Source organism: Miscanthus floridulus, chromosome 19, assembly GCF_019320115.1.
Source record: "Miscanthus floridulus cultivar M001 chromosome 19, ASM1932011v1, whole genome shotgun sequence".
In the NCBI taxonomy this organism is placed as follows: Eukaryota; Viridiplantae; Streptophyta; class Magnoliopsida; order Poales; family Poaceae; genus Miscanthus; species Miscanthus floridulus.
The window spans coordinates 108,580,329-108,652,417 of NC_089598.1; the positions used below are offsets into that span (position 1 = coordinate 108,580,329).

At 44.8% G+C, this 72,089-nt stretch overlaps 4 protein-coding genes across 5 annotated transcripts; 1 reads left to right on the forward strand and 3 right to left on the reverse strand.

Annotated features, from left to right (window-relative positions):
* Positions 1-29,319: 29,319 nt before the first annotated feature.
* On the reverse strand, positions 29,320-31,658 carry LOC136529649 (uncharacterized). Of its 2 annotated transcripts, XM_066522724.1 has the most exons (5): positions 31,295-31,658; positions 30,642-31,193; positions 30,489-30,567; positions 29,748-29,876; positions 29,320-29,587 (listed from the first exon to the last, which is right to left on the reverse strand). In XM_066522724.1, exons 2-5 carry the CDS (start codon positions 30,791-30,793, stop codon positions 29,465-29,467), a joined length of 483 nt encoding a protein of 160 aa, XP_066378821.1. In that variant the 5' UTR covers positions 30,794-31,193; positions 31,295-31,658; the 3' UTR covers positions 29,320-29,464. The 2 variants fall into 2 exon arrangements, with proteins under 2 accessions (XP_066378821.1, XP_066378820.1); XM_066522723.1 differs by having other exon boundaries at positions 30,642-31,658.
* A 357-nt stretch (positions 31,659-32,015) lies between these two features.
* On the reverse strand, positions 32,016-35,134 carry LOC136529364 (pentatricopeptide repeat-containing protein At5g48910-like). The gene is made up of 2 exons (XM_066522437.1): positions 32,719-35,134; positions 32,016-32,517 (listed from the first exon to the last, which is right to left on the reverse strand). Exon 1 carries the CDS (start codon positions 35,062-35,064, stop codon positions 32,842-32,844), a length of 2,223 nt encoding a protein of 740 aa, XP_066378534.1. The 5' UTR covers positions 35,065-35,134; the 3' UTR covers positions 32,016-32,517; positions 32,719-32,841.
* Positions 35,135-36,395: 1,261 nt separating this feature from the next.
* On the forward strand, positions 36,396-37,032 carry LOC136526695 (probable non-specific lipid-transfer protein 2). The gene has a single exon (XM_066519279.1). It carries the CDS (start codon positions 36,457-36,459, stop codon positions 36,733-36,735), a length of 279 nt encoding a protein of 92 aa, XP_066375376.1. The 5' UTR covers positions 36,396-36,456; the 3' UTR covers positions 36,736-37,032.
* Positions 37,033-37,406: 374 nt separating this feature from the next.
* Positions 37,407-40,928, reverse strand: LOC136529198 (uncharacterized). Its single transcript, XM_066522291.1, has 5 exons — positions 40,786-40,928; positions 38,641-38,753; positions 38,282-38,535; positions 37,975-38,124; positions 37,407-37,857 (listed from the first exon to the last, which is right to left on the reverse strand). Exons 2-5 carry the CDS (start codon positions 38,732-38,734, stop codon positions 37,810-37,812), a joined length of 546 nt encoding a protein of 181 aa, XP_066378388.1. The 5' UTR covers positions 38,735-38,753; positions 40,786-40,928; the 3' UTR covers positions 37,407-37,809.
* Positions 40,929-72,089: the final 31,161 nt, after the last annotated feature.

Consider the following 72,089-nt stretch of genomic DNA (forward strand, 5'->3'; position numbering starts at 1 on the left):
GACCCGATAATGCAGTGTGACGTGAATAACTCCAAAGATTGATTCAGAGTAGGGGAAACTATCAACACGAAATTTCATCCCGTGCCAACGACACACGTAGCAATGGAAGCAATAAGCAATATCGGTAACTTAATGAATCTATCTGAAGGAACGCCACCCTTAGATAGAGTCGATAACTTGACCTTAATCTAGTTCGAGTAGTGGAGGTCGACCGAATCGATGCAGCCATACTTGAACTAGACAATAGTCGATAACTAACTCATACCAGAGTCGCAGTGGAGGTCGATCGGATCGATGCAGCCATACTTGCTGAAGAACTGACCGAGATCTACTCTACTTCTACTCCTAAGGGGTGGCCAGGGCCGAAAAAGTAAATAACTTGTATTTGATTGACTGTGTGTCCTTTACAATAGTCAGGCTTTGGTATTTATACCCGGACCTGCGCATAACTCCTATCTAAGCATGACTCATCACAATTTTTGGCCCTACAAGAAAACATTCCTCATTTAAGATAACTTGGACTCTACTCTTTCCCTTTTTGTAGAGTCCAACATGCTTTGTCATGGCGCCAATCGTAGCCTTCGCCGTCATCTACTGGTGTTACCTGAAGAAAGCCGATTCCGGTGCTGCATTCGAATCAGCTAATTCCAATCTGCACGCAATTGCTTCCTTGATGACATGATCTTGGGAGCTTTTAAGTCCCTGCGAGACTCCTTCCAAATTTTGGTGTAAACACATTGAAAGGTCCTAATGGCTAGAGGGGGGTGAATAGCCTAATAAAAATTTCTACAACAATACTTAGCAAACCGGTTAGACAATTATGAGGCGAAACAAGTATTGCGCTAGCCTACTAAAAATGCAAGCCACCTACCACAATTCTAGTTGATATAGTTTCTATCTACACAATAGCTATGTCACTACACTAAGTTAGTGTGCTCTCAAAGGCTAACTAAAGAGCCACACTAACAAAACTAACAAGCTCTCACAACTAGCTACACTAAAGAGCTTGACAACTAGTTTGCGGTAACTTAAAGAGAGTGAGCAAGAAGGTTATACCACCGTGTCGAGAAAGGAGCCAATCAATCACAAGAATGAATAACAATAAAGACCAATCACCTCAAAATCAAATAATAACACAATGATTTTTTACCGAGGTTCACTTGCTTGCCAGCAAGCTAGTCCTCATTGTGGCGATTCACTCACTTAGAGGTTCACGCGCTAATTGGCATCACACGCCAAACCCTCAATAGGGTGCCGCACAACCAACACAAGATGAGGATCACAACAAGCCACGAGCAATCCACTAGAGTACCTTTTGGCTCTCTGCCGAGGAAAGGTCAAGAACCCCTTACAATCACCACGATCAGAGCCGGAGACAATCACCACTCTCCACTTAACGATCCTCACTGCTCTAAGCCATCTAGGTGACGGCAACCACCAAGAGTAACAAGTGAATCCCGCAGAGAAAACACAAACACCAAGTGCCTCTAGATGCAAACACTCAAGCAATGCACTTGGATTCTCTCCCAATCTGACAAAGATGATGAATCAATGATGGAGATGAGTGGGAGGGCTTTGGCTAAGCTCACAAGGTTGCTATGTCAATGCAAATGGCCAAGAGAGTGAGCTTGAGCCAGCCATGGGGCTTAAATAGAAGCCCCCACAAAATAGAGCCGTTGTACCCCTTCACTAGGCTAAACCCATCTCCAGGACTCAATGCTTATCTTTCCTTAATCCAATGGCTGATGTGAAGTCATGACTTTTTACTAAAACAAACTCTTAGAGCCGATTGCTTGCATCGATTGTTGGCTTTCAATGCTGATCTTAATGAAGCCTCCTTCCCATGACTTGCCAGAAAAACATTCAAAGTCTCCTAGTTCCCAAAAGACTAGATCGGCTGTTGCGATGCTCACGGACTCATCAGCGTGAATCAGTTTGACATCATCTTCATGCCATTGAATCAAACACTGATGCATGGTTGATGGTATACAATAGTTCACATGAATCCAATCACGACCGAAGAGAAAACTGTACGACCCTTTTCCATCGATGACAAAAAATGTGGTGAGCAGAGTCTTGCTCCTGATTTTTAGTTTGACGTTTATTGCCCCCCGGGTCTTAGACATATTACCTCCAAAATCCTTAAGCATCATGTCAGTCTCCATCAGATCTCCTGGTCCATTGCCAAGTTTATGAAAAGTAGTGTAAGGCATAAGATTGATAGAAGCACATCCGTCCACCAACATCTTGTTCATTGGCTTCCCATCAATAAGACCTTTCATATATAAAGTTTTTAAGTGCCGATGTTTGACTGGTTTGTCAAATATTGCTTATTGTACAACCATTAACTTGGCAACTATCTCCTCATACTCCGATTCATCGAAATCCAAATAAACTTCTTGATCTGTCGGAGCTCTGAATTCTGATGGCAACAGAAAAGCCATTTGGATATTAGCCGATGGTTGCTTTCTATCGGCTGTTTGCTTGGTACGCCATACTTGAGGTTTACCGAATGTCTGAGCCTATTCCATCTCTTTATTCCTTAGGCGTTGCACCCTTCTCTTCTGTCTTCTTATTAAACCTCCTAGACATCATTGTCCTTCCTACCAAACATATCTTCTTTCATTGCCTTCCTCTTCATAATCAGCCCAGTCCTGGTCAACAACTCTTTTTCCCAGCCGATTATGAACACTTCCATTTTTAAGCACCGATCCATGTTATTATGATGATATGCATCTTGAGTATGGATAGACCGGTGGTTGGTTTGAGATTTCCTAAACTCCCAATACTGATTGCTGCATTCTGGACAGTCATGTCTAGTAGGCAACTTCAAACCTTCATTCCAGCAATGTCTGAAGAAAGGACAATTCCAATGTAATTCGACTTATTTCCTTTCATATCTCTCTTCTTTCAGTTGATGCTGGTATGCTTGATCCTTTAACCAACGCTGATAATCCTTTTCTTTTTGTCGCTGCCACTTATCCAACAGAATCCGAGATGTAACTTGTGGCTTTGTCATCCCTGCTTTTGATGTCTCCCCCTGCTCGTATTGGCTCTTTTGCTCGGCACGACGTCTTTTAATCTCTCTGTACTCGTCAGTCGATATTTGCATCTTGGGATCAACTGTTCCAGCTTCTTTTGATTTGGTTGATGTTAGGACCTTAGTCTTTCCTTTGAGTAGCCCAGCATCAACCATGTTTTGATCTCCTAGGAAAGGATTATCATCAACTTTCATTTTCCAAGGCGTATCAAATTTGAGCCTCCCCTGCTAAATAGCCCTCTGTATATGCTGTCGAAAAATTCTGCATTCGTTGGTGGAATGAGAAGTAGCATTATGGAACTTACAGAACTTCTTATTCTTTAACTGATCAGGGGGCAACATGACATGATCATTGGATAACTTGATCTACCCTTTCTCAAGTAAGAAATCGAAGAGCTTATCCGATTTGGTGACATCAAAGTCATAGCTCTCCTTGACTCCTCTTCCCTAAGGATTTGGCACCATTACTGTCCTCTTGCCCCAATTCCATTCAGCCGCAGCAACCTCTTCTTCTTCATCTTCATAGCTATCATCGGCTGAGTATGGATCATAAGATTCAGCTATTGTGGTACTTTTTTGAAATCAGGTATCTCTGTGCATACTCTGGAATTGGCTATTGAGCGCTACCACTCGTTGAGCCAATTGTCCCAAGTTGTCAAATTCTTATCCTAGCAGTTTTTCTTTCCACATTGGCAGCATTCCTTGAACAGCTAAAGCAGCTAGTTGATTGTCACCCAAGTTTAAGGAGAAGCATAGGTTCCTAGTTTCTCGGAACCTCTGAAGAAATTCAGTGCCCGATTCATTAGTCTTTTGTCTTATAGTTGTCTGATCGGTAATCTTCTTTTCTCCAATCCTAGTGTAAAAATATGTATGAAACTTTTTCTTTAGGTCAACCCAATTGGCAATGGAATTGACTAGTAGTGATGAAAACCAAGTGAAGGCTGGCCCTTATAAGGACAAAGAAAAGAAACGAACTCGATGGGCATCCTCAACTGATGCTTTGCCCAATTGTGTAAGATACCGATTGATATGTTCTATCGTGCTTGTACTGTCTTGGCCAGTGAACTTAGCGAATTCTGGGAGCCTGTAATTTGTGGGAAGAGCGACCAAATCATACCATTCTAGATATGTGTGTTTGTACAAAAAGGTCAGCCCTTTTGGCCTCAGACCGAACTGATTTTTCATCATCTCAGTCACCTTCAGCAGCAACTCATTAGCATTTGAATTTGGATTTCTCTGTACCTGCTGACCCATCTGTGAAATGAAATCTCATGTGCCTTGATATCCTGGATTTGGCATCATGTGAAGGGTGTTATAATCTGTGCCATAGTGATACCCTTATGGAATCTCGATCTGCTGGGTCCTTTGCTGGCTTGCTACTTGAAGTCTCTGATTGTAGACAAAAGGATCTATATCTCTATGGATCCTTTGAATTGATGGTGCTATTTTTTGAGCCGACGATAGTATGTGGCCTGATGTGCCAAAATTGATTACCTGGTTCTGACTTTGCCCCGCCGGCTGTTGCACATGTACTGATGGTCTAGGATTATACTATATCTTATTTGCAGTAGTCCCTTGAGTTTGTTCAGGTGAACCCTGAACTCCCTGGACATCACCATTACTAGCTGGTGCTGCTTCTTGATGACTGGTACCGACTTGATTAGTCCCTTGGTGAAAGGTCCTAATAGCTAGAGGGGGGGTGAATAGCCTAATAAAATTTCTACAACAACACTTAACAAAATGGTTAGACAATTATGAGGCGAAGCAAGTGTTGCGCTAGCCTACTCAAAATGCAAGTCACCTACCATAATTCTAGTTTAGATAGTATCTATTCACACAATAGCTATGACACTACTCTATGTTAGTGTGCTCTCAAAGGCTAACTAAAGAGCCACACCAACCAAGCAAGCAAGCTCTCACAACTAGCTACACTAAAGAGCTTGACAACTAGTTTGCGGTAATGTAAAGAGAGTGATCAAGAAGGTTATACCGCCGTGTAGATGAAAGAACCAATCAATCACAATGATGAATAACAATGAAGACCAATCACCTCGGAATCAATAATGAACACAATGATTTTTACTGAGGTTCACTTGCTTGCCGGCAAGCTAGTCCTCGTTGTGGCGATTCACTCACTTAGAGGTTCACGCACTAATTGGCTTCACACGCCAAACCCTCAATAGGGTGCCGCACAACCAACACAAGATGAGGATCACACAAGCCACGAGCAATCCACTAGAGTACCTTTTGGCTCTCCGCCGGGGAAAGGTCAAGAACCCCATCATAATCACCACGATCGGAGCCAGAGACAATCACCAACCTCCGCTCGACTATTCTCACTGCTCCAAGCCATCTAGGTGGCAGCAACCACCAAGAGTAACAAGTGAAATTCATAGCGAAACACGAACACCAAGTGCCTCTAGATGCAAATACTCAAGCAATGCACTTGGATTCTCTCCCAATCTCACAAAGATGATGAATCTATGATGGAGATGAGTGGGAGGTCTTTGGCTAAGCTCACAAGGTTGCTATGTCAATGAAAATGGCCAAAAGTCGTGAGCTTCAACCGGCCATGGGGCTTAAATAGAAGCCCCCCACGAAATAGAGCCGTTGTATCCCATCACTGGGCACAACATGGGCTGACTGGACGCTCCGGTCATGTTGACCGGACGCTGGACCACCGCGTCCGATCGCCCGACGACAGCCATGTGTCCCGATCTCAATGATCACTTGAGTTCACCAGACGCTGCGCTATAACTGACCGAACGCTGATCCACCAGTGTCCGGTCGTTTCCAGTAAGGTTCCAAAAAAGCATCTTGCCCACCGGACCCTGCCATCGTTCGGTCAGAGATCGTAGCCTCTGTGTGCTACCCGACAATAGGACCGGACACACCCTTCCAGCGTCCAGTCATTCAAGACCCAGCGTCCGATTGTTTGACCAATGCCAGCATCTCTACTGTTACAACTGACCGAACGCGCCGGTTCCACTGGGACCAGCATCCGGTCATCTTGTGACTAGTGAGACTAACTCCTTTTCACCTCTGACTTCTTCACCCTTGCTCAAATGTGCCAACCACCAAGTATATCACCTTGTGCACATGTGTTTGCATATTTTCACAAACATTTTCAAGGGTGTTAGCATTCCACTAGATCCTAAATGCATATGTAGTGAGTTAGAGCATCTAGTGGCACTTTGATAACCGCATTCCAATACAAGTTTCACCCCTCTTAATAGTATAGCTATCAAACCTAAATATGATCACACTCTCTAAGTGTCTTGATCACCAAAACAAAATAGCTCCTATGGTTTATACCTTTGCCTTGAACTTTTTGTTTTTCTCTTTCTTCTTTCCAAGTCCTAGCACTTGATCATCACTATGGCATCATTATCATCATGTTATGATCTTAATTTGCTTCACCACTTGGAGTGTGCTACCTATCTCATGATCACTTGATAAGCTAGGTTAGCACTTAGGGTTTCATCAATTCACCAAAACCAAACTAGAGCTTTTAATCTCCACCTTTTTGGTAATTGATGACAACCCTTATACAAAGATATGAAATAAAATTCAATTGAATCCATGTTGCTTGCCCAAGCATATTTACTATGTGTAAAAGAATATGGATAAGTTTCATGAATCCTAAATGGTAGCAATTGCTCCCCCTATATATGTGCTAAGAGTTTGGATGGAAGCTTGCACGTATACTTAGATAGGAAATATAGGAGTCAATATCTACCAAATGATGCTAAGGTATGAAAGATGGACCTTTGAAGCGTGATACCAATCGGAGTGCACCATTATACCATCCTTAGCACCATGGTTAGCTTTATACCACTAGGAAACATACTTTGAAAAGATTCCACTTGTAAAAACTTACTTGGAAATGAAAGTTATCTAGTGATTTCATTTTATCATTCACTTTTGCAACTATCATTCATCACACAAGCATGGATATTTTAAATTTAGAAATTGTGTCATGCATGCAAACATATGAAATGCACATTCAAATGCACCAAACAAGTTCATGAGCTTGCTCCCCCTACTTGTGTGCTCAAAGTTTTAATTGATCCCTTTCCTTTTATCATATCTCTCTTTCCTTTTATCATATCTCTCCTCTTATGTTAAGTTCTCTCCCTATCACTTGTATCTTTATTTCTCTTCCCCTTTGTGTTGTCTTTTCACTTATCTTTGCGCACTATCTCTCCCCTTTGTCACTTATGTCTTTGTTTCACTTATATCTTTGTCTCTCTCCCCCTTTGTCATCAATGACCACAAAGACTTAAAATATAGATAGTACCACTTGTAGGGTCGAGATTATCAATGTCAATCAATGGGGTGAGGATCATTTTTCCAAATTTGGTCTAATCTAGATCATTTACCAAAGATATTTAACTCAGTTTGATCCAAGGACAAGCTTCTTCATACCTCCAAATAAGGGTTATCTTGTACCATGTTGAGTTAAACACTTGTAGCTCATTTTATAGATTAAACACTAGGTTCACAAGCCCACAAACATGTCATATGCTACCACTAGATCAAATCAAGCATAGAATCAATAGTGGTACCATACAAGCATCAAATTCATTTGTTTTCATAAATGAGCCTAAGACATGTGAGGAATGACTAGATGCACTAAGTAAGTCCTTAGCAAAGGATGTATGCATGCCAATCAACTTTTACCTTGGATTACTCGAAGGAGAGGCATGTCATATAAGTGGGGGTGCATCAACACAAATTTAAGAAATCCAATATGTTCAACTCATTCCTTAGCTTGTAAAACCTTTTCTCATCTAATGGCTTAGTGAATATATCGGTAAGTTGATCTTCGGTGCCTACACTCTTAATGCAAATGTCCCCTTTTTGTTGGTGATCTCTTATGAAATAGTGGCGGACATCAATGTGCTTTGTTCTTGCATGTTGAACTGGATTGTTGGTCAACTTGATTGCACTCTTATTGTCACATAGCAATGGCACTTTCTTGAACTTGATTCCAAAATCACTCAAAGTGGCCTTCATCCAAAGTATTTGTGCACAACAACTACCGGCGGATATATATTCGGCTTCGACGGTTGATAATGCTTGAAATCTTGCACAGATGCATCCAAAGTATTTGGTAAGGCTTGAAATCTTGCACAGATGCATACACTAAACATGACATCCGGCCTTGATGCGGTCACATAGAGTAGGCTTCCAATCATGGACTGATACAACTTTTGATCCACCATATTTTCACTTGCATCACTATCCAAGTTGCCATTGGTTCCTATTGGTGTACTAATGACTTTACTATCAATCATTCCAAACTTCTTGATCATGTCCTTGATGCACTGTTCGCCTAAACGGCCGTTTAGCCCATTTAAACACCGTGTAAACGCTACATGGTGGTGCGCCGTTTTTGTTTAATCACCCGTTTACCCCGTTTAATTGGCCGTTTAGCCCGTTTAATGGGGCGTTTTGCCCGAATAATGGCTAAACGGTAGGTGACCGACTGTTTACCATTTAGCGTTTAGGAAAACACTGCCTTGATGTACTTGCCTTGACTTACGAAGGTACCATTCTTCAATTGCTTGATTTGAAGACCAAGGAAGTAACTTAACTCTCCAATCATGGACATCTCAAATTCATTAGCCATCATCTTTCCAAACTCATCACAAAAGTCTTGATTTGTTGACCCAAATATGATGTCATCAACATAGATTTGTAATACAAATAGATCTTTTCCAATCTTCTTGATGAAAAGAGTGGTGTCAACCTTGCCCATTGTGAACCCTTTAGAGAGTAGGAAATCCCTCAATCTCTCATACCATGCTCTAGGCGCTTGCTTCAAGCCATACAAAGCCTTCTTCAACTTGTACACATGGTTGGACTTCTTGTCATCTTCAAAACCGAGAGGTTGCTCAACACATACTTCTTCATTGATGTAGCCATTTAGAAATGCACTCTTAACATCCGTTTGATAGAGCTTGATGTTGTGGGCACAAGCATAGGCTAGCAAGATTCTTATTGCTTCCAATCTAGCAACCAGGGCATATGTTTCTCCAAAGTCAAGACCTTTAACTTGTGTATAGCCTTGTGCTACCAATCTTGCTTTGTTCCTTACTACTATCCCATCTTGATCTTGCTTGTTTCTAAAGACCCATTTGGTTCCAATCACATTGTGTCCCTTTGGTCTCTCTACTAATTCCCATACTTGATTTCTTGTGAAATTATTCAATTCTTCATGCATATCATTCACCCAATAAACATCCTTCAATACTTCTTCTATCTTCTTTGGTTCAATGGATGACACAAATGAGAAGTGTTCACAAAATGAAGCCAATCTTGATCTTGTTTGTACACCTCTAGAAATATCACCAATGATAGTGTCCAATGGATGATCCCTTGCAACATTAGTTGGTTGGAGGATTGGAACTTGATTGCTTGATCATTAGGTTGAGATGATGTACTAGCCACTTGATCTTGTTCATTCTCATGAGAACCACTTGTACTAGCTTGATTTGTATCATCTTGCACATTTGAGTTGGAGAGCACTTGCACTTGATCATCTTCATCATCATTCACTTGCCTAGGCCTCAATTCACCAACATCCATGTTCTTCATGGCATTTCAAAGTTGAATGCCTCTAACATCTTCCAAGTTCTCATTCTCTACTTGTGAACCCTTGGTTTCATAAAATTCAACATCATGAACTTCCTCAAGAGTACCACTATCCAAATTCCAAACTCTATATGCTTTGCTTGTAGTGGAATAACCAAGTAAGAATCCTTCATTACATTTCTTGTCAAACTTGCCTAATCTAGTGCCTTTCTTCAAGATATAGCATTTGCAACCAAAGACCCAAAAATATGCAATGTTGGGCTTTCCACCATTCAAGAGCTCATATGGTGTCTTCTCTTTCAATCGGTGACAATAGAGGCGGATGCTATAATAGCAAGCCATGTTGATAGCTTCGGCCCAAAAAGATTGACTCACATTGTACTCACTAAGCATAGACCTTGCCATATCAATGAGTGTTCTACTTTTCCTCTCAACAAGACCATTTGATTGAGGTGTGTACTTGGCCGAGAATTGATGTCTAATTCCAAATTCATCACACAACTCATCAATTCTAGTATTCTTGAACCCACTACCATTGTCACTTCTAACTCTCTTGATGGTTGTTTCAAACTTATTATGAATGCATTTGACAAATGATTTGAATGTTGTAAATACATCACTTTTGTCCACTAGAAAGAATACCCATGTGTATCTAGTGTAGTCATCCACTATTACAAAGCCATATTTGTTTCCACCAATGCTAGTGTATTGTGTTGGCCCAAACAAATCCATATATAATAACTCAAATGCTTTACTAGTGCTCATCATGCTTTTCTTAGGATTGGTGTTTCCAACTTATTTTCCGACTTGACAAGAGCTATAAAGCTTATCCTTTTCAAACACATCTTTCAAGCCTTTAACTAAGTCATGCTTAACCAATCTATTCAATTGTTTCATTCCAACATGACCAAGCCTTCTATGCCATAACCAACCCATGCTAGACTTAGTGAATAAGCATGTAGATAATCTAGCTTCACTAGCATTGAAATCAACCAAGTATAGATTCTCATATCTAAAACCTTTGAAGATCAAATTAGAGACATCTACAATTATGATCTCTACATCATCTACCCCAAATATGCATTTGAATCCAAGATCACACAATTGAGCTACGGATAGCAAATTGAAGTTCAAACTCTCTACTAGCAACACATTGGATATGCTCATGTCATTGGATATTGCAATCTTACCAAGCCCTTTGACCTTGCCTTTGCCATTGTCACCAAAAGTGATACTATCATAACCGTCATTGCCATTGGTGTTGATTGAGTTGAACATTCTTGCATCACCGGTCATGTGTTGAGTGCACCCACTATCAAGAACCCAATGCCTTCCTCCGGCTTTGTAATTAACCTACAAAAGAAGATCAATTCTTTTTAGGTACCCAAACTTACTTGGGTCCTTAAAGGTTAGTCACTAAGCTCTTTGGTACCCAAATGGCTTTCTTCTTTGAGCCCATCCAAGGTTTACCAATGAACTTAACCTTCACACCATTTGTACCCTTAGTAAGCATATAGCATGAATCAAGCTTTATGAAGGATACATTAGCATTTTTGCACTTGTTGTTGCATTCTTGCTCTTTATGACCAACTTGCTTGCAACTAGTACAAAATTGACCATTGTTCTTCACAAAACTAGTCTTGTGAGGAGCAAAGGTCGCTTTGCCTTTCTTAGGGGTATATCCCAATCCCTCTTTGTAGAGAGAAGCTCTTTGGCTACCCAAGCACATAAGCAAGTGGTCCTCACCACCATAAGCTTTAGCCAAGGTGTGAGTGAGCTTATTGACCTCCTTCTTGAGGTTCTCATTCTCAACCACTAGTGAGGCATCACAAGTGAGACCATCACTACTAGATGAGGTAGAAGTGGAAGTGCTACAAGAAGGGTTAGTAGGAGCAACAATGATAGGCATGGATAGTGATTCATCAATTATATCACAAGTTAAACCTGCATTGCAAGTTTCAACATGCTTCTTTTTATTTTGCTCATCAAGCAAAGAGGAATGAGCCTTTTCAAGCTTTTTGTGAGCTTTGCCAAGCTTCTCATTGGCTTCCTGTAGCCTCTCATAAGATGCATTGAGCTCATTAAAGGCTTGCTTAAGGTCTTTTAGTTCCTTACGCAAGCTTTTGCATTCCCTTCTCTTGATGTCAAAGTGTTCTCTAGCATCCTCTAGCATGTCAAATAATTCATCTTTAGTGGGTTCATCATTATCACTATTACTATCATTTTCATTTTCATGTTCATTTTCATCATCATGTTCTTCATCACTTTCATCATCATAAGATTGTACCTTAGTGGCCTTAGCCATGAAGCATGATGAAGATTCGAAGAGAGAAGGCTTCTCATTGATAGCAATGCTTGCAAGAACCTTCTTCTTGGTGGTCTTGTTATCATCACTATCATCATCATCATCACTTGAGGAAGCATCACTATCCCAAGTGACTACATATGAACCACCCTTCTTCTTCTTGAATGCCATCTTGTCCTTCTTCTCTTTCTTTTCCTTCTTGTCCTTTTTCTTGTTCTTCTTGTTGTCATCATCATTGTCGCTATTGTATGGGCATTGAGCAACAAGATGATCTTTGCTTCCACATTTGAAGCACCTTCTTGACTCTTCTTTGTTCTTGGATGAAGACTTCTTTCTTCTAGCATGGTAGCCCTTCTTCATCATGAACTTGCCAAACTTCTTGACAAAGAGAGCCATCTTCTCATCATCATCATCATCCCAAGATTCATCCTCTTCACTTGATGTTTCTTGCTTAGCTTTGCCCTTGGATGATATGTCTTTGAATGTCATGCTCTTCTTCTTGTCATCCTTCTTCTCATCTTTCTTCTCCTTCTTTTCTTCCTTCTCATCTTCATCTCTATATGTGTCATCGGTCATGATGTCTCCCAACACATGGTTTGGTGTCATGGTGTTCAAACCACTCCTTACTAGAATAGTGACCAATGTGTCAAATCTTGAAGGTAAGCATCTCAAGAACTTATGAGAGAAGTCCTTGTCCTTCACCTCTTCACCAAGTGCTTTAAGATCATTGACAAGCACTTGAAGCCTATGGAACATCTCCGGCACACTCTCATCTTCCTTCATCTTGAAGCTTACAAACTTCTCTTTGAGGATGTATGCCTTTGCACCCTTCACGACTTGAGTACCCTCAAATGATTCTTCCAACTTCTTCCAAGCTTTATGTGCCATCTCAATATTCTTGATTTGCTCAAATGTTCTTTCATCAATTGCATCATGAATAGCACTTAGAGCAATACCATTGTTTTGGAGAAGCACTTCTTTGGCCGTGGTGGGATTCTCTGGATCACCAATCTCAATTTTGGTTTCTACCACCTTCCACACCTTTCTATTGATTGACTTGATGTGTCTGGTCATCTTTGACTTCCAATAAGGATAATTTGTGCCATCAAATTGGGGTAGCTTCTTGGTGTTGTTGATTTGAGCCATTTTTACACCAAAGGTTGTTAAGCCTCAAATCACGGTGACCTCGGCTCTGATACCAATTGAAAGATCCTAATGGCTAGAGGGGGGGTGAATAGCCTAATAAAATTTCTACAACAACACTTAACAAAATGGTTAGACAATTATAAGGCGAAGCAAGTGTTGCGCTAGCCTACTCAAAATGCAAGCCACCTACCACAATTCTAGTTTAGATAGTATCTATTCACACAATAGCTATGACACCACTCTATGTTAGTGTGCTCTCAAAGGCTAACTAAAGAGCCACACCAACCAACCAAGCAAGCTCTCATAACTAGCTACACTAAAGAGCTTGACAACTACTTTCGGTAATGTAAAGAGAGTGATCAAGAAAGTTATACCGCCGTATAGATGAAAGAACCAATCAATCACAAGGATGAATAATAATGAAGACCAATCACCTCGGAATCAATGATGAACACGATGATTTTTACCGAGGTTCACTTGCTTGCCGGCAAGCTAGTCCTCGTTGTGGCGATTCACTCACTTGGAGGTTCACGCGCTAATTGGCTTCACACGCCAAACCCTCAATAGGGTGCCGCACAACCAACACAAGATGAGGATCACACAAGCCACGAGCAATCCACTAGAGTACCTTTTAGCTCTCCGCCGAGGAAAGGTCAAGAACCCCTCATAGTCACCATGATCGGAACCAGAGACAATCACCAACCTCCGCTCAACTATCCTCGCTGCTCTAAGCCATCTAGGTGGCAGCAACCACCAAGAGTAACAAGCGAAATCCACAGTGAAACACGAACACCAAGTGTCTCTAGATGCAAAATACTCAAGCAATGCACTTGGATTCTCTCCCAATCTCACAAAGATGATGAATCTATGATGGAGATGAGTGGGAGGGCTTTGGCTAAGCTCATAAGGTTGCTATATCAATGAAAATGGCCAAAAGTCATGAGCTTTAATCGGCCATGGGGCTTAAATAGAAACCCCCACGAAATAGAGCCATTGTACCCCTTCATTGGGCACAACACAGCTGACCGAACGCTCCGGTCATGTTGATCGGACACTGGACCACCGTGTCCGGTCGCCCGACGATAGCCACGTGTCCTAATCTCAATGGTCACTTGAGTTCATCGGACGCTGCGCTATAAGTGACCGAACACTGATCCACCAGCGTCTGGTCGTTTCTAGTAAGGTTCTAGAAATGCATCTTGCCCACCGAACGCGTCCGGTCATGCACGACTGGACCCTGCCATCGTCTGGTCAGAGACCCTAGCCTCTGTACGCTACCCGACAACAGGACCAGACACACCCTTCCAGTGTTCGGTCATTCAAGACCCAGCGTCCGGTCATTTGACTGACGCCAGCATCTCTGCTGTTACAACTGACCGGACGCGCCGGTTCTACTAGGACCAGCGTCCGGTCACCTTGTGACCAGCGAGACTAACTCCTTTTCACCTCTAACTTCTTCACCCTTGTTCAAATATGCCAACCACCAAGTGTATCACCTTGTGCACATGTGTTAGCATATTTTCACAAATATTTTCAAGGGTGTTAGCATTCCACTAGATCCTAAATGCATATGCAGTGAGTTAGAGCATCTAGTGGCACTTTGATAACTGCATTCCAATACGAGTTTCACCCCTCTTAATAGTATGGCTATCAAACCTAAATGTGATCACACTCTCTAAGTATCTTGATCACCAAAACAAAATAGCTCCTATGGTTTATACCTTTGCCTTGAACTTTTTATTTTTCTCTTTCTTCTTTCCAAGTCCGAGCACTTGATCATCACTTTGGCATCATTATCATCATGCTATGATCTTAATTTGCTTCACCACTTGGAGTGTGCTACCTATCTCATGATCACTTGATAAGCTAAGTTAGCACTTAGGGTTTCATCAATTCACCAAAACCAAACTAGAGCTTTCACTTGGGTCGATGGATCTGGAATGTTGTAATAAGCTGGCCCACCTTGACCAACTGAAAATCCATGAATCGCCTCTCTCATGGCGTTGTGGAATATGTCCAAGAAAGCTTCATTATGGCTTGATATGGCATCATAAACAGATTTGTCTACAACTTCCTTAAAGAAACGCCTGTCTTCATCTTCAGTTGTCTCCGTCTGCCCGTGTAATAGAACTCTTGGTAGTGAAAATTTCTAAACAATTGTGTTGTCACATGTTTTGGTGTAGGACAACAAACACTTGTTCTAAAACTCTTCTATAGCTTTGCTGATGATACCCTTATCCCCATCAGGTAGATCTTCATAATGTAGCATAAGGACGTCGTTGTTGTTGTGAACCGCCATGACGATTGTGGGGTTCCACCGGGTGTGCCAGAAATGCGTGTCGACATGGAATTTCGTCCCGTGCTGAGGACACACGTAGTAAGCTAGAAGGGGCCGCTCGATGGAGCTAGAGATCCGCCCAGCTTCAGCGCAAGGATGGTCAATCCTACGCACTCCTCCCAAGACATGCTAGTCAATTTGACCGTGCAATTGACAAGGAGAGAAAGCTTATTAGTAATTAAGGGCGGAACATGCCGGTGTTGCTAGACAGTCCCGAATGTGCGTCTCTGAGAGCCCATATGAAAGGAGATCGACTAAACATCCGATTCCAGCATATTCATAAGAATAAATCGGTTAAAGCTCATGGAGTTATGTAAGAAGAATCGGTTATCATTATGAATATCATTGTTTAAACAAATGCTGGTCACTGACAAAAAGATATCAACAGTAATTAGTTCATGCTAAGCCAATGACTACAAGTAACCGAACCCCTTTTTATGAAAGAAATAATTCATCATCATTCAACCATTTAATAGATATAAATCTAATAAACATATTAGATCTCATATATCGCTATGACCAGTGGGGCATGAGGCAAAATCATGCAGGCCGTAGAAACAACAATAGACTCGATGACCCTAACTTATTACTAATATCAGTGGGGCATGAGGCAGAATCATGCAGGCCATAATACAATAATAAGATCATGGGGCTAACATATCTTTCAACCTATCGCTACTTCAACGATCTCGTGATGCGAATCGTTCGTGAAAGTGCTCAATATCGGCTAAAACAACTGATTCAGGCATAACGCACAGTTAAGGTCGTGCCCTTTCAGGAACAGATCTACCAAATAATGGTCCCCACTCCATAGTGCTAACAATGGGGTGTGAGACAGAATCACACAGGCCATGATAATGAGCCATGGAATAGTTTTCGCTATGCAATAGATCTACTCAGGATCAAACACGCCTTAACCGCACGCTATGCACGATCAAGATTGACATAAAACAGCCGATAAAACATAACTCATCATTTAAAGTGCGGATTAAATCAGTTTAGATTAACAAACGATGGGTTAATAAAGATGTAAGGCCGATCTAGATCAATCCTAATTGGGCAAAGTGATATTGCTGTAATTAAATAAACAATGGAAGCAATAAGCAATATCGGTAACTTAATGAATCTATCCGAAGGAACGCCACCCTTAGATAGAGCTAATAACTTGACCTTAATCTAGTTCGAGCAGTGGAGGTCGACCGGATCGATGCAGCCATACTTGCTGAAGAACTCGCTGAGATCTACTCTACTCCTACTCCTAAGGGGTGGCCGGAGCCAAAAAAGTAAATAACTTGTATTTGATTGATTGTGTGTCCTTTACAATAGCCGAGCTTTGATATTTATACCCGGGACCTACGCATAACTCCTGTCTAAGCATGACTCATCATAATTTTTGGCCCTACGAGAAAACATTCCTAATTTAAGATAACTTGGACTCTACTCTTTCTCTTTTTGTAGAGTCCAACATGCTTTGTCCTGGCACCAATCGTAGCCTTCGTCGTCATCTGCTGGCGTTATCTGAAGAAAGCTGATTTTGGTGCTGCATTCAAATCAGCTAATTCCGATCTGCACGCAATTGCTTCCTTGATGACATAATCTTAGGAGCTTTTAAGTCCCTATGAGACTCCTTCCAAATTTTGGTGTAAACAAAAACACGCCACTGTATTCAAGCGGCTAGGACGGCAGTGAGACAAGGACAGTAGCTGCAGCAGCAAGGACGTGAGAGATCAGACAGTAGCTGAACACAAGGGCGTTGTGTGGCTCTGCTGGCTGCCTGCCTCCATGTGAGACGACGCAGCGCGGATGTGAACAGCGATACGTCGTCAACAACACCAAAAGATCTAAATCCTATTGATTTCAACTAACAAGTATATCATGACCTAGCCCATACTGCATACTAACCCATAGGAGCGAAATACTTAAGCACTATTGAACTATTTTACTCAACAAAATTCACCAAAATTGACCTTTCGAACATAAATCCAATTTCTCGCCGACTGAACGAAAAGTTCTAGTTTAAATCTCGGATTCGATTTCTGAGCTATCATATATACTATTGAGTAACTTTTACTCACCAAAACAAGAGTTGCATTTTTCATCTATTAAACTTGTGCCCCAGATTTATTCAAGTACTAAATACAAGTTATACTTTATTTTGTTTATAAAAATGCTTTTCATGCTTAATCTAATAGAACAAACCGTTCGCTATCTATTTGCTAGAATTATTGTCTGACATTCCTAAATGTCTTTACGCACTGCGTAATTGAACTTGGGCATTTATTCGAGTCCACAAAACTGAGTCACACTTGATTCCCTTATCACTTCAAATATGTTTTTAAATAAAAAAAATCCAAGAAACTCGTTTTAGAAATTTTTCTTAGGCCTAAATCTTGGTGCTAAACGAGCTCGTAACACTAGAGGTGTTATAGCGGTCGACACAACGGGGACAACGTGTTGACAAGCACGTGAACCTCGGGAGAAAATCACCGTGTCAACATTGTTCTTCCCATTGGTTTGCAATCCTCTTACACAAGCTTGTGATTACTTTCATATACATTGTGCTTGTGTAGTTGCTCTTGTAATTAGTTAGCTTGTGTAGCTCACTAGTTACCTTCTTGCTTGTGTAGCATAGAAGTAGCTCCCTTGCATGGTTAATTTAGTTTGTGTAACCTTGTTAGTCACATTGCTTAGTTTGAGTAGCTAAGTATTTGCGCTCTCTAATTTGGCATTGGTTGCCTTGTTATTGAGCATTGCTAGTGAGCTTAGGTGGCTTTGTGCTTTTGCTTACTAGCATGTATAGGAGCTCCCTCGTTGCTTGAAGTACTAGTGGCATAGGCTTGTGTGACCTTGCTTCTAAAATTGGTAAGGTGAGCTCTAGCTAGCTCGGCACCTTAGTTGCTTAATTAGGATCTTTGCAAGGTGCTAGAGAACATAGATAGAGGGGTGTAGTCTTGGCTACACCAATTGTTTTAATTCCACACTTGTTTTGGTTAGCCAACGCTATTAATTTTAGAAAGGACTATTCACCCCCCCTCTAGTCCGCCATCTCGACCCTACAGCAGACCCAAGGGTCGGGCAAGGTGGAGCCTGTGGGCTCAGGGTCGGGCAAGGCGGAGTCCTCCCACAGAGGCCGAGCGAGGCCAAGCATAGACCCAAGGGTCTAGCGAGGTGGAGCGTAGGCCCAAGGTTGGGGCGAGGCAGAGCGTAGGCCCAAGGGTCGGGCGAGGCAGAGCGTAGACCCAAGGGTCGGACGAGGCGGAGTCCTCCCCTAGAGGCCGAGCGAGGCAAAGCGTAGACCCAAGGGTTGGGTGAGGCGAAACATAGACCCAAAGGTCGGGCAAGGCGGTGCCCTCTCCCAGAGGTTGGAAGAAGCGAAGCTTGCACGCTAGGGGGTCGGTTGGAGATATAGTCATGCTCTTGACTGCTCGGATAAGTCAATGTTGATGGTCATTAGCTCCTCCTCTTTGGGTACCCTAGTATTGGTCCCCGACAGTAGCCCCTGAGTGAGACCTAACCCCTTACCATTGCTAGGGTTGGGTGTCACTAAAGATCGAGGAGAGGATAGCAAAACTAGTAGGAGAAAACGTCTCTTATTTTCGTACGTACCCCCTCCCTAGGATCTGAGCCATCGTTCTGTGACCACGTATTTGGTCTTCTTATGAGTCCAACTTTTCTTGAGCCCCTGTACGTAGCGCCGATCGGTCGAGGCTCGGCTCGTCTCTATGATCGTTACCCCGTCCATGGTTTCCGCAACTGAAGGGCCTGAGCTGACGTCACTTGCCTTGATGGCTTGAGTGACACGCTCGGCGAGCTCGCTAACGGGCATGTTCGAGTGGAATTTGGGTCTGTCGTTCGTGATGGGATCGGCATAGCCCTCATGTGGCATTCCACTTCTCCTTAACCCGCCTCCCGATAGATGCTTGTGTCGCTCCAAAGAGCGACTCAGGTGGCCCGCTGGCCTCCCCTCGATGGAGATTCTGTGGGATCGGCTCGAGGTTAGGATTGAACAAGAAGGTTGAGATGACCCTGTCCGCTTCTAAGTGGGTCGGACAAAGGCCACTGTGGCTCATCTATGTTTTCTCCTTTGGCTCTGTTCGACATGAGGTGGCCTTGAGCCCTTCAAACCCCGGTCAGTTGGATTCCTGAGTTAGGGTTGGGCAGCTCTAGCCCTGGGCCCCATTGGGGTCGGTAGGGGTCGGCCAAATATCATGCATCACCCCATCCATGGTTTCTGCAACTAGAGGGGCTGAGCTAATGACACTTGCCTTGATGGCTCGAGCATCGCGCTCGGCGAGCTAGCTAACAGGCATGTCCAAGTGGAATCTGGATCCATCGTTCGCTGACGGGGTTGGCATAGCCCTCTTGTGGCATTCCACTGCTCCTTTACCCACCTCCGGGTAGATGCCTGTGTCGCTTTGGAGAGCGACTTAGGTGGCCTATTGGCCACTCCTTGATGGAGATTTTGTGGGCTTGGCTCAAGGTTAGGATCAAACAAGAAAGGTCGAGATGTCCCTATCCGCTTCTGAGCGGGGTCGGGCAAGGGTCGCTGGGGCTCATCTCCATTTTTCTCCCCTGGCTCTGTTTGACGTGAGGCGGCCTCGAGCCCTTCGTGGGTCGGCCTTCGAACCTCGGTCGATCGACGCTCATGTCGAATGAGACGACTACCACTTTGTGACACGACGCGAAGCGTTGTGATGCAATAATTGCATATGCAATGCTTGGATGTATGAGATGAATGTATGGATGAATGTATGAATGAATGAATGTATGAATGCATGCATGAGAATGGATGAATGAATGCTCATGTACTAGAAAAGTAAAGTGGGGGTTGGTAAAGTTACCTCGATGGCTCGAGTGATGGGTTCAGGGAGCTCTTACTAGATATGTTTGTGTAGGGTCCAGGTCCGTCATTCATGACGGAGTTGGTGTGACCTACATGGGACATCCTGCTGCTCCCTACCTGTCTCTCGACAGTGGTCAAAGCCGTTCGATTGACTTTGGGTGACCTGCTGGCCTCTCCTCGATGGAGATTCCACAGGTGGGCCCTTCCAAACCCTTCCTAAGAAGGCAGAGGCTAAAGCTCAGGGTGTAGGGACAAAAACTCTGATCACGCTGGTGAGCAAAAATGTCGTAGCCGCTAGGGCATAGGTTTCTTGTAGTCCGACCAGTTTTACTTAGAGTTTGTTTCTGCACACCTTGCTTCTACTTTTTTAACGTAAGAAGGGGTTGGACATAAAGAATTTCTAGCGAATAGATACTCTTGCCAGCCCCCAAGTGAGGCCCGACCCCTTGCCATTGCTGGGGTTGGGGGCTTGATAGCGAAATTGATAAGAGAAAATATGCGCAAATTAAGGGCGACCTGCTGGCGCAGGACATACCTTGATGGCACGAGTGACAGGTTCAGAAAGCTCTTACCGGACATGTTCGAGTAGAATCCGGGTCCATCGTTCATGATGGGGTCGGCATAACCCGCGTGGGGCATCCTGCTGCTCCCTACCCATCTCTCCTCCGGCAAGCTATCGTGGCGCTCCGGGGGAGGTATTCCGGGGATAGGGGCTCTCCCCTAGCAAGCTGTGCCATGACGTTGGTGAACGAGAAGGTAAGGTGGCGCAGGTCCTCTCGGGATGGTCGGGGTCCTAGGAAGGCGCCGAGCTGGCGCTCTAAGCTCCCATAATCAAAGCCGAGGAGCTAGTCGCTCTCGGGGACGCAGGCCTCCGGTGTGTGTAGCTGTAGCTCCCCTAGCGCCTCGGCGATTGCGCCAAGGCTGGCGGAGTGGAGACGTTGGACAGCGGTGGGAGCCTACACCAACTCTCCTTCCATCATGACGATGAAGTCCAAGTCCCCAAAGCACACGTGCCAAGGCCGCATTTACTTGTAAGAGGTTGTGTCGGATGGCTAGTCACACCAGGTCACATTTACTTGTAAGAGGTTGTGTCATGCGGCCTCATCGAAACCCAGCTATGGTTGTGACTAGCCATCTAAGGCCTAGTGTGGAGGTCAGTGTTTTGAGTTGCCACCTACAAGTAAATTTCTAATATTGCGCATCTGGCTCTGATGGTTTGCTTAGAGAACACGAGGTTTATACTGGTTCGGACAGAATGTCCCTACGTCTAGTTCATTGCCGCTACTCATGTTACTAGCACTAAAAGTTCATAGTAGGGGTTACAAATGGGCGAGAGAGTGATAGGTCCCAAGTCTCTGGTAGAAAGAGTGAACGGGTGCTGAGAGAGCTCGGTTGCTACTCGACCATGTGTTCGGGGTTCGATGGGTTCATGATGGTTCGATCGGATCTAGCCTGAATCGATGTGATGTGTTGCAATCCCCTTATGGGACACCCAAGTTTCCCTTTTATAGGCCAAGGGAAAGCATAGGTTATAGCGGAGGAAAAAAGAAGAACGAGAGAGAGAGCCAAAGGTGTTCAGGATTGCCGGGTCCTTCTTCTCCTTCATGCGGGTCCTGTCGACCCTGTAGATGTCAACAGAGACGGCTTCGCGTCGTGGTCCTGTCCGTCAATAGCACCATGCGTAGGCATCATATGCCGGTCATGGCGCTCCACTCCTCTAAGGAAAATGGACCCTAGGCCTATTTACTTTGGTTTTTGGTTTTTGATGACCAACACAACTAACTTGGACTAATTGTTTTGTAGTTCAATAGGGTGCAAGACGTTACTTGGACAAAGGGCCATGATGATCTGATGATCAACACCTTAAGCAAGACCCTAGAAGCACAAGAGAAGACCCAAGATATCAAGCATAGTCCAAGCATGAAGATGGGAACCAAGCCAGACGTAAGATCACGAAGAGACAAGCTCGGCGGAGGTGACCGGACACGACCCTTATAGGGACTAGACATGTCCGATCAGTTGCTCGACAACAGCAGGCGTCAGTAGCTGTGACCGGACGCTGAGCGAGGTAGTGACCGGACGCATCGATGACACTGTTCTTTGTCACGTCAATGTTTTCTGCATGACCAGACGCAGTGGCACTGGACGACCAGACGCACAAAGTACAGTGTCTGATTGAGTCTAGAGAGGTTCCAGAGCGGTGCCAGCGCGACCAGACGTGTCCGATCGAGTGAGACTAGACTCGGCCCAGAGTCCGATCAACGCGTTCGCTCCAACGGTCAGGATGACCGGACGCTTCTGGTCAGGACAACAGCAGTGTCTGGTCAGTAGCAGAAAGCTAAGGTTCGCCCCCAACAGCTACTTTCTCTATGGGGCTTATAAATGACCCCCCAACCGGTCATTTCAGAGGTGGAGAGCTGAGAAAACATATCAAGGGTGTTGATGCACCATTTTAGTGATCTCCACTTGCATAGTGCTTAGTGATTCATTAGGTGATTAGCATAGGTGCTTTGCAAAGTGCTTAGGTTGATTAGACCACCACTTATGCGCTTGCTCTAGGTTTAGGCCTAGTGTTTAGTGAGGTTTGCACCATTATTGTACATAGGAGGATCTTGTAGTCTTGCAAGATCACACCACCCGCGTTTGTGGTGTGGCCGCCACCATGTACCAGAGGGAACAAGGCTCATGGCATTTTGGCCGGAAGCTTGATAGTGAAGACGGCGGGGAGCATCCAGGAGAGGCTTGTCGGAAGGCACGTCGGAGACCCACTTGTGTGTGGGGAAGGCTCAAGGCTATCCATGGAGTTACCCAATCTGGAGCTTGGCCCTTGCGAGGGATTCCTTGCGAGGGGCTCCAACGATGACTAGGGTGAAGCTTGCGCGCTTCTCGATACCTCGGTAAAAATACCGGAGTCGTCGATGGGAGTTTGCATATCTCTACCTTACTCTTTAGCTTCCGCATTTACATTGCAATCTTGGTGTGTGCTTTACTTTCATAGCTTAGTGATAGGTTTGGAACCTAGGTTGCATAACTCCTTTTGCGGTAGAGATAACAACATACTAGCAAAACCGTAGTTATATATTTAGCTTGTTTATCTTTTGCATAAGTTTTGCTAAGGGTAGAAAAAGAGGCCATAGTTTAGAGTTAGAGTTTTAAGTTGCCTAATTGACCCCCCTCCTCTTAGGTGTCACGGTCCCTTTCAATTGGTATCAGAGATGGTTGGCTCAATTTGGACATTTGGCTTCACCGCCGTTGAGCCGATGCTATTTAGAGTGGTTGGGATGGATACCTCTAGGCCTCTGCACTTTGATGGCATTAACTTCCCCTACTATAAAGCTAGAATGGCTTGTCATCTTTAGGCGGTAGATTTGGGTGTTTGGAGAGTCACTCGTGACGGGATGAAACCCATTAAGAATCCCGATAAACCTACAAAGAGTGAAGAAAAAGAAATTTATTTCAATGCTAGAGCTAAAAATTACTTGTTTGAATCTTTTAGCATGGATGTGTTTAACCAAGTGTTCACTTTAAATACAGCACATGAAATTTAGTTAAAACACCAAGAGCTCCATGACGGCATAACTAATGTCCGTGAGCAAAAACATTGTCTAGCTAAACAAAATTATGATTCCTTTAAAATGAATGATGATGAGCTTGTTCGTGATATGTATTCTTGTTTGAATCTAATTATCAATGAGCTCCATTCAATAGGATTAACAAAGCTAGATGATGCAGACATCAAGAGAAAGATCATCTTCGTGCTACCACAAAAGAAATATACAAGCATCATCACCATCCTTCACAACATGCAGGACTTGAGCACCATGACCCCAACCATAGTCATTGACAAGATGGTGGCATTTGAAATGTCACGGAAGATGGGTCAAGAAGAAGCCTGGTCATCGAGCAAAGGCAAAGCTCTCGCATGTAGTGAGAAAAAGAAGATGAAAGGCAAGCAAGTTGAGACAAGCTCAAGCTCAAGCTCCTCAAGTGAAGATAAAGAAGAAGATGAGGATGGTGATGATGATGTAGATTCAAGTGATGATGATCAATCTTCCCCCTCCACCTCCGACCATGATGAAGAATCAATCAAACTTATCAATAAGGTGGATAAGATGATTCAAAGGCTCAATGTCAAGGGTATGTCCATCCAAATTCAAGATTTTATCTTCACCAATCAAAGAAATTAGCAAAGAAAGAAAGGATGCTATGGATGCGGCGAGTTGGGGCACTTTTGTGGAAGTTTGTCCAAATAAGCCCACATCCAAGACAAAGAAGAAGGCGTGCAAGGACAAAGCCATCACATCAATAAGGTCATAGGATGATTCTTCAAGTGAAGAAAAAGACCATCACAAGAGGCGAGGCCACAAGCACTCATCATCAAGCTCTTCTCGTGTGTGCCTTATGGCACGAGGTAACAAAAGCTCATCCTCTAGTGAGAGTGATAGTAATGATGAAATGCCTTCTCTTAATGAACTTGTGCAAGAAAATCTTAAATATGCTAAGGCTCGCACTAGCCAACAAAAAGAAGCTAAAAATATTGCGAGAAAAGCTAGATAGTTCACAAGAAGCATATAAAACCTTGCTTGAACAATATGAGACTTTTGCTAATCTCAATATTGAACTATCTACTAAAATTGAGCAACTTGAGGCTAGTGCAACAACAAATGCATGCACAATCAATGATGAGCAACTTGTAAAGAAAAATAAAAAATTAAAAGAAAAGTTAGCTAGCTCACAAGATGCTTATAAAAGTTTGCTTGCTAAAATGGAAACCATGTGCAACATTGTGATGAGCTAACTAATAAAGTTGCTAATCTTGAAGCCGTCGGTACAACCCTCACCAAGGCACCTAAAAAGAAAAGTTTTATCTTTGACATGCCTAAAAAGGATGCTTCTACTTCTTGCAATGATTTATGTTTAGACTCACCCTTGTGCAACCAAGTCTGTGTTGAGAAAGTTGTTGTAGATACATGAACACAAGAGGTTGCAATAGAGAATGAGCAACTCAAGCAAGAAGTGGCTCACCTTACCAAGGACTTGACTCAAGTAAAAGGCAAAATGGTGCAAGCCCAACTTCATCAAGATAACACCGTCAAAGGAGTGAAGAAGCTTGATGAAGGACAAACCGTGGTTTACTACGTGTGCCACAAGGAAGGTCACAAGTCCTATGAGTGCAAGGTGAAGAATGGGGGAGGAGCTAAGAAGAAAGAGAAAAACAAAAAGGAAACAAGCAAGCTCTCCAACACATACACCAATAAGGTGGACAAGAAGGCCTCCACACCATACTTATTAAAGAAGAAGAAAAATGACAAGGTGGTGGCCATCAAGGTGAACAAGCAAGTCAACAATGGGGTCAAACGCTTTTGGGTGCCAAAGGATATCATTTCCAACATGAAGAGCACCAAGAAAGTTTGGATCCCTAAAGGGAAGTGAGAAGTTCGATGGACTTCAGGGAATTTGGAGACTTGGTATAGTTTGGGGTGCATTTCATGGGGTGCATCATTATGGACAAGGAAATTGCCAAGTGGGTTAGTGAATACTATGGACCCAAATTCCCCTTCCCATGTTAGGTAACTAGATTTAATTTCTTGCAATTTCAATTAGCATCTAGTTCCTTTTCATGCCTAGGTTTGCATTTGCATGTTTAATCTTTTGTCTTGCATACACTAGGTATATCTTATGGTAGGCTTGCACGGTTTCATTCTTAACCTTTGGAGCAAACCTACATGGTTTAAATTATTTAGGAGCACGACACATAGCTTGTTTTACAATTGTTCATCTAATATGTGCCAAAGTCCAAATTGTAGATAATTTCTCCCGAATATCACTTTCGAAAATGATTCTCACATTCATGTGATGTCATCTTTCAAGTGGTATTTTTTATTCTAAAATCAATGTGCATGTCTCCTACAAGTATTCCATACTTGTGTGCACAAATTTAGGAGGAGGTTACTCTACAAGTTGGATGCTTTGAGACTAACACCTTTTTAAGCTTATCATGTGTGTAGTAGTCTCATTGCAAGGAAAATGGAGTTCCCGGAGTTAAGCATCATACTTCAAATATCCACCACCTATTGCAAGTGGTATAAATCAAATTGGTTTCCACATGTGGTATTTCTAAACCGATATCATCATATTGATTTCACTTTGGTATTTATATACTTTCTCCATGCATTATATAGATTAAACTCCCTTGAGCATTAATTTGCCAATTATGCATAAACTACATTCTCCGTCATATGTATGCATATATTTAGGGGGAACTTAGTCTATGTAATGTAAGAGTCAAATTTTGTGACCTATTCCACTCCACATACAAAGGATCACAAAGTTTGACCCTCCCTTGTGCTACTAATGTCTTCCTTTTCGCTGTTTGATTCCAAAGGGGGAGAATTTGTAGGACCAAAAGCAAGCCCGATCATAATAATTTACAAGTGGTAATGGTCCGAGAAAGGGAGGATAGAGGATTATGTAGTTAGGGGGAGGCTTAAATCCATAATGCCACATGAGAACATTTGCAAGGGCAAGATAAGTTTCCAAAGATGTTTACATGTAGTATCTTTTAGCATCATATAACCTTGCCCTTTGCATTGCATCCTAGCAAGTAAATAGTTTTTAAATTCCAAAATTTTATTATTTACTTGCTTTGGTCGTGTTGTTATCAATCACCAAAAGGGGGAGATTGTAAAAAAAATAGACCCTAGGTCCATTTACTTTGGTTTTTGGTGTTTGATGACCAACACAACCAAATTGGACTAATAAATTTGCAAGTAATTGTTTTGTAGTTCAATAGGGTGCAAGACGTGACTTGGACGAAGGGACATGATGATCCGATGATCAACGCCTTAAGCAAGACCCTAGAAGCACAAGAGAAGACTCAAGATATCAAGCAAAGTCCAAGCACGAAGATGGAAATCAAGCCGGACGCAAGATCGCAAAGAAACGAGCTCGGCAGAGGTGACCGGACGTGGCCCTTATAGGGACCAGACGTGTCCGATCAGTTGCTCAGCAACAGCAGGCGTCAGCAGCTGTGACCCGACGCTGAGCGAAGCAGTGACTGGATGCACCGATGACACTGTTCTTCATCACGGCAATGTTTTCAGCGTGATCGGACGTAGCGGCACTGGACGACCGGACGCACAAAGTACAGCGTTTGATCGAGTCTAGAGAGGTTCTAGAGCGACGCCAGCGCGACCAGACGCATTCGATCGAGTGAGACCGGACTTGGCCCAGAGTTCGATCAACGCGCGCGCTCCAATGGTCGGGACTACCGGACGCGTCCGGTCAGGACGACAGCAGCGTCCGGTCGATAGCAGAAAGCTAGGTTTCGTCCCCAACGACTACTTTCTCTATGGGGCTTATAAATAGACCCCCCAACCGGCCATTTGAGAGGTGGAGAGCTGAGGAAACATATCAAGGGTGTTGATACACCATTTTAGTGATCTCCACTTGCATAGTGCTTAGTGATTCATTAGGTGATTAGCGTAGGTGCTTTACAAAGTGCTTAGGTTGATTAGACCACCGCTTATGCGCTTGCTCTAGGTTTAGGCCTAGTGTTTAGTGAGGTTTGCACACCTCTTATCACTCGGTGCTTACGCGCACCATTGTTGTACATCGAAGGGGCTTGTAGTCTTGCGAGATCATACCAACCGCGTTTGTGGTGTGGCTGCCACCGTGTATCAGAGGGAACAAGGCCCGTGGCGTTTCAGCCGAAAGCTTGATAGTGAAGACGGCGGGGAGCATCCGGGAGAGGCTTGTCGAAAGGCACGTCGGAGACCCACTTGCGTGTGGGGAAGGCCCGAGGCTATCCATGGAGTTATCCGACCGGGAGCTTGGCCCTTGCGAGGGGCTCCAACGAGGACTAGGGGAAAGATTATGCGCTTCTCGATACCTCGGTAAAAATACCGGAGTTGTCGACGGGAGTTTGCATATCTCTACCTTACTCTTTAGCTTCCGCATTTACATTGCAATCTTGGTGTGTGCTTTACTTTCCTAGCTTAGTGATAGGCTAGTTGATAGGTTTGGAACCTAGGTTGCATAACTCCTTTTGCGGTAGAGATAGCAACATACTAGTAAAATCATAGTTGCACATTTAAATAGTTTATCTTTTGCATAAGTTTTGCTAAGGGTAGAAAAAGAGGTCATAGTTTAGAGTTAGAGTTTTAAGTTGCCTAATTCACCCCCCCTCTTAGGCGTCACGGTCCCTTTCAACTCCGTCCTGGCGAATGTCGTGGGGAACTGACACGCCCGTCAGTGTTCGTACGGGGGTTAGGCAGGATAGCACCGGTACGCCCGACGCTGTTCTTGATGTGAATCCTCCGGTATGGCCCGTCAAGGCCACGGGTTACATCGGGGCGTGTCGGTCTCTTCCCTGGTGTCAGAGCTTTGACTCAGGTCCATACGCTTGGACCTAGAGTGGTTTACGGCGGTATGGGTCTCCGTCAGGCGAGGCGGAGCGCAGACCCAAGGGTCGGCCGAGGCGGAGCCCGTGGCCTCGGGGTCAGGCGAGGCGGAGTCCTCCCCCAGAGGCTGGGCGAGGCAAAGCGCAGACCCTAAGGGTCGGGCGAGGCGGAGCGCAGGTCCAAGGGTTGAGCGAGGCGGAGCATAGACCCAAGGGTCGAGCGAGGCGGAGTGCAGGCCCAAGGGTCAGGCAAGGCGGAGCCCGCGGCCTCGGGTTCAGACGAGGCGGAGTCCTTCCCTAGAGGCCGGGCGAGACGAAACGCAGACCCAAGGGTCAGACGAGGTGGAGCGCAGACCCAAGGGTCGGACGAGGTGGAACGCAGACCCAAAGGTGGGGCGAGGCGGTGCCCTCTCCCAGAGGCCAGAAGAAGCGGAGCTTGCGCGCCGGGGGTTCGATTGGAGCTGTAGTCGCGCTCTTGACTGCTCGGATGAGTTAATGTTTATGGTCATTAGCTACTCCTCTTCAGGTACCCTAGTATTCCCCGACGCTAGTGCCAAAATAATCTTCCAAAAATGTACTGTTTTGATATTAATAAGACGTCATTTTTAAACTGCTGAGTACTCTGGTATTATGATCCTTTCTTTCCTTCATAGAACCACACATTGTAAAGTCTATTCAGACGAGTATATGCAGCAACTTTAAAATATCATTTTTTTTTATAAACAATCAATGATGTCAAAACCTACAGACTGCAGGGCATTTTGCATACCGACACTGCTTCTCACAACAGATCAATCTTCAGAATTGGGGTTCACCACATTTTCTCCTTGTAGCTCATTTTCTTCTCGTAGATCATATTCAACAACTAGACCAAGATTATCAACAAACTTGTGGTACACCTGGCACCCTGCACACTGTTTGCATAGTGTATGTTAGAACATATTTACAGCATGCGTAAGAAAACATCAATCATACGAATGCAGGCTTGTCTCATACAGCGATCCAAAATGAGCAAAGCAGTAGGTTTGGAGTTTGCATTTTTGCACATAAATAAAAGCACAGAACAAGGTTTACCTGAAGAAAAACTGTCCCACTTTCATAGGCTACTCTGTTTATCAAGCGCTTGGTCCTTTCACCACATGCATTGCATGTAAATTGAACAAGCAAGCTTCTTCTAGGAAGCTTTATATCAACAGCGGCTTCCTGAAACATCACACAAACAGAAGTTACATTTAGGACATTCTTGCCTACAAACTAGTCTGTTGTTTGCCGCTTTACTATTCAATCTGCCAGTGAATTGAGCACTTATTACTCATTTCTGAATCTAGTTTGTTCCTCAATCAGCAAGCAATTTGTTACATTGTCTTTCATACAATAAACCGCTGAATTATACACAAAATGCAAGACCTTATCATTATTTCTTTATCATAATTTTCACATATGTATGCTATCAACCTAGCAAATTTTCAATTTACAAAACGTGTTCATATATAGTTTACTAAAGCCAATCAGCCAATGGACAAAGAAGATATGATGCTAGAAAACCACAATTATTCTGACTATATGAATCATCAAGTTGATTTAGAATAGCTAGCAACCTACACCAACATATCAGGCTGAATCTCATTAGTTATCCAATTTCAATAATCAGTGGTCTAAAAACCCAAGCAGTTACTGTTTCCCCCATTGCTGGTGGCTACCTAATCCAGTCCACTCCCTAATCGCCTCCACTAAATAATTCCAATCCATAACCCAAATCAATTCACCCCTGACGATCTGAAAACATCATAGAGAGGAAGGAGAGAGAGCCCTAACCGTTGGCGACGGCACCACGTCCGAATTGACCTCACGGGAGGAGGAAGCGAGCCTCCTTGGATGGTACGAAACTCTCAACCTGCAGGCCGAGAGACGAGCTTAGAAACCCGCGTCCCGCGAGCCGAGCCGAGAAGTAGATGGAACGGAGCGCACCGCGGTGCCGGTGCGCTAAACTTCGAGGAGGAGGCCACAAGGGACAAGTGAGGAGGAGGAGGCTCCCGGCGGGACGAAAGGATCCCCGGCAACAACGCCGAGGGCGGCAGCCCAGCCGCGCAGCAGCCGTACCCTGCGGCCGTCGTCGCCATAGCCGCCTACTCCTACTTGGATTCGCTTGCCGCAGGGGAGGTCAGGGCGGAGGGCGGTCCGTCGTTTTGCCCCTGAAGGCCGGGATTTTTAACTTTTTTTTTCCGCCATCTTCATGCGTCGCCCCTGCATATTTTGCCATCGCAAACAGTTTTTTTTTTCCTTGATGTGGCACGTCAGATGGGCGCGAGCCTGAGAAGAGCATGCGAAATGACCTATGTACTCCGGCTGCTTCTCTCTCTCCCATCGCTGACGCGTGGGCCTCATATGTCAGCTTCGTCTTCAACCTCCCGCCATCCTGGATGAACGGAAATCCGGCGTTGCCTTCGATGACACGAACTCTGCCGTGCGGCTGCTTGAACATCAGGAACTCGAGAGCCGTCAGCCGACCTCTCCACCGTCCTGGATGAACGGATGATGCATCAGGAACCGTTGGGAATCAAAAGATCAATGATGGGCATGGACGGATGAAGAATCAATTCTTAAATAAATAAATTACGTACGAGATGCAGTCGACGGGGCAGGTGTTGATGGCGTCGACGATCCTATCCTCGTCGTCAGCCCACTGCGCGACGGCGCGGGCGCGGTCATAGACGGACTCGGGGCCGAGCTAGGAAGAGTAGAGCGGGCGGCCCGTGTAGCCGGCAAACTCGGAGCGGGGCGCCTGCTCCTGGTCGTAGGCGAGGCACGCAGCCGGGTCGGAGAGCAGCACGTACACCTCGTTGAGGACGACGGCCATGTCGTGCCCGCCCGTCGTGCCGGCTACGTCCGGGTGGCACCGCTTCTGCAGCGACCGGTACGCCGCCTTGATCTCTGACTACGGCGACGACCGCTCCACGCCCAGCAGCTCGTACAGGTCGTAGTCCGACACCCACGAGCCGCGGACGCCCCCGGCCTGTAGACGCTGTCGCCGCCGGCGCCGGATGCTTCAGCACGACACCAGTGGCGAGCGCTTGCTCACCGTGCCGTGGCGGGCCGCGAGGAGCGTAGCCTTGGGGCGGCAGGGGAGACCGAGATGGTGTTAACGAGAAGCGCGGACATGGCAGAGCGTGCGGTTCAGCAAGGCGTGCCGGAGGTCGAGGAGTGGCAGCAGCTCGACCGAGACTGCACGAGTTCCCCTTCCCTCTCTGCGAGGTGATGGCAGGAGGTTGAAGATGAAGCTGGCATGTGGGGCCCACACGTCAGCGATTGGAGGGAGAGAAGCAGCAGGGGTACATAGGTCATTTCGCATGCTCTGTAGGCCTTCCCAGGCTTGCTGCCACGCTGGCGTGCCACCTTAACAAAAATGGCAAAAACCTAGGAGGGTTACTATTTGCGGTGCGCGCATAAAGATGACAAACGGAGGAGTGCCGTCCGTAACGATGGCAAAAAGTTAAAAATCCCCTGAGGCCTGAACGGCTCTAACAAGCAGCCCCACCAGATGTCCATATTGACTGGGCCGGCCCGTTAACCAGTTTAGACAGCCCATTGTCTGTATTTACCCCTGTCAGCCTTCGGGTTGTGGGCTGTGTCCTTTTTATCACTGTCCCAAAACATGGCTAAGTCAAATCCCAAAATTGCTTCTACTCAAAAAAAAAATTCCAAAATTGCTGTGCTCGAAACAACAATGGCATGGTGTCATACTGAAGAATCACATGGATTCAGACATCCAGTTCCATCACTGTGAAACCCACCGACGGCCACGAATGGAGTGTGTTTGCGTGCAGACACATCCGACTTCCTATCCCTGGTAAAGTACACAAGAAAGCTTTGTGTTATCAGAAGATTCACAAGCTTCTTTCATTTATTGCTCTCTCCATTCCAAATTATAAGTCTTAGTTTTTACTATGTATCTAGACATAGCATACATCTAGATGCATAGCAAAAACTAAGTATCTAAAAGAGCAAAAACAACTTGAAATAGATAGATTGTATGAAGAAACAGTACCTTAGGCATTTATAAATTTGAAACTGGAAACGGAGTTGTGGGATGAAGCACTTGTGCTTTTAGTGTATTCTCGTGATTGCTTTCTGACCTCTGGAACAAGACTAGCAGCTTGCAGAATGGTAATCACCAAAAATCATTGCAAGAACATGCTCCATCTCGGAAATGGTGGAACCTACTCCGATCTCTAACAATGATTTCCCGGTTCCAAAGCTGAGAGATTAACTTGATTGCAGAGTGGCAGTCCTCACAGACTCTCAGGTTCTTCATGATATGAAACGGTAAGTTCGGTGGAAGGCTAATGAGACCAAAAGCAATGGCTATCTTCTCACTGTGTGCTAAAAGTGCCTGTTCTTTCTCTTCCTCGTCAACGTCCACTGCTATCATTGACGTAGCTGGAGAATAACCCGCAGACTTCAGCCTGCGTGCAATTTCCTCCATCATCGTGATGATCTCTAATGTCCGAGGATGTGATTGGTCATTGACAACAAACTTGTGTACCTGCCCAGCCACAGTAATCGAGCTGTAACCTGCCGTTTTCTTAACTCCCTGTTCTTCCATCAACATCCTTATTCTTTTTGCATCTACCCATTGTCTAGAGTCTATGTATATGTTATACAACTGGACATAGACAGCATCCTCCTCAGGCGCTAACTTCAGAAGATGCTCCGCAGCATGTCTGGCTAGGTCAATGTTTTTGTGGACTCTGCAAGCACTCAAGATGGAGCCCCATATGACGGCATTTGGTTGCATTGGCATGGTCTGAACAAGATGCATAGCTTCATCCAAGAGCCCACTGCGAGCAAGCAAATCTATCATGCAGCCATAATGCTCAACTTGAGGGTGTAATTTGTGCAACGATCTCATCTCGTTGAAGTGCAGACGGCCTTCATTAAGCAGACTCGAGTGGCTGCATGCAGTCAGAACAGCAATGTAGGTAACTGAGGTGGGCAGAAAACCATCACGCTTCATCTGGCAGAAAGACTCCAGAGCATCCATACCCATCCCATTGAATGCAAGACCTGCGATCATGGCACTCCAAGTGTGAATGTCTCTTTCACCCATGCGATGGAACACAGCGGTTGCCTCATCCACCCTCCCACATTTCATGTACATGTCCACAAGTGCAGTTCCAAGGTAGACATCTTCCTCTACTATCCTCTGTTCGATTGAAGCATGCAAAGCCCTGCCCTGTGGCAGTGCACCTAAGCTCGCACAAGCAGTGAGAAGGGTCACCACGGTAAAATTATCAGCACGCATGCCGTGTCTCCTCATCTGCATGAACAACTGTAATGCGTCTCTAAGCCGGCCACTGTGGATGTATCCAGTGATCATCGAGTTGAATGTGATGACATCACGGGCGCCCATTTGATCAAACAAAGACCTTGCAATATCAACATGGCCAAGCTTGCAGTACCCGTCAATGATAGCATTCCATGGCTCAGGCTTTTGGCCCCTTCCCACAGCGTCAAAGACCGCCTGTGCTTGGGCAATGTCACCACATTTGGCATACATGTCAATGAGCGCAACAACAAGATTGTCAGTCATCCGGATCCTCTTCTTCCCAACCAGCAAGTGCAGCAAGCGTCCAAGCTCCAAATTCTTGAGCTTCGAACATGCCGAGAGAGCGCCAATCACCGCGACTTCATCCGGCTCGACACCATCTGAAAGCATGCAGTTGAAGCAATACACGGCATCAGCAGGCCGGCCAGCACGCGAGTACCCAGCAATCAAACTAGTCCATGAGACCACGTTCCTCTCCGGTGCCTGCATGAGGAGCCTCCGCGCTTCATCGAGCAGCCCCCACCTGACCAGCCCACCGATCACCGTGGCCCACACGACCGCGTCCTTGACAGGCATCTCATCGAACGCCCGGCGGGCGTCGTCCGTGAGCCCAAAAGAGGCGTACATGTGGATGAGGGGGTTCGCCACGATCCGCGCGGCGGAGGGGAGCATGGTCCGGAGGCACGCGGCGTGCAGCATCCGGCAGAGCCCGGCGCCGGCGCCGGCGGCGCAGCACCGGAAGACGAAGTGGAACGTGAAGGCGCTCGTGCGGACGCCCCCGCGGCGCATGCGGCGGAGGAGGAGGACGGGATAGTCTGCGCCGGCGGAAGCCTGGAGGCAGGCGCGGAGGGCGGTGTCGTGGAGGAAAGTGGTGGGGTGCGGCAATCGGTCGAACAGGCTTAGCACGTAGCGCAGGTGGCGCGGGGCCGAGAGGCAGTTGGTGAGCGAGTTGAGGAGGTGCTCGGCGGAGGGACGGTGGGCAATGCGGCCGGACGTGGTGAGGACGGCGTGGAGCTGGGACGCTTGTCGCACGGAGCGAGGGGTCGGCCATGGCGACGCCGGCATGGCACGGCCCGCTTGCAGCCGCAGCGGAGGAACAGCGCGCGCAGCCGTGTGACGGCGCGGCCAACCTGGATCTCGATGGCTCGAGCTCTTTTGGGCTGTTTTGGTTGAGAAATTGTAAAAGGCCATGATCAAGCCCAAGTTTGTGTATTTGATGGCCATAGTTCCAGGTGAAGCTCTACGGGCAGATCGACCCCATGAAAGCTTTTTTTCAGAACAAATCCAAAAATAGCATAGTACTACTCTGTTGTAAGTCGTTCTGACTTTCTACATACATAATTTTTACTATATAATATCTGGACATATTGTATATCTAGATGCGTACAAAAACTATATATCTAGAAAAAGCCAGAACGACTTACAATTTTGAAATGGAGGAGTAGCATTTATGACAATTTTTATAAAAACAGGGTTTACTCCATAAAAAAATGTATTTATGACAGTTTAACACTTTTCCTATATCTTATATGCCTAAATTTTTATTATTATGAAAATTGTTTGTGAGTTGTATTTTTAATTGTACTATTTAATTTGCGTAGAATTGTTGTCTGGAAATTTCTAAAGTTTATGACACCTAAATTATAGCAACTCCCAAAGTTTAAAGTCGCTTATAACCAACAATACTCCTAAAAGTATGTTTATATTTGTGGTAAGAGAAAGTACTAGTAAATTTGTGTTGCTTCACCTCCAGTGGAGCAATTTCAAACACTGAGAGGTTGTTTGCTTTAAGCCCTGACAAATTTACTTGGGCATACATCCATCACAATTTTGGACGCTGGAATTGGATCGATCAGCCTAACCTGCACCCACATAGGACAGATCTCAGACCAAACGGCGCCTCATTTTAAAGCAGAGAGCTCCACGAAGCAACAAGTCAGTTTTCATCTTGGTGGAGCAATAATCGAACTGCAACGGCTTCACCCAAGATTTTTTTTTTTTTGAAACAGAGTAGAAAATCTGAAGTGGAGTATTAATCCTTGGGAGAGAGCAGCCATAGAGTGTCACGGCTAGCTAGCAGCTTTAAATTGCGAGACACGCATCTTCCCTTCCCTTCCCTGCCAACCACCATGCGCCGTCGGTGCATGCATGTGAATTCCCCCTTCAAGGAATGGCTGGCCATGCACGCCCACGACGCAGAGCGTGGCTGCCCATGCACTGCACCACGGCGATCTCGATCCAGAGCCTTCCTCTCCTGGTTCCTCCCCTCCCTCCATGAAATCTTGCTTCCTCGGCTCGATCGCTTCATTCTTCGCGAGCCGCGCGCAGGTCTCTCTATAAGTACGCACCTCGCGCGCACCAGCCTACTCACTCAGTTACTTGGCATACAGCGCAGTCCATCCCCATCCTTCTCCAGCCACTCCATCCGAAGCAACTGAGCGGAGACCGAGGCCGGCCATGGGCAAGCAGGCGACGGCGCTGGCGCTGCTGTGCGTCGTCCTGCTCGCGGCGACGGTGGACGACGCGGCGGCGGCGTCGTGCAACCCGTCGGCGCTGAGCGCGTGCGCGGGCGCGCTGTTCGGCGGGGCGGTGACGCCGCGGTGCTGCGCGTCGCTGCGGGCGCAGCAGCCGTGCCTCTGCCAGTACAAGCGCGACCCGACGTACCGCGGCTACGTCAACGGCCCCGTCGCGCAGAGCGTCACCCGCGCCTGCGGCCTCCCCGTGATGAAGTGCTGATGCCTGATCGAGAGTCTGCTCCGTCCGTCGCCGCCGGCTACGTATACTACTGCGAGTCCACGGCAGATCCATGGACGGACAGACTGAGACAGACAGACATACGTGCGTCTAAATAAACGCGAGCTCTAGTTCGGCTGGTTGTTGCAGCTCGCCATGCTCCGGCAACTCGTAGTCAGCTACCTAGGGAGTAAGGCTATGCATGATGCCGGTGGTTTCGGCTGTTTTCATTATGTTTTGTGCCCTGTTCGTTTAGGCTGACTTGGCTTATAAGCTATGACTGAAAGTACTGTTGGCTGATTTAATATAAGAAAAAATACTATTCGTTGGCTGATAAGCCATGACTTATAAGCCAAACACGAACAGGCAAATAGGCTGCTGAGTTGTTTTCGTATAAGTAAAAAATCGCGCAGCCGTGCTGTGTCCAGCGTTTATAAATTTATAAGTTTTACTTATACTAGGCCGGCCTTGGTACTTCTGATTCTACATACACAGAAGCCTCATCCTCCAGATGAAACTACAGGATACTTGTTGCTTGTGGAAATGGCACTAGCGAACTCACAACTCAATCGACTGACGATCAAACACAAAGTAAAACGACTGAGAAGGTGGCATGATCTGATGATATAAGCTACTGGTTATATATGACTGGGTAATCTGAAAACAGCAGCACAGCACCACAAGCAGTATGGATTTAACACACCCAGAACATCACAGTATCACACATAACGGGCAGTCACGGCATAAATTGCATTGTTTAAACTAACTGGGTACCAAACCCAAAGCAGCTAACCAAGACATGTAAAATCAGGATGACCACCAGGTACTACTCGGTCTTTAAGAGCCGGGGTATAAAACTCATGATAACCACAGAAATACCTAACTACTCAGCCCAAAGGACCTGAACAAGCGATTTGAAACTAAGGATAACCACCAGAAACAGTTAACTAGTCCTGCGAACGGGAATGGAACAGTAGCTTCCACTGCTTTGTCCTCCAAGCCACACTTCTGGATGCAACTAGTATGTACATGATAAACCTATAACTCGGATCAAACAGAGCGCTTTGATATGTAAGATCACTTTGCAACAGAAGTCCCCGCTGACTTCTCATCATCAGGCAGGCCCTGCGATAAATAAGCCAGTCAGGAAAGGTTGTCCAACAGGTGTCATGATTCATGAATGTATCTCCAGCAACAATACATGTATGCAGAAGTACAGTATATTGAGGGAATCGCACATACCAGGTCGTTGTGAAGCAAATTGATCTCTGAGAACTTTGGCAGCACAGATTTCACATCAGAAGTTGCTGCCTTCTCATTCTGCAGATCTTGACTCATCTTGCTGCTACTCTCAGACACCTCAGCATTGTGGTAATCAGCACCAGGTACACCCTGGCGATGAATAGGTCAATCAATGAGCAGAACTGTATGTTGCACAAAAAACCTTGTCCAAAGGCTCACAGCACATCTTTGCTTACAAAGAATTGGGATGGCTGGATAGATAGAGGGGTGCTGGCAAGGTTGGGCAGCGAAAGAGAGTTTAAAATACCTGGTCGTTATGAAGGTCATTGGTAGCCTCAGCATCATCATGAAGCATATCTTGTGAGTTCAGCTCATGAAGCATATCAGCAGTCAGATTTATGTCAAAATCATTTGCCTTGAGTAACTCATCAATGAAATCTGTAGAGACATTTGGGAACATTGAAAAGACCATGTTCACTAGAGCAAGTTCATCAATGTCATTTTCCTCATGCTGCGAAGGATCAAAACTGCTACCAGAAGCCTCTCCCTTTGATGATGACCCTGCAGAAATGATAAGACCTGCTGAGCTCTCAGTGTATTCATATGAATAAAGCAAATCTGAGAGTTCAAAACCTACAGAACCACTAGAAAAATCTTTAGTCTCACCTCCTTGTTTTTCTGGGGCTTTGTGTGCAAATGAACCCAGCGATCCAGGTATGAAAGGGCTGGCGTTTGGATTCAACTGGAACGATCCTTCCATGGTTCTTTGATCAACAAATCTGTAAATGTGCAAAGACAAAATTCAGCGCAAATATATATGTGCAATTTACAACAGCAAACAAGAGAATTCACAGAGTAGCCATGCATAATTTATATCAAGAGACAGTAATATGGTCCAAAGTGCCAATTCAAAGCAATAAAGTTTGAAACTGAGCAGAAGGGATAAAATTAAAATTCGAAGTAGATCAACTGTGTTAGTACATATTCCGATCTCATGTGCATCACAAAATTAATCTTCTTGCGCTAGAGTAATCCAGAATACAATACTTCTGGAAGAGTAAATTTCCAAATGTAGGAGAATTTTTAAAACAACAATTAGTTTGCTAAATTTAGAATGTTGCTGACAACAATACTGACTACAGAATGCAAATGACAAAACCGGCAATATGCTCGAGTGACAACTAGCAAATGGATGCAAGTAGTTGCTATCAATCAGAATATTATTGATGGGTGCTTCAGCTATATGGTAAAATATAAAACGCTGACTTTGTTTCAATATCATCATACAGGATTACATGATAAACATGTGGATAGATTTTTCTTCTTCAAACATAGAGAAGGATATTCCAAAGAAGGCAGTGAAATAAAAGCATAACTATTACTTTTTTTATTGAGACTAGAATGCTCCAATCAGGCGCACTCCCATTAATCAGAAACAGTAATATTCGATTACATGCAGATAACATCCTAATTTTCATAAAGAACAATTAAGGAACTGTTATGCCCATCATTCCCTTCTAGAGAATTGAAAAGTGATCACAGATGAAGTAATGGAACATTTGACTAGTGGCCCAAGATATCAAAATGAGTTCATTAAAAAATAGAATAAAGGAGGACCCAGGCTCCTAGACAGAAACAGCGGTTAGCTTATCGCATTCGAGTTCTAGAACTAAATCCCAGAAGTAATGGACCAATTCTCTAAAATTAGGAATAGTAACTATCCAAAAGATAAAGTCACTGGCTTAATTGCTGGTAAAGATCTAACAACTTACATCAAATGGGGTGATTTTAAAAAACAGCAAATATTTGTGTAGTCCTAAAAGATTTATAACCGAAACAACGCTGAATAATTAAATTAATCAGATTCAAGACAAGATGCCATACTAGAATAGAGCCAAAATGACAACCTACCAATAAATCAAATGGGGTGATTTAATACGATTTAGAAGAACAGAAGCAAGTAATAGTAGAATCCCACAAGCTTTCTAACCAAATAACGAAGAATAATCGAAGTAGTTAGATTCAATAAGCCGTACTGGACCAGAACCAAAATTACAACCTAGCAATACATCAATGTGCGACATCACATCAGGCCCGTAGTAATGCAAATAACAGACAAAAATCATTGTATCCCTTGCTACTACAAATCATTGGCTACTGCTTCTATACACGAATTCTGACTGCAATCGGAAGCTGGCTGCAGCAGTGCTGTGGCTGAAGCAGCAGCAATACTACTGTGTAAAACCTGTAGAAATCAAGCAGCATCAGCTGCTGCAGCTGTGGTAGACGTGCAGTCTAATAATCTATTTGATCTTCACAAGCTACCAGCTCTTCCATCCCGTGTACAAGACAAAGCAGCTCCTCAATACTAACACAGAATCCGGATCAGACCCATGAATAACAAACGAACATCATCACAGTAAATAAACAGAGAACACGCATCAGCATTCCCCTCTTCCCAGCACCCACGCGACCAACCGAACGAGCTCTACAGACCCCTACCCCGATCCCAGCCGCAAAGCGCACCAGAACACAGCAGGGAGAGCAAGCGGCTGTATCCCAAGTTCGCAGCAGACCCCTACCCGATCCACGCCACAAAGCGCACCAGAACACAGAAGGGGTGAGCAAGCGGCCGATCAAAACCCCCCACGACGAGTCAGTGGACCAGATCGGCACCACGATCGCGACAACTCGACGCGACTGGCGGCGAACAGATCGACCTACACCTAGCCCTAGCCCTCACACTCCCTTGAACAGATCGAACGGACAGATACATGCAGCCCGGAGAGCAATCGAGTTGAGAAGGTTTACCTCGGGACGATCGGCGGGGGCGATGCGGTGCGGAGGTCGCCGGCGCCGGCGCCGGAGCGGTGGTGGTGTGAAGTGGGAAGGCCGTGGGGGTGGACTGGGGGAAGAAAGCGAAAGGTGTGACGGGGAAGGGAAACGGCACGGCAGTGGCGTGAATGCGTGATCATAAGGGCAACTGGGGAATCATTCCAAGTTGGCAACCGAAGGCTTAGGCCGTAGGCCCATGGGCCTATTACGTGGTAGAGAACTTTATTGGGCTAGGCCCATTCCTCCTAGTAGGATTTCCGGCCTTTAAGTCTGGGCTCCACATAATTTTTCTTTCTCACGTTGAATCAAAACAGAAAAAGATTTGTTTTTTTAAAGAAAAAGATTCCCTAAAAAAACAGAAAAAGATCTACCGAGCATGACCTTGATTCACCTCTTTCACTGGCACGTACTTACGGCACACGTCGGATTCAGTTGAGATTGGAGCCCGCCAATTCATCTCGCTCCTCGTTCCACAGCACGTCCGGTTTTTCATGAAAACGCAAAAGCCCGTGTGGCGAACGAACAAGACAAAGCATCTTTCTTCCGTCTAAAATGCAAAAGTCCGGGTCAAATAAACGTGCCACATGAAAACCAACGGACCTTTTCAGAATTAAATCAAACTGAAATCAAATCCAAACAAAATAAACCACTACGCGAGGAACACATGGCATGGATCGATCGGATCCGACTTGAAAACAGAAAATCAGTCACGTCTTGTATATTTCAATGGAGCAGGGTACATATAAAAATATATTATATGTGTTCAATGACAACCAACTCATGTAACAACTACAACTACGAGATGCTCTCATTTGTACATCTTCATCGTTTAAAACAATAGACACCTCTTCATTGTGAGTACAGTCTAGTACTTTAGCCGGTCACCTTTAGTCGCACAATGGTTTATGTAAATCACAGCCCCGTGTGCTGCCGCAACTGTTTTTCTTCCTTTTCCTTTACCTTTTGTCGTTGTCGTTCCAGGGAAGCTATTCTCCAAACTTCTTAGACATCTTCATCTCACATTCATTTATCTTTGTATCGAAAGGTGTGTTTTGGCAGGGTTGTAAATTTTTATAGAAACGTTTTTTTATCTAAATTGTCTATAGAAATAATGTTTCTCTATCAGAATCAATTCATCTAACAATATGGTAAAAAACAAAAATCAGTTTCAAATTATTCTCCCTAAAACGTTTCTCTCTATGTCATTTTAGCAGTGATTCCACAGAGAGAACCTAAAACGAGTTTCTCGTGGCCAAACATCACCCCTAAATGACATGTCTATCAAAAAACAAAAACTGAACTACCTTGTGTCTGTTGCCCGAGATCTCCCGTACAGTGAGCCGACCGCTCACTGACGTTACCGACCACACACTATGGCTAGAGGTAGAAGAAAAGAGGAAGAACAGAGCACACACAGCACAAGCACCAGCGTTGGTCGGAGCTTTGCAGAGAAGATGGCAAAACTGAACCCACTCACTTTACTGAGTTACAGTGGGAAGCTATATATACAACTATACCCATATAATCCTAGTGCACAGACATGCCAGACTGCTATACTGCTACAGTGACTAGATGTGACAGCTGGGCGAACTTTAACGCCTGCCCCTGCCACGGCTACAGTGCAGCAGCAGGGGAGCCCTTTCGACGCCTGCCCCTGCCACGCGTATAGGGGAGCAGCAGATTAGTTTACAATTCTTCCCCTAATCCTACTGCTAACCCTAGAACCGTCACTATGCCGATCATCTTCTTTAGCTCCGTGAACTGAAGACGACCGAGCGGCTTGGTGAGGACATCCGCGAGCTGCCGATCAGTTTTGATGAACTCGATGACGAGACCTCCATCGACACAGTCCCTGAGAAAGTGGAACTTAACGTCGATGTGCTTGCTCCGGTCATGGAGAACCGGATTCTTCGCGAGGACGAGGGTGGGTTGGTTGTCCACCGTCAGTGTTGGTGAGTGAGTGTCGACACAGAATTTTCTTCCCGTGCCGAGGACACACGCGGCAAACCGGAAGGGTCTGCTCGATGGAGCTGTAGATCCGCCTAGCTTCAGCGCAGGGATGGTCGATCATGCGCACTCCTTCCGAGACATGCCAATCAATTTGACCCTGTAATTGACAAGGAGAGAAAGCTTATCAGTAATTATGGGTGGAACTTGCCGGTGTTGCCAGACAGTCCCGAATGTGCGGCTTTGAGAGCCGATATGAAAGGAGATCGACTAAACAGTCGATTCCAGCATATTCATGAGAATAAATCAGTTAAAGCTCATTGGGTTGTATAAGAAGAATCGGTTATCATTCAAGATAAATATCGTTATTTGAGCAGATATTAATCAATGACAATAAGATGTCAACAATGATTGATTTATGCTGAGCCAATGATTACATGCAACCAAATCCCTTTTATATAAAGAAACAATTCAACACCATTTAACCGTTTAATAAAGATAAATCTAATAAACATGTTAGATCTCATCTATCGCTGACCAGTGGGGCATGAGGTAGAATCATGCAGGCCATAGAAATAACAATAGACTCAACGACCCTAACTCATTACTAATATTAGTGGGGCATGAGGCAGAATCATGCAGCCCATAATACAATAATAAGATCATGGGGCTAACCCATCTTTCAACCTATCTTTACTTCAACGATCCCGTGATGCGAACTGCTCGTGAAAGCACTCGATATTGGCTAAAACAACTGATTTAGGCATAGCGCATAGTTAAAGTCATGCCTTATCAGGAATAGATCTACCGAATAACGATCCCCACTCCACGGTGCTAACAGTGGGGTGTGAGGTAGAATCACATAGGCCGTGATAACGGACCATCGAACGGTTTTCGCTAGCCAATAAATCTACTCAAGACGCAACATGCTCTAACCGTACGCTATGCACAATCAAGATTGATGTAAAACAACCGATAAAATGTAACTCATCGTTTAATGCACATATTAGATCAGTTTTAGATTAACAAACGATGGGCTAAATAATATATAAGGCTGATCTAGATCAATTCCAATCAAGCAGAGTGATATTGTTGTAATTTAGATAAATAATGAAAGAAATAAGCAATATCGGTAAATTAATGAATCTACCAAAGACTGTCATTTTAAGGTAGAGCAGATAACTTGACCTTGATCTAGTTCATGCAGTGGGGGTCGACCGGATTGATGCAACCGTACTTGAACTAGGCAAGAATCGATAACTAACATATACCAGAGTCGCAGTGGAGGTCGACTGGATCGATGCAGCCGTACAAACAGAGGTATAAGCCATGACGGTACTTACAACAAGTAGTGGAGGTCGACCGGATCGATGCTTACCAAATTTTGGTGTAAACATAGGCCCCCTAGTTTGAAGTATGAGTTTTCATGCTTTGAACTATTTTGATCCGATGGTCTTCTTTTCCCCCAGCCGATGACATTTGATCGCAATCACTGAAAGCTACATCGGCTCCATCTTCTTTTTGATCTTGATAACTTCAAAATTGATCTTTCTCTGCATCTCCGTTCATCTGCTTTTGCCGATTAGGAGCTTCCCCCCCCCCCAGTTCGATCATAGAAATACAAGTTAACCGGCAGTACGGAAATATGTTGCATAAAAGTTTAGGTATTCTAGCCGATAGTCTTCTTCCAAGGAGCCGAGGAATTTACTGGCAGCGATATTACCTTATTCCAAGCCTCACCTATACATGTGAACTTTGAATTGTCTACTGTGGGGGTATTAACCCCTATACCCTTATGGCTAAGCTTGGGCCGGCCCGGATCGGTGGATCCGGTCCACCAAAAGACGACGTACGGCCTGGCTAACCTAATCGGAGTCCCGCGTAAGGAGTTAAGGCGGATTTGGCGATCAATCAAGATCCTGGTCGGTTAGAATAGGAGTCCTTATCTGGCCACATATGGCAATTGTAACTGACTAGGATTAGTTTCTAGATCTGTAACCCTGCCCCTCGGACTATATAAGGCGGGCAGGGGACCCCTCTAAAAGACATCTCTCATTGACATACAGCAATACAAATTCAACGCAGGACGTAGGTATTACGCCTTGGATAAAACCTCGTGTCTGTCTTGCGTCACCGTCTTATTTATGGCTTGCGCATCTGTCTACAGACAATCTACTACCTTGGGTATACCCCTAGGTAGACTGCCGACCATATTTCGTCGACAGTGGCGCGCCAGGTAGGGGGTGTGCGTACTGCTCTCCAAGCGAACAAGATGGTCATCATCTCTGGCTCCATGGCTACGCCGAATGGCTTCACGTTCACCGTTGGCCAGATCACCTGGACCACCAGCTCCGACAACTTCATCGCCATGACCCTGGAGGAGGCGTGGATTCAGTCTGCGTCGACCACTGCTTCACCTGCATCAGCTACGGCTCCGACCACGACGGATACGGCTCTGACCATGATGGATCTGGCTCCGACTATGGTACATCTAGCTCCGACCATGCCTGCATCACCTTCAGCCACGCCAACAACTCGTCATCTGCTTCCCCGCTACAAAGGGAAGCGGATCAACAACACCGACCTGCTCGACTCCATCGATCGGGTCGGCACCAAACTCACTGAAACCCTAGCTCTGGTAAGTATGATTCAAAGTCAACCTAATGAGCAGGTAACCACTCCCCATAACAGATCTACCCGACCAGCTCGGACCAGTCGTCCTACACGACTTGGTACAGATCTCGTGGTCACATCTACTCCTGAAGGGCGCTCTGCTCGTCGCCGGCCAGCCTTCGTGATGGGTCTTCGGCTCTCCGAGTATGAAGCCTCGACGGAGAACCACCAGGTCTAGCCCTACGGCCTGCCAAACGCTACCTCTAGCTACGCCTACAACCTACAGCGTCGCTTAGATCTGTGTTTTATGCACCGACCTTGGCCGAAGCCGTGCAACTTCGTCAACATGATCCGGATTGAAGATTATTAAGAAGGGTCCGTCCACACAGTCCAAGAGGGCGACTCCAGCTCCTCGTCTGGCACCGCATCTAATGCATCTGTCCACACCGAGCTTCAGCATCACAAAGATGAAGGCGTCAAGTATGATCTGGATATCCCAGACCACGCTCCGGGGTTCTCACAATTCCCGTCTTTCCCGCCAAGATGAGGGGATTTGATCCATGTTGTCAGCAATGACGAACCGCCAGCAGTTGGCGAAACAGAACAAGAAAGGACTACACGCGAAGCATGAAATATTGACCGGTTTAATCGCCGACAAATCAAAGCCGAAGCAAACCAGGAGGCACGACGCATAAGGGTCTAGCCACGTGACCTCAACGATGCTTTCGACGGGGTAGGGGACAAACAGGTCTTCAGGACTCCAAGTGCCAACGTAGCCGTCGCCATGGCGACAATGCAACGGCTACCCAACACCCCGGAAACCCAAGCAGTTCGCGATGAAATACAAGCCTATCTAACGGCTGCTATGGCCTAGACCGCGGAGATTGTAAACCAAGCTCGGGCTCCATCCGTTTCAGTCGAGTCAAGCCATAGCCGCCAGCACCCAAGTCGCTCACAGCCACTCAACCAACATGGCTCGCGCAACAACGACCCATCAGACAACCGTCAAGGTGGAAACGGTAGCCATGATGGTGGCCAGGATGACAACCGCCGCCGGGACGGCAACCGCCGCGACGTCTGGGATGATGGCCGCCGGGACAACCGTGACAATCGCCGCGATAACCACGGTCGTAGGGCTAATCTAGATGGCAATCGAGATCGCCACGATGGCAATAACAATCTCCGCCATTACCTCGGTGGACGCGATCTGCGCTCTCGCATCAACCAGAGAGCCGACGACCGAGCATCCCATGAAAGTTATCGCCGTATGGAATATGACACTGCCCACAGCCCGCTGGGTTTGAAGCAGTTTACTCCACACCTTCGCCAAGTCATATGGCCCAAGAATTTCAAGCTCGAGAAACTTTAGAAGTATGACAGCAAGGAAAACCCCGAATTATGGGTCATGCTTTATGAGACTGCGTGCAGATCAGCCATGGCTGACGAGCACGTCATGTCTAACTATTTCCCAATCGCTGTTGGCCATGCGGGTCACCAATGGTTGGTCAGCTTACTGGCGAACTATTTCGACTCTTGGTAGGAGCTCAAGCAAGCCTTCATCGACAACTTCATTGCTACTTGTGAACAACCAGGCAACAAATACGATCTGCAACGGATTTGAGATAAAAAAGATGAGCCACTGCGCGAGTACGTCCGACGTTTCTCGGAGATGCGCATCAAGGTCCCATCAATCTCCGACAATGAGGCAATTGAGGCTTTCATCACTGGCCTCCGCTTCCATGACGCCCTAAGGGACAAGCTTCTCCGCAAGAGACCTGATTCGGTCACAACGCTCCTGGCCACCGCTAAGAAATATGCGGATGCCGACGACGCTAAAAAGATAATTATTGAAGAAGCAGCAAGGGTTCCACGCTCCGACCACCCTCCACACCACGACGACTACCGCGGCAACCGTGGTCGGAACGATAATTTTGACCGCCGCAACCAGCGCAACGACTCCTGCGACCACCGTGACCAACGTAATCAGCGGCGTAACCGCCGTGACGATTACAGGAGCAAGCATGCTCGGGAAGACGACGGCGAGGTCAACACTGTTAAAAAGAGTGGCGAACGTCGTAACTATGAAGACGACTACGCCAAAGCATTGAAAGGGCCCGGCCAGCTCCATCCTAAGTCAAACCATACCATGGAGAATTACCGCGTCCTCAAGTCTATCTACACGCGTCAACAGGCTCCGGATACGTCCGACAAGCCTAACGACGCTGGGGAACAGCGCAATGATGATAACGACGACGATGATGCAGACCCTCATCACAAATACGTCAAGCCAACCAATCGCATGCACACCATCATCGGAGGCAAAGTGTCCATTGAGACCAAACGAGAATGCAAGCTGCTCGCCCACGCTTGCTTGAACGTGGCCAACACCGACCATCTCCTCACCAATCCACAGCTCCCTTCGTGGTCTCACCATGAAATCTCCTTCAGCAGAAAGGACCAATGGGCCGCAATACCTAAGCCAGGGTGTTTTCCCCTGGTCCTTGATCCTTATATCAACAAGGTTCAGTTCGATAGAGTACTGATCGATGGCGGCAGCTCCATCGATATACTGTTCAAGAACAGTCTGCCTGCCCTGAAGATAGCTCAAGCGGACCTCAAGCCGTACGAGGCACAGTTCTAGGGTGTTCTCCCCAGACAGAGCTCTACACCTCTCGGGCAGATCATGCTACCTGTGCAGTTTGGGACCTTGGACCACTTCCGTACCGACTACGTCAACTTCGTGGTCGCCGACTTTAATGGCACCTACCATGCTATTCTTGGTCAACCGTCGCTCACCAAGTTCATGGCCATACCTCATTACAGGTATCTGGTGCTCAAGATGCCTACCGAGAAAGGAGTTCTAACCCTCCAAGGCAACGTGTACGTAGCCTATACCTGCGAAGACGATAGTTTCAGAATAGCAGAGGCTCACGACCTCTCTATTCGCATGGCCTAGACCGTGCTCGACGCCAAGAAGACCTCGACCGACCACCAGGAGATCCTAGAGCTCGAGGCTCCACGCAAGAACATCAAGTCCAAGGAGCACAAGGTCATCCAGCTGGTCGACGGTGATATTCCTTGCTTCCTGGTCTGCTTTTCAATAAAGGCCACTGACAGTAAAACGCCTTCATGCATATGTAAAATAGTCGATCTCAATTAATCCATGTTATGTACGCATCCATGAATAGTAAGCCAATGTAAAAATAGTCGATCTCCATATATTAGAATAATCATTATTAATTTGATCTTCTCTTGCTTGCATCGGTTGGCATAACAATGATATACTCCGATTCATCAAAATCTGAGTAAACTTCTTGATCTACTGGAGCTCTGAACTCTTATGGCAACAGAAAAGCCATTTGAATATTAGTCGATGGTTGCCTTCTATCGGCTGTTTGCTTAGCATGTCATACTTGAGGTTTACCAGATGCTTGAGTCTGTTCCAACTCTCTATTCCTCAGGCGTTGCACCCTTTTCTTCTGGCTTCTTGTCAAACCTCCTGGACACCATTGTCCTTCCTGCTAAACATATTCTCTTTCATTGCCTTCTTCTTCATAATCAGCCCAATCTTGATTGACAACTTTTTTTCCCAGCCGATTATGAATACTTCCATTTTTTAAACGCTGATCCATGTTATTATGGTGATATGCATCTTGAGCATGGATAGACCGACGGTTGGCTTGAGATTGCATAAACTCCCAATACTGATCGTTGCACTCTGAACAGTTACTCCTGGTAGGCAACTTCAAACCTTCATTCCAACAATGTCTGAAGAAAGGACAATTCCAATGCAATTCAGTTTGCTTTCTTTTGTACCTCTCTTTTTCCTATTAACGCTGGTATTCTTGCTTTTCCAACCAACGCTGATGATCCTTTTCTTCCTGTCGCTGCCACTTATTCAATAGAATTCGTGATGTAACTCGTGGCTTTGTTGCCCCTTCCTTTGATGTTTCTCCCTGCTCATATCGGCTCTTTTGCTTATCACGACGTCTTTTAATTTCCCTGTATTCGTCGGCCGATATTTGTCTCTCGGGATCGATTGTTCCAGCTTCTCTTGATTTGGTTGATGTTAGGACCTTAGTCTTTTCTTTGAATAGCCCAGCATCAACCATGTTTTGACCTCTTAGGAAAGGATTATCATCAACCTTCATTTTTTGAGGCATATCAAATTTGAGCCTTCCTTGCTGAATAGCCCTCTGTATATACTGCCAGAAGATTCTGTATTCATTAGTGGAATGAGAAGTAGCGTTATGGAACTTGCAGAACTTTTTATTCTTCAATTGATCAGGGGGCAACATAACATGACCATCGGGCAACTTGATCTGCCCCTTCTCAAGTAAGAAATCAAAGAGCTTGTCTGATTTTATGACATCAAAGTCATAGCTCTCCTCGACTCCTCTTCCCCAAGGATTTGGCACCATTACTGTCTTTTTGCCCCAATTCCATTCAACTGCGGTAATCTCTTCTTCATCACCTTCATAGCCGTCATCGACTAAGTATGGATTATAAGCTTCGGCCACTATAGTACTCTTCTAGAATTGGGTATCTTTGCGCATACTCTAGAATTAGCTATTGAGTGCTGCCACTCATTGAGCCAATTGACCCAAGTTATCAAATTCTTGTCCCAGCTGTTTCTCTTTCCACATTGGCAGCATTCCTTGAACAACTAAAGCAGCTAGTTGATCATCAGCCAAGTTTAAGGAGAAGCACAAGTTCCTCATTTCTTGGAACCTCTGAAGAAACTCAGTGCCTGATTCATTAGTCTTCTGCCTTATAGCTGTCAAATCAGTTATCTTCTTTTCCTTAGTCCTAGTGTAAAAATATGTATAAAACTTCTTCTCTAGGTCAGCCCAATTGGCAATGGAATTGACTGGCAGTGATGAAAACCAAGTGAAGGCTAGCCCTGACAGGGACAAGGAGAAGAAACAAACTCGATGGGCATCCTCAACTGATGCTTCGCTCAATTGCGTAAGATACCAACTAACATGTTCTTCGTGCTTATACTATCTTGGCTAGTGAACTTAGCGAACTCTAGGAGCCTATAATTTGTGGGTAGAGTGACCAAATCATACCATTCTGGACATGGACATTTGTATGAGAAGGTCAGCCATTTTGGCTTTAGACCAAACTGATTCTTCATCATGTCGATCACCTTCAGCAGCAACTCATCAGCATTTGAATTTGGATTTCTCTATACTTGCTGACTTATCTATGGATTGAAATCCCGTGTGCCTTGATATCCTAGATTTGAAATCATGTGAACGGTGTTATAATCTGATCCATAGTGATATCCTTGTTGAATCTCTATCTGCTGGGTCCTTTGCTGACTTGTTGCTTGAAGTCTCTGATTATAGACGTGATGATCTATATCTCTACGGATCCTTTGAATTGATGGTGCTATTTTTTGAGCCGACGATGGTATGTGGCCTGATATGCCAAAATTGATCACCTGGTTCTGACCTTGTCTCGCCGACAGTTGCACATGCTATACTGACGATCTAGGATTATACTGTATCTGATTCGTAGTAGCTCCTTGAGTCTGTTCAGATGAGCCCTAAACTGCCTAGTCATCATTATTACCAGCTAGTGCTGCTTCTTTATGGTTGGTACCGACTTGATTAGTCCCTTAGGTCAACGGATCTGGAATGTTGTAATAAGCCAGCCCAACTTGACCAACTAGAAACCCATGAATCACCTCTTTCATTGCGTTGTGGAATATGTCCAAGAAAGCTTCGTTATGGCTTGATATGGCATCACGAACAGATTTGTCTACAACTTCCTTAAAGAAACGCATGTCTTCATCTTTAGTCGTATCTGTCTGCCCATGTAGTAGAACTCTTGGTAGCGGAAATTTCTAAACAATTGTGTTGTCATGTGTTTTGGTGTAGGACAACAAATATTTGTTCTGAAACTCTTCTGTAGCTTTGCTGATGATACCGTTATCCCCATCAGGTAGATCTTCATAATGCAGCATAAGGATGTCGTTGTTGTTGTAAACCGCCATGATGATTGTGGGGTCCTACCGGGTGTGCCAGAAACATGTGTCGACATAGAATTTTTGTCCCATGCCGAGAACATAGCAGCAAGCCAGAAGGGTCTGATCGATGGAGCTATAGATCCGCCTAGCTTTAGCACAGGGATGGTCGATCCTACGCACTCATCTCGAGACGTGCTAGTAAATTTGACCCTGTAATTGATAAAGAGAGAAAGCTTATCAATACTTAAGGGCGGAACTTGCCGGTGTTGCCAGACAGTCTCAAATGTGCGGCTCTGAGAGCCAATATGAAAGAAGATCGACTAAACTGTCAATTCCAGCATATTCATTAGAATAAATCAGTTAAAGCTCATTGGGTTGTATAAGAAGAATCGGTTATCATTCAAGATAAATGTCGTTATTTGAGCAAATATTAATCAATGGCAATAAGATGTCAACAATGATTGGTTTATGCTGAGCCAATGATTACAAGCAACCGAACCCCTTTTATATAAAGAAACAATTCAACACCATTTAACCATTTAATAAAGATAAATCTAATAAACATGTCAGATCTCATCTATCGCTATGACCAGTGGGGCATGAGGCAGAATCATGAAGGCCGTAGAAATAACAATAGCCTCAACGACCCTAACTCATTACTAATATTAGTGGGGCATGAGGTAGAATCATGCAGACCGTAATACAATAATAAGATCATGGGACTAACACATCTTTCAACATATCTTTACTTCAATGGTCCCATGATGCGAACTGCTCGTGAAAGCACTCGATATCGGCTAAAACAGCCGATTCAGGCATATTGCATAGTTAAAGTCATGCCTTATCAGGAATAGATCTACCGAATAATGATCCCCACTCCATAGTGCTAACAGTGGGGTGTGAGGCAGAATCACACAGGCCATGATAACGGGCCATGGAATGGTTTTCGCTAGCCAATAAATCTACTCAAGACGCAACATGCTCTAACCGCACGCTATACACGATCAAGATTGATGTAAAACAGCCGATAAAACATAACTCATCGTTTAATGCATAGATTAGATCAGTTTTAGATTAACAAACAATGGGCTAAACAATATATAAGACCGATCTAGATCAATCTCAATCGGGTAGAGTGATATTGTTGTAATTTAGATAAATAATGAAAGCAATAAGCAATATCGGTAACTTAATGAATCTACCAAAGACTGTCATTTTAAGGTAGAGCCGATAACTTGACCTTGATCTAGTTCATGCAGTGGGGGTCGACCGGATCGATGCAGCCGTACTTGAACTAGGCAAGAATCGATAACTCACTTATACTAGAGTCGCAGTGGAGGTCGACCAGATCGATGCAACCGTATGAATAGAGGTATAAGCCATGATGGTCTTACAACAAGCAGTGGAGGTCGACTGGATCGATGCAGCCATACTTGCTAAAGAACTCACCGAGATCTACTCTACTCCTACTCCTAAGGGGTGGCCGGAGCCAAAAAAGTAAATGACTTGTATATTGGATTGATTGTTGTCTGATACAATAGCTGGGGGTTTATATTTATACCCTGGGCTGATAAGAGTCCTAAACGAACACGACTAGATAACAAAAAGAAATATCAAGATACATGAACTCTAATTTCCCTTATGCAGAATCCTTGATGATGAAGCTTCTTTGTTTGATACGTGTCCTTGTTTCTTTCATCTTGATATGCACCTAGACGTCATGTCCCTGTCAAATTTATTAAATAATATTTCTTGGCCAGCTCATAAATATCCCTTAATTAGGAAACTTTCTTGCTTTTGACATCATCGGCCGATCTCTTTCTTTCTAGGATAAGCTTACCAAATTTTGGTGTAAACAGTGAGCTTCCACACCGGTCAGCTCACCCAACAGTCGGCGTAGCCACATAGCTTGGCACGCCACCATGGCCACCGCCACATACTCTGCCTCGCACGTGGATAGCGCCACCACCTTCTGTTTCAGCGATAGCCATGAGATTGGAGCCAATCTGAGTAAGACGAGCACGCCAGAGGTGCTCCACCATCCGTCGATGTCCCCCATGTCTACATCGCTGAACACAGTGAGCAACAACCCACTTCCACCATTATTGGGGAAGACGATCCCCTAATCTACTATCTCCTTGATGTAGCGCAGCAGCCGCTTCACCACGGCCTAGTGATCCTCTCGGGGATCCTCCATGAAGCGGCTGACATAGCCCACGGCGAACACAATGTCCGGCCTCATGTGGACTAGGTAGCGCAGACCGCTGATGATGCTCTGGTAGAGTGTTGCATCTACCTTCACCGCGGTACTAGCCTTCATCAGCTTTAGCTGCTCCTCCATCAGAGTCATGCATGGCTTGCACTGAGCCATGCCACTCCGCTCCAATAGCTTTAAGGCATACATGCTCTGACTGAGTGTGAGTGCCTCCTTCCCCTGTCTCAACTCGATGCCGAGGTAGTAGGAGAGCGCGCCGAGATTGCTCAATCGAAAATGAGCCACCATCTCATGCTTGAAGCTATCAATGTCCTCCGCATGCGCGTCAGTGATGATCAAGTCGTCCACATACACGCCGATGATGAGCTCCTCCTTCCCCCGTTGAAAGGCCAAGATGGTGGACTAGAGGGGGTTGAATAGTCCTTTCTAAATTTAATCACGCCGGCTAACCGAAACAAATACATAATTAAAACAATTAGTCTAGCCAAGACTACACCCCTCTATCGAAGTTCACAAGTACCTTATAAAGATCCTAATTAGCCAACAAAGGTGCTGGGCTAGCTAGAGCTCACCTATCCAATTCTAGGAGCAAGGTTACACAAACCTATGCCACTAGTATTTTGTACACCGGGGAGCTCCTACATAATTTTAGTAAGCAAAAGCACAAAGCTCCTAAGCTTACTAGCAATGCTCAATAACAAGACAATCAATGCCAAATTAGAGAGCGCAAATACTTAGCTACACAAACTAAGCAATGTGACTAATAAGGTTACACAAACCAAATTAGCCACGTAAGGGAGCTACTTCTATGCTACACAAGCAAGAAGGTAACTAGTGAGCTCCACAAACTAACTAATTATAAGAGGAACTACACAAACACAATGTATATGAAAGTAATTACAAGCTTGTGTAAGGGGATTGCAAACCAATAGGAAGAACAATGTTGACACGGTGATTTTTCTCCCGAGGTTCGCGTGCTTGCCACACGCTACGTCCCCATTGAAACAAGCTCCAAGGGTGCCGTCGGTCCTCTTGCTAGTGGTGACCCACAAGTCACACTCTCCCATGTGGAGTGCTTATCACAAGCTCTAGCACTTGACCTAGTCGGACCACTTGTCATCCTTCACGTCTTGCTCTACTAGAGTTACTCTTCGCGGCTCTCATGGGGCGAGCACAATGCCCCTTACAAAGCTCCTCTTTGGAGCACCTTTGAAAGGTCCTAATGGCTAGAGGGGGTGAATAGCCTATTAAAATTTTCTACAACAACACTTAGCAAACCGGTTAGACAAATATGAGGCGAAACGAGTGTTGTGCTAGTCTACAAAAAATGCAAGCCACCTACCACAATTCTAGTTTATATAGTCTCTATCCACACAATGGCTATGTCCCTACATGAAGTTAGTGTGCTCTCAAAGACTAACTAAAGAGCCACACTAACCAAACTACAAGCTCTCACGACTTGCTACACTAAAGAGCTTGACAACTAGTTTGTGATAATGTAAAGAGAAAGTGAGCAAGATGGTTATATCATCGAGTCGAGGAATGAACCAATCAATCACAAGAATGAATGCCAATGAATACCAATCACATCGGAATCAAATGATGAACACAATGATTTTTTACCGAGGTTCACTTGCTTGCCGGCAAGCTACTCCTCATTATGGCGATTCACTCACTTGGAGGCAATGTTTTCCTAAATGGTAAATGGTCTTTACACGGTCGCCCTTCATTTAGCGTTTAGGTTGTTTTATACGGTGTTTAAACAAAGTTAAACAGTCTAAATGGTTTTGTACTTTTAAAAAAATACATATAATTATATATGTGCATGTAAAAAATCAAGTATTCTAGCATTTATACATATTTATCCGAGTAAAAATCAATTATTTTGGTATGTATATATATATTTATGCATGTGAAAAGAACCAAATATAGATATTTATGCATGTAACATATCAAGTGTACACATTTATAAATATAATAAACTTAAGTATACAAATTTATCCATACAAAACTGAACTAGATTTACCTCGTGTTCGCCTAAACAGCCGTTTAAACAACTGTTTAGCCCGTTTAATGCTGTTTATCTCTATTCTGTTTAGGCCATTTAGATCGTTTTCCTATTTTTTACCGTTTAAACGGTCAACCATTTAATTTCTGTTTACCCCTAAACAAAATAGTTTACCATCGTTTACCATTTACTGACTGTTTAAACGGCCGTTTAATCCGTTTAGGCGAACACTGTTGGAGGTTCACACGCTAATTAGCATCACATGCCAAACCCTCAATAGGGTGCCACACAACCAACACAAGATGAGGATCACACAAGCCATGAGCACTTTACTAGAGTACATTTTGGCTCTCCACCGGAGAAAGGTCAAGAACCCCTCACAATCATCATGATCGGAGCCAGAAACAATCACCAACCTTCGCTCGACGATCCTTGCTGCTCCAAGCCATCTAGGTGATGGCAACCACCAAGAGTAACAAGTAAATTCCACAGTGAAACAGGCACACCAAGTGCCTCTATATGCAAACACTCAAGCAATACACTTGGATTCACTCCCAATCTTACAAAGATGAAGAATCAATGGTGGAGATGAGTGGGAGGGCTTTGGCTAAGCTTACAAGGTTGCTATGTCAATACAAATGGCCAAGAGATTGAGATAGAGCTGGCCAAATAGTTTTTATAGACACCCCTAAACAATAGAGCCGTTGGCTCAATTATTGGGCTAACTGTGGGATGACCGGACGCACCGGTCGTGTGCACCGGACACGTCCGGTCGCTGCCAGTTCGCCATGTGTCCCATTAAAATGAAGTAGCCGTTGCTGCCATGAGTACAACACTCAACTGCGATCGGACGCGTCCGGTGTGGATGACCGGCAGCATCTGGTCGAGTCTAGAGAGCTCCCAGAGCCGCTCTAGGCCGATCGGACATGTGCGGTCACACCGGACCAGACGCTCCTAGAGTCCGATCAATTATAGCGCTAAAACCAGAGAGTTGCTGGTTCACACTGGACGCGTCCGATCGCTTCTTTGCAAACCTAAACCGAGCAAACTCACATTGACTGGACGTTGAATAGTAACTCCTTGGCATTCGGTCGCTCCGCTGAGCCAGAGTCTAGTCCTTAATACCAGATGCGTTCGGTTGCCATACCGGACACCTCCGGTCACTCTATGACCAGCGCGACTAACTCCTTTTCAACTCTATCTTCTTCATCCTTGCTCAAATGTGCCAACCACCAAGTGTATCACCTTGTGCACATGTGTTAGCATATTTTCACAATCATTTTCAAGGGTGTTAGCACTCCACTAGGTCCTACATGCAAGTGCAATGAGTTAAAGCATCTAGTGGCACTTTGATAACTATATTTTGATACGAGTTTCACCCCTCTTAATAGTACGACTATCAAACCTAAATATGATCACACTCGCTAAGTGTCTTGATCACCGAAATGAAATGGCTCCTGCCACTTATACCTTTGCCTTGAGCCTTTCATTTTTCTCTTTCTTCTTTTCAAGTCCAATCACTTGATCATCACCATGGCATTACCATCATCATGTCATGATCTTCATTTGTTTCACCACTTGGAATGTACTACCTATCTCATGATCACTTTGATAAACTAGGTTAGCACTTAAGGTTTCATCAATTCACAAAAAATCAAACTAGAGCTTTCAACCGCACAAGCTTCTTGCGGGCTTCGATGGAGACCACCACCAAGCCATCTAGGAGGTGGCAACCTTCAAGAGTAATAAGCACCACCGGCTTACAACTCGATCACCTAGTGCCACTCGATGTAGCCTCATGATGTAATCGCACTAGAATCACTCTCTCACACAATCAGATGATCACTATCAAGCATATGTGAGATGTAGGGCTCCTAAGCACTCTCAAGCATGGACGCAAAGTCCCCCAAGGTGCTCTTGCCCTACCATGGCCAAGACCTCCTTCTATTTATAGCCCCCATGAAAATAGTGTCGTTGTACCTGAAAGCATCTAGGCCCCTAGTTGGGTTTCGGTGATTAATGATAATACAAGATTACTATGACTAACGTATGTTTTGTAGAGACAATTAAGTTAGGTCATGGTAATGGTAAATTGATTGAGCAATCATGGTTGTCATGCTCCTATGATGGAAATTGTTTTGGGTTTCAAAGGATGGATGACAAGGTTAAGAATGGACTAGTTCTAAGTGTCTTTTGGTGTTGAAGAGACACTTAGAGTAGTTTAGGACTTTGTTTTTCCTTTGGCTATACTATTAAGGGGGGTATCAACAAGTAGCTTGACCTAGGTGAGTCTAGTGGGTTAGGTGTGGTGCACACTTATCAAATCTAGTACTAGGTAGCTCAGGAGTAGCCCTAAGATCAATTGGAGCAAACTTCATTCACATATGATTTTGAGTTGGAAGTGAATGGAGGGTCAAATAACTGACCGGACGCTGGTCTGGCTGTGATCAGATGCTAAAAGGTGAGTCCGATCAGTTCATTTGATCAACTGGAGCTGTCTGGTTGTGACTAAATGCTGAGTGAAAAGTGACCAGACATTGGGTTCCTGCGCCCGGTCAACTCTAGAGAGGTTCTAGAGAGGGAGTTTCCTGAACGGACGCGTCCAATCAGTGCTGACTAGACACTGGTCAGGATCCAATTACTGACCGGATGCTGAACAACGAAGTGACCAAACTCTGGGTGCCATCATCTGATCAACATTAGTAAGGTTCTAGAGAGCAATTTTTGTGATCGGACGTAGGTCAGAGTCCGGTCACAACTTAACGGCTCTGTGGTGGGGATAACTGACCATAGCATCCGGTCACATTGACTGGAGCATCCGGTCACCCTACAGAGTGCTGACTCAGCTTCCTAACGGTTTGTTTTGAATGAGGGGGTATAAATACTTCCTCTATTCATCCAAGGGAGGTCTCTTGCCCATTTGTTCAGCTGAGAAACATCCTTGAGAGTGCTAAGGAGAGCAAGAGCCTAGTGAGGGATTGAGATTTAAGAATACAAGATTAAGGCCTCATTAGTGCAAGGAGAGTAGCAAGTGTGCATCCATCCTTCTCATTAGGCTTGTTGTGGTCAAGTGAGAGTTTGTGCTTGTTACTCTTGGTGATCACCATCACCTAGATGGCTTGGTGGTGATCGGGAGTTTGGTGATCATTTGGTGGAGTTTGTGGATGACCCAACTCAAGTTATGAGCAGTTGTGGGCAATTCACCATGACAGAGTGTCAAAGAATCAGCCCGTAGAGAGCACTTAATCCTTATGTGGATCAAGAGAGAGCTACACCCTTGCACGGGTGCTCCAACGAGGACTAGTGGGGAGTGGTGACTCTCCGATACCTCGGCAAAACATCACCGCGTTCCTTCTCCTCTCTTTACTTTAAGCATTTACATTTGAGCAATTCAATTCTTGCCTTTACATTCTTAGAATTGCCATGCTAGAGTGGGATTGGAATCTAGAGTGCAAAACTTTTGTGCAGTAGATCAATAGGAACATATTCTAGGCACAAGGGGTGAAAGTGGGCTAAGTGTAGAGTTTAATTATTGCAAAGAATTTTAGAATTAGCCCAATTCACCCCCCTCTTGGGTATCTTGATCATTTCAATTGATATCAGAGCCTCATGCTCATGAATTTAGGCTTAACCGGCTAGAGAAAGATGTCCCACAGGGTTAGACCTCCTCCTATCTTTGAGGGAGATGATTTTCCTTATTGGAAAATCTACATGGAGGCTTACTTAGAAGCTCTAGATGTTGGAATTTTTAGAGCCACCTCTCAAGGTTTCCCAAAATCCAAGGATCCCACACACCTTCAAGGCGATGAAGTCAATTATGAGAAATGGAATGCAAAGGCTAGAAACACCATCTTTAGAGGCCTTTGCAAAGATGTGTTTAATCATGTGCGGAACCACAAGGACGCCCATGCACTATGGTCAAACATTTGTGCGCTCCTTGAGGGAACAAAGAGTGAGCGTGAGGAATGCTATCATCTTGTCATGAAAAAGCTTAATTCTTTCTAGATGCTTCCTAAAGAAAGTGCAAATGAAATATACTCATGCCTAAATGTTCTTGTAGAGGAAGTCAATGGGCTTGGACTTACACAAATGCAACCATCCGATGTTGTAAGAAAGATCTTGAGTGTCCTCCCCATTAACAAATATGGGCATATTGTGACCATGCTTCATCAAGGTGATCTATCCACCGCTACACCAACTCAAATCTTGGGAAAGATCAACGCACATGAGATGTATATGCACATCACACCACAAGATGGCTCATCTTCCACCAAGAAGAAAGACTTGGCATTCAAGGCTCACCAAGAGAAGGGCAAAGCAAGAGTTGAATATGAGAGCTCAAGTGATGATAAAATTGATGATGCAAGTCTTGCTCTCATGGTGGGAAGAACCACCAAGATGCTAAAGAAGCTCAACAAGAATGGTGTCAAGTTTGATGGCAAGAAAAAGAAGTTCTTCACTAGCAATAGAAGGAAGCCAATCTCAGAGATGGATTACTATAATTGTGGAGAACTTAGTCATCTAGCTCATCAATGCACCAAGCTAAAGAAAGACAAGTACAAGAAGAAGAACACGGGCAAGAAAGATGACTCAAGTAATGAAGATGAAGATGAGAAGAAGAAAGGCAAGCCATACAAGAAGAAGGATGGCAAGAAGAAGAAAAATGGCAAGGCATACATCATTGATGATTGGCTCATGGATATTGATTCATCAAGTTGCTCATCCGATGATGATAGTGAGAACAAGAAGGTGGCCGCTATTGTGATTGACTCTTCATCATCTTCACCGACACCACGGTCACCATCCTCTACACACCTATGCCTTATGGCCAAGGGTGAACAAAAGGTATTAAATGATGATGATAGTAGTGGTGATGATCATGCTAGCAATGATGATAGTGATAGTGATGATGAATTTGAATCACTTTCATATGATGATCTTGTCGAATTGCTAAATCAATACACTAAGATCATTAGAAAGACAAGAGCTAAGAATGAAAAGCTAGAACTTAAGAATGACCCTCTTTTAGCTAAATGTGACATAACAGAAAAAGCTAGTGTTGAGCTTAGAGAAGAAAATGAAGCTATGTCATCCAAACTCAAGGAGCTCAAATCTTCTAAGAAGTAGCTTAAAGAAAAACATGATAAACTTGAGAGGATACATAATGAGGTCATCACTAGCTACAACATGCTAAAATAAGAATATACAAATCTCATGATCAATCATGATAATCTTGTTGTTTCTCATGAGCTATTATCCAATGAGCCACATGATGCTATTAACCATGTTGTTAAGATTGCTATAGCTACATCATGTGATGATTTGATTATTGAGAGCATTGAGCAAGGTTCTAGTAGCAAAGGCAAGCAAGTGGTTGAGTCCGATAACTATGATGAGTATGTTAAGATCAAGAATGAGAATGAGAAGCTCAAGAAAGATCTTGAAAAGCTATCAACCACCAACACTATTGTGATAGAGAACCTTGACCATGATAGTGATCAGCTCTTGAGAATGAGATGCTCAAAGAAGAGAACAAGATACTAAAGGAGAAAAATCATGATGAACTCAAAGAAGAGAACAAGAAGCTCAAGTTAGAAAAAGAATATCTCAAGACCGGCTTGAGCAAGTTTACAAGAGGTCAACATCTTCAAAGTGAGCTACTCATGAACACCGTCATGAAGATGGATAGAAGGGGAATTGGATACTTGGCACATCAAGAGAAGAAGGCTCAAGCTCAACACCAACAACAACATAAGTCAAAGCCAAAGCCAAAGCCAAAGAGGTATTTTGAGTGTGGACAAGAAGGTCACTTTGCCCATGAGTGTCAAACTCCACCACCACAACCCTTGCCCAAGTATGCTAGACCTTTTGCTTTCAATGCTCATTACATGCTTAGAAATGACTCTAGTGGTAAAATGAAAGTCATGTTCTTAGGACCTTCCAACAAGAATAGACCTAAGAAAATTTGGGTTGCATAGTCACTTATTGAGAAAGTCAAGGGCCCTCAACAAGTTTGGGTCCCTAAACAAGCTTGATCTCTTATGTGTAGGTGAACTACAAGACCGGTGGAAGTCATTGGGTAATTGATAGTGGTTGCACTCAACATATGACTGGTGATCCTCGTATGTTCACCTCACTAGATGAAGAAGTTGATGGTCAAGAAAGAATTACATTTGGTGATAATTCAAAGGGCAAAGTTAAAGGATTGGGCAAAGTGACAATATCAAATGATCATTCAATCTCAAATGTGATATATGTTGCTTCTTTGAGCTTTAACTTGTTATCCGTTGGTCAATTGTGTGATCTTGGCTTTCAATGCTTATTTACCGACAAGGAAGTGATTGTATCTAAGAAAGATCATGATCAAGTTATATTTAAGGGATTTAGATACAACAACCTATATCTAGTGGATTTCACCTCCGAAGATGCTAACTTGAAGACATGCCTATTCACCAAAATATCACTTGGGTAGCTATGGCATAGAAGACTTGCTCATGTTGGGATGAGCTCACTCAAGAAGCTTATGAAGAATGAATTGGTGAGAGGGTTGAAGGATGTGAAATTTGAGAAGGACAAGCTTTGTAGTGGATGTCAAGCCGGCAAGCAAGTTGCAAACACTCATCCTACAAAAGCTTTCATGTCAACAACAACAGTGCTAGAGCTCCTTCACATGGACTGATTTGGACCAACAACTTACAAGAGTTTGGGAGGAAATCTTTATTGTCTTGTGATTGTTGATGACTAATCTAGATATACATGGGTGTTCTTCTTTCATGACAAGACTGAAGTTGCATCATATTTCAAGAAGTTTGCCAAGAGAGCACAAAATGAGTTTGAAGTGAAGCTCAAGAAGATAAGGAGTGATAATAGAAAAGAGTTTGACAACACAAATATTGAAGCTTATTGTGATGAAGTTGGAATCAAGCATGAGGTCTCCGCAACATACACTCCTCAATAAAATGGTGCAGTAGAGAGAAAGAACCAGACACTTATCACACTTGCAAGAATAATGCTTGATGAGTACAATACACCCAAAGCTCTATGGGCGGAAGCTATCAACACCACATGTTATGCATCCAACCGCCTATTCCTTCAAAAGTTTTTTGGCAAGACACCTTATGAGTTGCTCAATAGAAAGAAGCCAGATGTCTTATTCTTCTAGGTGTTTGGTTGCAAATGCTACATCTACAAGAAGCAGCAACACCTAGAGAAGTTTCAAAGATGTTGTGATATTGGCTTTCTTGTTAGTTACTCATCAAAGTCCAAAGCATATAGAGTATTTAATCATGCCACATCCTTGGTTGAAGAAACATATGATGTGGAATTTAATGAATCTAATGGCTCCCAAGGAGTACATGAGAATCTTGATGATGTAGGTGATGAACCATTTAGGGAGGCTATGAAGAACATTCTGGTTGGAGACATCAAGCTTAAAGATGATGAAGATGATGTACAAGTGATTGATCCACCTTCTTCATCAAATGTGCCACAAGATGGTGATAAAGATGGGAGAGTAGAAAATGAAGATACTCGTCTCTCATGATCAAATGGTGGCACAAGCTCAAGATGTTGATGCTCCGCAACCTCCCCCTCAAGTGATTGATAGAAGAAATTCACCTCTACTACAAACTCATCCACAAGATCTCATTATAGGGAGTCCTTCAAAGGGTGTAATGACTCGATCTCAAAAACTTGCTTAATTTATTGAACATCACTCTTTTGTCTCTTGTGTTGAACCTAAGAATGTAGAAGAAGCTCTTTAAGATCTAGATTGGATAAATGTCATGCATGAAGAGTTGAACAACTTCACTCACAATGAAGTTTGGACTCTTGAAGAGCGACCACAAGGTGCAAGAGTCATTGGAACAAAGTGGATGTTCCGCAACAAGCAAGATGATCAAGGCGTTGTAGTGAGGAATAAGGCAAGACTAGCTGCAAAGGTTTCTCTCAAGTTGAAGGGTTGGATTTTGGAGAGACCTTTGCACCGGTTGCAAGACTTGAAGCCATTCGTATCCTCCTTGCATATGCATCGCATCATAAAATGAAATTATATCAAATGGATGTTAAAAGTGCATTTTTAAATGGCTTCATAAATGAACTAGTCTATGTTGATCAACCTCCTAGGTTTGAAGACCCTAGATATCCTAATCATGTTTATAGGTTGTCCAAGGCACTATATGGGCTTAAGCAAGCCCCAAGAGTGTGGTATGAACGCCTTCAGGATTTCCTCATTGAGAAGGGCTTCACCATTGGGAAGGTCGACACCACACTATTCACCAAGAAGCTTGATGGAGAAATCTTCATTTGTCAAGTATATGTTGATGATATCATCTTTGGATCATCAAATGAAGATTATTGCAAAGAGTTTGGTGAATTTATGTCGAAGGAGTTCGAGATGTCAATGATTGGAGAGCTTACATTGTTTCTTGGTTTTCATGTCAAGCAAATGAGAGAAGGGATTTTTATCTCTCAAGAAAAGTATACCAAGGATCTTCTCAAGAGGTTCAATATGGATGAATGTAAGCCAATCAAAACACCAATGCCATCTAATGGACATCTCAACCTAGATGAGAGAGGTAAAATAGTTGATCAAACTCTCTACCGCTCTATGATTGGTAGCTTATTATATTTAACAGCATCTAGGCTCAACATCATGTTTAGTGTGTGTATGTGTGCTAGATTTCAAGCTAGTCCTAAGGAAGGTCATATGGTTGCCATTAAAAGAATCCTTAGGTACCTTAAGAACACACCAAGCATTGGTCTTTGGTATCCCAAAGGAGCTAGATTTCAATTAGTTGGCTATTCCGATTCGGATTATGTCGTTTGTAAAGTTAATAGGAAAAGTACATTCGGAGGGTGCCATTTGCTTGGTAGATCACTTGTGTCTTGGTCCTCTAAGAAGCAAAATAGTGTGGCTTTATCTACCGCCGAAGTAAAATACATTGCCGCAGGTGCTTATTGTGCACAAATACTTTACATGAAGCAAACTTTGCTAGACTATGGTATAGTTCTAGAAAAGGTACCTCTTTTGTGTGACAATGAGAGTGCGGTAAAGCTTGCTAATAATTCGGTTCAACACTCTCGCACCAAGCACATAGATATCCACCATCATTTTCTTAGAGATCATGTGGCTAAAAATGATATTTCACTAGAAGGTGTAAGGACCGAGGATCAATTGGCGGATATCTTCACTAAACCGCTAGATGAGGCGACATTTTGTCGGTTGAGGAATGAGCTCAATGTGCTTGATTTTAGTAACTTAACTAGAAAATAAGCTTGTGTTGTCCCTTGCATTGCATTGTAATATACAACATGTTTAATTGTTGGTAATGCATTTGGGGTTTGTCTAACATGGTTAAGATAACCGCCGAAAAGCGTGTGAAGAAGCATAACCTTAGATCAAACTTGACAAGCAACTAGAATTACTTTCAAGTATTGCATTACATATGCATGTGTGTTGTTTTGTCGTTTCCTTTTGATTACCCTTTTATTGCCTATTTTTCTTAAAAAGAAGTATAGCCTAAGGTAAAATATTTTAAAAAATTTAAGGGTTTGAGAGAGGTCACTCACATCAGTCCCAATTGGTGTTTATTTAGGTCTTATTGAAGTTGGGACTTGATTGGGAACAGGTAGCGCGAAGGAACATTGAAGATTTATTGAAAAAGGGTGACCGAACGCTACAACGGACTCTGATTTCCAGCGTCTGGTCAATTCACAGGAGGTGAACAGAAGCGCAAAGGAGTGACTAGACACTAAAATAGTGATCTTCCTGCGTCCGGTCAGATGGTGTCCCTACATGCGGTCAAGCGAAGAAGATGAATACAGGATCGACCGGACTCTGGCTGTGTCTGGTCAAGGGTAACCGGACGCGTCCGGTCATGACTTGAGGGGATTTGGACCTCTCTGTAGTCGACCAGACTCTAGGTGGCAGCGTCCGGTCATTGCCACCAGAGCGTCTAGACCATAGAAATCATGTGGGTCTCCAACTCTTTACGATTTCATTATCTACCACGTGGGGCCCACCATAAATAGATCATCTTCCACGCGCACCATGCCATCAGCTTACCTCGCCGCGCCCGTGCCCTAGATGCCCACCGTGCCCGTGCTCATGCCGACCTTGCTCGCACCGCTGCTACCTCCTCCATAGCCAGCCACCGCGCCGTACTGCACTGCCGGTCCTGCACTATCGTGCCCTAGCGCCATCGTGCACTGCTCATGTCGTGCCCATGCCACCTGCCCTAGCCGACGTGCTGCACCTTGCTCTGTGCCACCGTGCCCATCTCAGCAACAGCGCCACCACCAAGGCAATCCACTACCGAGCTTTGCCTATGCCGCCAATTGCCCTAGCCACCTCGTCTTCTCGATCGCTGTACTTCGCACCAGAACCCTAACCCTAGGTGTTTTCTGGTGGTGCTCCATGATCTGTTCCTTTGCTCTTCGGTCGCTAGTTCGTAAGGTAGCAAGCCATCACCTCTAATTTCGTATCCATTACTTATTTCTTAGGGTTTCGCATCTCTAGATGTATATTATGATTATTTATATATCTGATCTATTCTATCATGCAGTGAGTTAGTGTTTTTAAGGTTGCTTTGGTAGTTGTCAGTTAACTCAGGGCCAAGCCCACGAGTACGGATAGAGGCCAAGCCTCGCGAGTGTTAGTTGGCAGTTGGTTCTTGTCCATGACAGCAATTCGTTTCAGCTCTAGCAATGGCACGATTCAAGAATGCCAGAGGTGGTCCCGGTGATTAGGATTCGAGGCCTCTGCCTCGCCTATTTGCTGAGGCGAAAGGCAAGGCCAAGAAGACTATGATAAAGAAACGAAAGCTCATCGATGTAGAGGCTGAAAGAGCAGTAGCAGTGGCAGCCATCGTAGAGCGTGCAGAGAGAGGAGGGGCTTGGAGTGGTGTCTGTATTGTAGATTAGCTATCACTAGCTCAGAGGGCCATCGTCGAGAGGGTTGAGAGTCTTCATGGTAGTCTAGCTAGGACTATCATGCTTGGAGGACGGTGTGTCACTTTAGAGGAGAGTTAGCCTTAAGGGGAGCCACAGCAGTAGACACAGCCACCAGTGTAGTCAGAGGATACTCAGGAGGCTAAGCAGACTAAGTACGTAGAGCAAACCGAGGAGACAGAGTAGGCACCTCAGCCACAGTTACGACGCTCTGGTCATACTCATGCTCAGGTGACACCAAGGCCTGAGATAAAGAGGAGGGGTTCTCGTCTACCTCCTAGGCCACAGGGTCCGCCCCTAGTGACTCACCTTGACTTTAGGGCAGCCACAGCCAAGCAAGTGCAGCAACTCTGTTTTGTGCAGTTTGAGGACTGGTTTTCGCCAAGGCGGGATGAGCGTGCTTCAGAGCACTTCTATATACCACTGTAGAAGGATTTCTATTAGGCATATCTTAATAGTGGAGTTGCTTTCAGATCACTGAGGGTTTGTTCTATTGAGGCACTTGTAGCAGCAGCAGGCGAGCAGATCCGTCCACACCTCTCTTATCTACTAGGGTTGACAGACCTACTTGGATGGACTAGCCGATATATTCCATCATGGGTCCATGAGTTCTATTCTTCACTTTGGATTGACCTGGGGCATAGGTTCATACACTTTGCATTCAGAGGCCATGATTATAGGCTATAGAACTTGAGGGTCAGAGACATTCTCAGGATTCCAGAGTCACCCATCCACCTTCATGAGGTTTGCTATGGTCAGACAGAGCCTCCTAGATGCCCTCATGGTGGTCTTGTGCCTCCTACAGATCTAGTCCTACCTTGCTTCATAGAGCCTTTTAGCGAGGGGTCAAGCAGGACACCTAGAGACCTTACTCCTATAGCTCGGATTCTGAATGCTATCATGAGGAGGACCCTGCTCCTGAGGATGGGTTATCGTGAGGGATTGGCTCGCATATAGTTATGGTTAGTGAACTCTCTGGTGCAGTAGACAGTATTTGATATTTAGGATGTTATTCTTTCAGAGATGGAGGACACTCTTGCAGAGGGGTTCAGAGGTCATCGTCAGTTGCCCTATGCTCACTGGATCACATTCTTGATTCGCAAGGCAATTATAGTGAAGTCTCTAGAGAGGATGGCAGAGTATACTGGTGCTACTATTGAGTTTCCTCCATATATACAACATGACCTAGATGCTCTATCATAGCAGTGCAAAGACACCTAGCCAGCCGCGCCATCGCCTAGAGGTGCTAGAGACTACAGCCTAGTAGGATGAGATCATTAGGGGCATTACAGCGACAGAGGAGGAGCAACTAGATGCTTAGCAGGAGGGTGTGGTCGAGAATGACACTAGTGATAGTTCAGAGATGATTATCAGGCTATTCCTCAGATGCCTCCTCTACCACATGATAGAGAGGCTAGTGGCTCCAGCTCAGCTCCATAGCCACCATAGACAGACCCCGCTCTTCTTGCTATTCTTGAGTGGATGAGGCAGGATGAGGCACGCCAGGCCTAGGAGATCGCAGCTGCACTTGCACAGGTTCAGGCAAGACAGGAGGAGTTCCAAAGATAGCAACAGGCCATACAGCAGCAACAGCAGGCCATGCAGTAGCAGCAGCTCCTGATGTAGTAGCATTTACTTGGATTTATGCAGCATTTTATCACTACTATTGGGGTTCCTCTGCCACTATCTACACCTCAGCTTGGCCAACCTGCCACCACTTCAGTGACTCCAGCGATATAGCCTAGTGGGCTTCAGAGTCAGGGACAACCAGCTACTCAGTTTGCTTCACTTATAGAGCAGGTGTCCTAGTAGTTTGTTTCGCCAGTGATAGCCTAGGGTCTGCACTTCACACCAGCTTAGAGTTCCTCAGTGCTTGTGACTAACACCCCAATTTCTAGGAGCCTCGATGCTACTTTCAGTGAGCTTATAGGGTAGCCTACACCGCTAGAGCTGCGTGTCCCTATATCTTCCATAGTCGCTCTAGTTACTAGGACTATAGAGATGCTCCCATCATCTGTGCATCATTAGACCCACCTGCTACAGTGATACCTATAGAGTCACAGGCAGCACCAGTCCTAGAGCAGACCCAGACCGCTTCAGCTTTACTTTCAGTGATAGAGGGTCAGATAGCTCAAAGCTTCAGATCAGAGGATGATGCTACCTAGTTTTAGATCGCTCACCGCACCTGAGCGCTCGACTCATCTGCTCCTTCCCCGTCGACCGACAATTAGGTTTTGGTGCTTAATGCCAAAGGGGGGGAGGGATCGAGTATGTTAGATCTAGGGGGAGCGCTATATCTAGGGGGAGCTTATGATTTATTACTTTTGGCTTTTTATGTGTGATATATTGTTATGCATTCATGTTTACTTTCATGCATTGAACTACACACGTGTGATTATGATTCTTATGTGATATGTGACATGCGTGCTCTCTACTTTGATCTATATATATGTCATGTCACTTAATTATGCTCATTTGCTTTGCTTCCGCATTTTACTCCGATTCAAATGAGCTTTATTTCTTGTACTCATGCTTATTTCATATCTATTGAGTACACCATGTTGGCTTCGATCATATAAGCATGTCTAAATCCTTTGCTCCTATTGTCAAAAGCTTATATGAACCAAGCATGTTGAAAACCTCATCTCTTTTACATACTCGAGGTTGTATTATCATCAATCACCAAAAAGGGGGAGATTGAAAGCATCTTGGCCCCTAGTTGGGTTTCGGTGATTAATGATAATACAAGATTACTATGACTAACGTGTGTTTTGTAGAGGCAATTAAGTTAGGTCATGGTAATGGCAAATTGATTAGGCAATCATGGTTGTCATGCCCCTATGATGGAAATCGTTTCGGTTTTCAAAGGATGGACGACAAGGTTAAGGATGGACTAGTTCTAAGTGTCGTTTGGTGTTGAAGAGACACTTAGAGTAGTTTAGGACTTTGTTTTTCCTTTGGCCATACTATTAAGGCTGGTATGGACTAGTAGCTTGATCTAGGTGAGTCTAGTGGGTTAGGTATGGTGCACACTTGTCAAATCTAGCACTAGGTAGCTCAGGAGTAGCCCTAAGACTAATTGGAGCAAACTTCATTCACATATGATATCGAGTTGGAAGTGAATGGAGGGTCAAATGACTGACCGAACGCTGGTCTGGTTGTGACCAGACGCTGAAGGGTGAGTTCAGTCAGTTCATTTGATCAACTAGAGTTGTCTGGTTGTGACCGAACACTGAGTGAAAAGTGGCCGGACGCTGGGTTCCTATGTTCGATCAACTCTAGAGTGGTTCTATAGAGGGAGTTTCCTAATCGGACACGTTCAGTTAGTGCTGACCAGACACTGGTCATGATCCGGTTACTGACCGGATGCTAAACAGTGAAGTGATCGGACTCTGGGTGCCAGCGTCCGGTCAACATCAATAAGTTTCTAGAGAGCAGTTTTCATGACCGGACGTGTTTGATCAGTGCTTACCGGACGCAGGTCAGAGTCCGGTCACAACTTAATGGCTCTGTGGCGGGGATAATTGATCAGAGCATTTGGTCACTTTTACCGAAGCGTCCGATCACCCCGCAGAGTGTTGACTCAACCTCCTAATGGTTTGTTTTAAATCAGGGGGTATAAATACTTCCTCTATTCATCCAAGGGAGGTCTCTTGCCCATTTGTTTAGTTGAGAAACACCCTTGAGAGTGCTAAGGAGAGCAAGAGCCTAGTGAGGTGATTGAGATTTAACAATCCAAGATTAAGGCCTCGTTAGTGCAAGGAGAGTAGCAAGTGTGCATCCACCATTCTCATTAGGCTTGTTGCGGTCAAGTGAGAGTTTGTGCTTGTTACTCTTGGTGATCGCCATCACCTAGATGACTTGGTGGTGATCGGGAGTTTAGTGATTATCCGGTAGAGTTTGTGGATGACCCAACTCAAGTTGTGAGCGGTTGTAGGCGATTTATCACGATGGAGTATCGAAGAATCAACCCATAGAGAGCACTTGATCCTTGCACGGATCAAGGGGGAGCTACACCCTTGCGTGGGTGCTCCAACAAGGACTAGTGGGGAGTAGCGACTCTCCGATACCTCGGCAAAACATCGCCGCGTTCCTTCTCCTCTCTTTACTTTAAGCATTTATATTTGAGCAATTCAATTCTTGCCTTTACATTCTTAGAATTGTTATGCTAGAGTAGGATTGGAACCTAGGGTGCAAAACTTTTGGGTGGTAGATCAATAGGAACATATTCTAGGCACAAGGGGTGAAGTTGGCTAAGTGTAGGGTTTAATTATTGTAAAGAATTTTAGAATTAACCCAATTCACCTCTTGGACATCTTGATCCTTTTAGTATCCCTTCACTAGGCACTGTTTGGGGCGACCAGACGTGCTGGTCAGATCGATCAGACGCACCTGGCCAGCGTTCGGTCAATGGATCCATGCCATGCGTCACCTCTGTTCAACCTTAGTCGCTTGATCTCAATGGTCGGCTGTCGTGCGCCAACGGTCAAGTGATGACCGGACGCACCTCTGTGCTAAGACCAGACATGCCACTGCTTGAGTCCGGTCATTTCTAGAGAGCTCCTTGAGCCTCTATTTTGCGACCAGATGCGTCTGCTCTTGCACGACCGGACACAGACTAGCCAGAGTCCAGTCGTTTCCAGAGAGCTCCCCGAGCCTCTATTTTGCGTCCGAACATGTCAGGTTGGTAATGATCGAACGCAGCACTTGAGTCCGGTCCTTCACCGCCTGCCTCATGTCACTGCTACTCCTCGCGCCAAGACATCAGCGTACATCATGACTGATTGGACGCAGCCTTAGTGCGTTGGGTCACATGACCGAGACCGCGTGCAACTACTACCACTAACCGGATGCGTCGGTCCTACTGAGGCCAGCGTCCAGTCACTCACAACGACCTCTTCTCGCCTTGTTTCTTCACCGAGTTGATCCACATCAACTCCAACTTCTTCTCCTTTATAAATGTGCCAAAACAACCAAGTGTACACCACCATGTGTATGTGTGTTAGCATTTTCACAACCATTTCTAAAGGATTAGCCACTCAACTTGCCATGCCACTCAATCCTAGCGATGATGCAAAGTTAGATCACTCAAGTGGCACTAGATGATCGATATGCAAACAAGTTTGCCCCTCTTGATAGTACGACCATCTATCCTAAACTCGGTCATCAACTTCTCTACACACCTATGACCGGTGAAATAAAATGCCCTAGGTTATACCTTTGCCTTGCGCATTCCATTCCATCTCCTCCAATATCGATGCAACACATGCACCAACACAATCAACAATGATATTATCCACTTCATATCATCACGTGATCATATTGGTTCATCAATCTTGACTTCACTTGTTTTTCATCATTGCCTTCGTCCATTGGCATCAAGTCTTGCTCAAGCTTCACCGCCATGCGGTCCATCACTCCAAAGCCTCCAACTTGCCCTTCACGCTTGCAACTGGTTCATCAAGCCAAGTCATGTCTTGATCTTCTCTACCTTGATCACATGACTCAATGGCATGTCTCATGTGCAATGAGCTCCTTTATCATCACATGTGTGAGCTTTGCAACATCTC

Excerpts from the sequence above, each read along its gene's own strand:
- LOC136529649 (XM_066522724.1), bottom strand. The coding sequence starts at position 30,793 with ATGGCGACGACGGCCGCAGGGTACGGCTGCTGCGCGGCTGGGCTGCCG. Across the intron at positions 30,568-30,641 it reads TTTAGCGCACCGGCACCGCG|GTTGAGAGTTTCGTACCATC; the intron begins GTGCGCTCCGTT and ends CTCGGCCTGCAG. Across the intron at positions 29,877-30,488 it reads ACGTGGTGCCGTCGCCAACG|GAAGCCGCTGTTGATATAAA; the intron begins GTTAGGGCTCTC and ends GTGATGTTTCAG.
- LOC136529364 (XM_066522437.1), bottom strand. The coding sequence starts at position 35,064 with ATGCCGGCGTCGCCATGGCCGACCCCTCGCTCCGTGCGACAAGCGTCC.
- LOC136526695 (XM_066519279.1), top strand. The coding sequence starts at position 36,457 with ATGGGCAAGCAGGCGACGGCGCTGGCGCTGCTGTGCGTCGTCCTGCTC.
- LOC136529198 (XM_066522291.1), bottom strand. The coding sequence starts at position 38,734 with ATGGAAGGATCGTTCCAGTTGAATCCAAACGCCAGCCCTTTCATACCT. Across the intron at positions 38,125-38,281 it reads ATGACCTTCATAACGACCAG|GGTGTACCTGGTGCTGATTA; the intron begins GTATTTTAAACT and ends ATTCATCGCCAG. Across the intron at positions 37,858-37,974 it reads ATTTGCTTCACAACGACCTG|GGCCTGCCTGATGATGAGAA; the intron begins GTATGTGCGATT and ends TATTTATCGCAG.